The 72089-nt window shown below is 39.5% G+C and overlaps 3 protein-coding genes, 3 long non-coding RNA genes and 1 pseudogene across 6 annotated transcripts; 3 read left to right on the top strand and 4 right to left on the bottom strand.

The window, feature by feature from the left end:
- Positions 1-7773: 7773 nt before the first annotated feature.
- LOC125562978 (uncharacterized protein K02A2.6-like) lies at positions 7774-8421 on the bottom strand. The gene has a single exon (XM_048727399.1). The coding sequence runs from the start codon at positions 8419-8421 to the stop codon at positions 7774-7776; it is 648 nt and encodes a 215-aa protein (XP_048583356.1).
- Positions 8422-23546: 15125 nt separating this feature from the next.
- Positions 23547-24927, top strand: LOC116605166 (myb/SANT-like DNA-binding domain-containing protein 4). The gene is made up of 2 exons (XM_048730926.1): positions 23547-24208; positions 24611-24927. Exons 1-2 carry the CDS (start codon positions 23827-23829, stop codon positions 24709-24711), a joined length of 483 nt encoding a protein of 160 aa, XP_048586883.1. The 5' UTR covers positions 23547-23826; the 3' UTR covers positions 24712-24927.
- A 948-nt stretch (positions 24928-25875) lies between these two features.
- On the bottom strand, positions 25876-29255 carry LOC116605165. The gene is made up of 5 exons (XM_048727413.1): positions 29188-29255; positions 27961-28260; positions 27551-27567; positions 27054-27277; positions 25876-26330 (listed from the first exon to the last, which is right to left on the bottom strand). Exons 1-5 carry the CDS (start codon positions 29253-29255, stop codon positions 26046-26048), a joined length of 894 nt encoding a protein of 297 aa, XP_048583370.1. The 3' UTR covers positions 25876-26045.
- Positions 29256-36319: 7064 nt separating this feature from the next.
- LOC116603309 lies at positions 36320-39242 on the top strand. Its single transcript, XR_007312447.1, has 3 exons — positions 36320-37668; positions 38677-38782; positions 38925-39242. It is a non-coding gene; the product is annotated as an uncharacterized LOC116603309 (long non-coding RNA).
- LOC125570091 lies at positions 37326-38486 on the bottom strand. The gene is made up of 2 exons (XR_007312445.1): positions 37843-38486; positions 37326-37709 (listed from the first exon to the last, which is right to left on the bottom strand). It is a non-coding gene; the product is annotated as an uncharacterized LOC125570091 (long non-coding RNA).
- Positions 39243-45030: 5788 nt separating the features above from the next.
- LOC125562983 lies at positions 45031-49576 on the bottom strand (annotated as a pseudogene).
- Positions 49577-70667: 21091 nt separating this feature from the next.
- Positions 70668-71345, top strand: LOC125567885. Its single transcript, XR_007311877.1, has 2 exons — positions 70668-70726; positions 71208-71345. It is a non-coding gene; the product is annotated as an uncharacterized LOC125567885 (long non-coding RNA).
- The last annotated feature ends 744 nt before the right edge of the window (positions 71346-72089 follow it).

Here is a 72089-nt window from a genome sequence, read left to right on the forward strand (position 1 = left end):
TCATAGGCATCGTATAGAAAAGCGTATTATTTGAAGTTTCACGCGATCATAAATTCAACATTTTCTTCTTTTTTTTCCCCTTTTTCAATCGTGAAGGATTTACAAAATCGTGGAGGACTTTCAAAATCGTGAACGATTTCAAAAATCGTGAAGGATTTTAAAAATCGTGAAGGATTTTTAAAATCGTGAACGATTTTGAAATCGTGAAGGATTTCCAAAATCGTGAAGGATTTTGAAAATCGTGAACGATTTCGAAATCGTGAAGGATTTTTGGAATCGTTCACGATGGCCCAGGACGGTGAACTGATCCGAAAAATGCGCGTCCCCAAGCGAGTATAAAAGCGGCTGTTTTTACAGTACCTGTTAGTTAGTACCGGTGAGCAAAGGAGACACATTACTTGCAAAGCGTGAAACAAGAACAAGACAAGCAGTAGGAAAGGGTATGTTTTCAATTCTCTTTTATATTATAAGCCTTGCTGGATTTGTTTTTAGTAACTTGCTCGGTAGTTGCAATTGGTATATTTCCGGTGTAAGCAGTGTCAAATTGTTCAAATTTGGTGTTTAGATCGCTATATATTTCTGTTTCGTCAGCTAGCTAGAGTTTATCAACTTTCATCCAGTTTTACATGATAACTAATGGCATGTGGAGTAACCAGAGCAAATCGTAGTATTTACGACATTCGCGTCTTGTTCCCATTGTTCTATAATTAAAGACATAAGTTTCAATTAGAGTTTTTTTCCTATTGTACCGATGGATCAATCTTTTATGTTCACATTGTGAGTTTTACCGTATAATCGTTGAGCATTGTTTGTGTAATTTTGCATAATTTATCTCAGGTCACACGTAGGTTTTTGCATAGATACTTTTGTCGTATTTTCATGCGTTAATCGCAAAGTATTTCGACCTTGCCTTTTGTCAGTGTTTCCGGCATTCTATTTTCCGATAGTTTTGAGTATTAGCATTGTTTTCCGTAGTATTCCAGTTATAAAAGCCATATTTTAAACGTATATTGTTTCACGAGTTCGATGTCTCGTGCAATGGTACTTAGGCTCAGATTTTAGCGGTTTCTATTATAATTAGGCATTTCTATTTCCGGTCTTGCATCAACTACGGGATACCTGTGTTGAAAATAGGCTTTCTTGTTTATATGTTGAATTTCTTTCATTATGCTATATTTACTGTGCTGAACTATTGTTCATCGTACTTTTTCTGATTAAGAAGACCATTAGAGAGCTATTTTACTGTATTATTTTGAGCTTTCATTTCATTTCAAATATACAATAAACACGTACCGTCTTCACTCATGGCTTTCTGATAGTACAACCGCGATAAGGTCACAACATTGTCCTGCTTTTGTATGCTATTTCAGTACAGAAACTTACAAAAACACAGATTATTTTCTGCAATGTCTTTTCTTTCTGTCTTCCTTTCCTCTTCTCCGCATTTTAGGTGCTTCTTTCCAGAGTACAATGCTCTTTATTATTTCACCGAATTTCTGATTGAAATACGAATGCTACCGGCCAAGAAAAGTGCGAAGAAATTAGGCAAAATCGCTCGACGAAACATGTTTTCTAAACACGCAAAGAATGGCAAAATTTAGCTCTGCTTGCACCCCGTTGCACGCATAATCCCTTAGTATAGACTGCTTATCAATAACTGTAGTCATTGCGGGCCCAAGCTCACCAAATCCTCCACTTGGAGGGTCGGGAAGGTAAGCATACCAAAAATATCGTCGAAGTGAAAGACGGGGGATTTGAAATCGCGCAGTAAATGTACGAATTCTAAGACAAATATGCATTTTTCGCTGCCAAGAAAGGCTTCAAGTCCAAATCAAACATATCTTTTATCATAAATGGTTTCACCAAAATGTGATACCATATAGTCTCACCAAAATCTTTTATCATATAGTTTCATCGAAATGTGAAACCATATAGTTTCACCACAATCTTATATCACGTGGCTTCACCAAAATGTGATACCATATAGTTTCACCAAAATCTTCTATCACGTGGCTTCACCAGAATCCTTTATCATATAATCATACCAGAATATGATGCCATAAAGTTTCACTAAAATCTTTTATCACGTGGCTTCACCAAAATCCTTTATCATATAATCATACCAGAATATAATACCATACGCTGGTGAGTAGTATAGGCTTGGCTGGTTTTTTTTGCTGCGCTGAAACCGCCAAGTACTATACTACTAATAGTGTCCAAAAGTGCCTTAGTACTCTTTTGTTGACCTTAAAGTTATCACCCTTTTGTAACCACGGGCGAGGCCGGTGATGTTTGTCCCGCACTACACACTTTTCACAATTCGTTAAACCCTGTGTTCCTTTCTGTTGTTTGTTTGTTTTTAATTATTTTACAGAACAAGAGTTATGAAATATTAGTAATAAGGAATTAAAATATATAACAAATAAAGTTTTCTATTGCGTAAAAGGCTCAAGAGAAACCATGGGACTTCTGCTTACTCGTAACAGGAAAGGTTAATCTAGATCTTCATTGTAGAGCCCTGCAATTTTAAGTACGTTTATATAATTTCTAACTCAATGAAACGGAGAAGTACGTATGGTACTAAACTAAAGACTATATTTACTTTGCAAAGAAAAGTAGGTAGTGTTACCCGATTTCGTTTCCAACTGAGGCGCGTGCACAAGCACCTTAGTTTCAAGTTTATGTATCTCCACTAAGCATATAAGTTTAACATTCTATTCAACCAACCAACACATACATTTTATTTTTATGTCATTAAATTGCTTAAATTTGTCCGAAACGTGCCGTGCAGCAATAGAATTCCCTATGATGGCCTTTTGTAGGCCGAAGAACCTGCTTAAAGACTTTCCGGTCCGTGCTAGGATCAAGACGGAGAGAAGAGGGCCTCGCAGGAATGTATAATGTAATTCAGCATCTAGATGTGTAATCTTTAAGGATAGCTTACAATCTTTAAGGATAAGTTTCTAAAAATGGGGAACACCTTTACTAGTCATACTACGGGAAAGCAATTCGTTACCAACCATGACCTGCAGTTTAACAGTGATATGAATGTTGTGTATCTGCTATTTGTAAGACATGTGCGATTTCCAATATGTAGGCTTTCCTAAAACCAAGTTTCAGATACGCTTTGATAACCATAAAAGCAGAATAGTTAACCACCAGAAAAGATCAGTGGCTGAGAGGGAGGCCGATGACCTGGTGTACAGGCACTTCAACTCGGATGGACATAGGGGACACACCCGCTGTATACGGGCCAGATTGATCAATCTACATTTGTCCCGAAGGGTGACTCAGCTTGAGTAAACACAGTTTTCTTGCGGCGTTTAGAATGTATCCGTACTGGGATCTCAAAGGATCGTAGAAAAAATGGCGTGAATGATCCTTCCTACAGATAGTTGTATTTATTGTGTACTTAAGGCGTTGGATTAATCGCGCCTTCTATGTTTTTGGATGTGAATAATGTTTGGAAATAATGTTTTGACCAAACATTGCAGCTCTTTTAAATCTTTAGTTCCTGCTGTGCCCGCGATAGATCCACGGATAATTAAATTTCTAAAATCTAATTAAAACTATCGTCAACGAATTGCCGAAAGATCTTTACAGTATTTTAACTTTTAATACCCTACATGCTTTAAGGTAATTCCCTTGAATTGCACTGCGCACTCTTCTTCGCATAGTGGCGCGCGCTGTTTGTTTGAATTGTCCGGTATTAAGTGCGCGCGCGCCATAGTTGTACAAGAAAACACAGCAAAAGGCGCGCGTTTTTTTACTTCTAATCGCTTTGACAGAAAAACGAAGTCGGTAACCCACATTTATTATTTGCTCAAATAGTTAAATATATACGGAACAATGATATACTGAAAGAAGAAAAAAAAAAGTTGGGTTGTAGAAGTTTTGTTATTTTTCTTAAAAGCCGTAAAAATACTTCAAAATGGCGCTTTTTACCGTATGAATAGTGGCGAAGACAATGTCTTCTAGTGCGAATGTGAACATTAGCTACTACGGGTTATTTTTTAGGAGATCGGATTTTGGCAGCTCGACAAACAGAACTTAATTTTCTAAAGACTGTAGGCACTCCTTTTGAAAACTAAGAGTTGGGATTTTTCCTTTCGCGATCAGTAAAAACGCGTCATTTCTACGCCTCTCTGTTGTGAAAACGAGGTCTTTACCCCCATTTTTTTATTGCATATTTTGAAAGCCCTTAACTTCAATATTGATTATGCCAAGTTTTAAAAAAATCTGGGTTGCAGATTGTTGAGACTATTTCAAGGGAATTACCTTAAGTAAACAAATGACCATGGGTCAGGTGTGCAAACACAGCAATTTGAAGGACAGAGTAGCAAAGAATTAAAGCGGAAATCTGAATGAATATATGAAAGACAGGTTTTCATAAAGCCCATAAAAGACTTAGCGTATTTACTTAACACTAGTTTGTTCTCTTTTGTTATGGCTTGGTAACTACACTTTGACTGTTATAATTACTCTTTCTTTCAAGGGTTTATGAAAACCCCTCTAAGATCAAAATCACGACGAATATCACTATGTGCACATTCCAGCAAACGAATCCATCAAAGGTATGGTATCAATTCGTCGTTTCTAGTTTTAGCGAATGTACTTTCCAAACAAAATCCATCATTGCTAATCCTTAAGTAGAGTGGTTTTCAAAAACCCGTGAAATACTATCTAGTTTATTTAGTACTAAAATACACTGTAATGTCTTTTAGGGATTTTGAGAACCACTCTATCAAGTATAACAAACTAACCTGAACTATTTGTAGCGCTGGGAAGATTGTCAATCTTCTTGTTACGTTTTCGCTCTTTGTCTTTCTACCTTTTCTCGCTCTCTTTGCTCTTCTGTCATACACATTCGGCTTTGGCGCCGTGTTTCATTCGCATCTCTCTTTTTCTCTTCTGTCATACGTGCCGCGTTCTGACTGTTGTTGGCGTTCCCTTTCATTCGCATTTCTCCTCTCTTCTTCTGTCATACCCTGCCGTCGTTCTTGCATTTCTGGCGCTTTGTTTATGGTCTAGTTTCTGAAACTCGCCTCTTTGAAGAGCCATGTTTGTTCACTGGGACTCTCGCCGACATCAAACCAAATAAGTAGCAATTTCTAAATTATGATTCTAGCCCGACTAAATAAAGTTTATAACAGGGAAATACAAATACATTGAAAATTGAAAATTGAAAAAAAGATCTTACCTCCATCTTTGCAATTCTTTCCATTTTCAATGTTCGTATTCGTGTTTTTTTTCGGTGTTGTTTTAGTTAATTGTAGCTTTTTTAGCAAGCGAAAAATTTTCCCGTGACTTTACGCGCGTCCCCCACTTTGGCGCCATTCAATTTTCGACCAATCAGAGGCACGACAAGACATGGACATTGGACAGTGACTGTGAATAATAAAAGAAAATAAGCTTTAAAGTCTTGGTGAACTCTATTCACTTTGAATCCTCCGAACGTTATTACTATAAAAGATGACTTAATGTTTCCAGGTGTCACTGGTCTTATTCATATGACTCAATTATGTACATGTTTTCCCCCTTAGTTCTCAAAGATGCTTCGCTGGTATAAATACGTTTGGTAGCTGATGCTCTGGCTGGCAATATTTCTTCAAAAAGCTCAAGAGGCTTTATCAAAGACTTGTTATTGCTCATGTTAACGCAGCAACTCTCATTGGATACCTTTTCTTGCTTTAACCGTAGTTATGAGTTAAGTGCTCTAACCCTCGGAGCCAATGAATGCATTGCATTTGGTCGAGGAGTACGTAAAAAAGGTTAAAAGGGTTTTGTCTCTGTTTTCTTGTACCGAGCAATGTATCAGTATGATGTACTCCTTTCTAATTTAAAAATGGGAAAACAATATTGTAAAAATTATCTCTTAGCAAATAGAATTATTCAAAATGAGATTGATTAAAGAGATGCAATAAAATAACAGTTTGTCGATATTTTGTCCTTTACTAGTATGTATTGGGGACCTCGTGCTCATTTCATTATTCATCTATCACAAGGGTAGCCATGGCAGACTTTATTCCAGTATTTATATAACATTTAGATAATTTAACATTAGATAACTTAACAGATACTAGGACACCACCCTACGAGTAGCATTGTAATCATGAGGAGCAGCTAAAAGGATAATAACAGGTAGCGAACGAAGTAAAGAAGTGTAGAGGGTAAAAATGTGCGAAAATTTTCTAGCTCGCGAGGTTCCCATAACCAAATATGGCGCGACGAACCATATATGGACGACATCATAGGCCACGGGGATCCGTTCTCTTACATCATGGTCTCATGATAGAATCTAAATACGAAGTTAGGTTCGTAGAGGGCTCGGGCTTGTCACGAACACTAAAGAGGCTATGGTTAAACAGTACCGTTCAAATGTTTTGAGACTTGAAAACAACGATCGCTAGGTTTTTAGACAAGAGAATTAGAAATATAACAAGAGGCAACTAAAAAGAATTTCGCTAACTCAGAAGGCCGGAGACATTTCGGATAATGAAGTTAGAAAAATTTTATTCGCTGAGTTCAATATTCAACATAAATCGGGGATTCATTTTTTTTTTTTTTATAAAGAAATCGCTGAAAAAGTATCCCAATGTTTGTGGTTTATCCTCTATTTTACTTTCCCACTTATTTAATTTCCCTTTATTTCACTTTCCTTTTATTTTCCTTTCTCTTTATATCACTTTTCCTTTTTCCCCCTTGATTTAACTTCTTTAATTATTTTCCTTAAATATAAACAATATGGATAAATATAAAAGTTTAAATAATCGAAAGCTGCTTGAAAAAGTTCAATTTTTAATGGAAATATAAAAATTAAATACTATCAAATAGTCAAAAATCATTTGAAATGTATTGAATTAAAAATTGACGTGGAAAAAGGGTTGGCTTGGAAGTTTCAAATATGAACTGGAGAGGTAAGTAGATAGAAAAGCTTACGGGGGTGGGGGAGGAAACAGCAATATATCCTGTTTAAATTTTGGTTTCCCCCTTTGAGATGGTTTCCTGCCCCCTTTTTGGATCCTATGACTCATTGTATAACAGGTGAATGTAATATTATTGAAATAACCGGACGCTACATGGGGGACGCCATCTTGGATGTCAACTGTTTTATTGGTCAGCGGTATGAGTGTGCAAGGGCGCTAGGATATTACATTTCTCCCTTACTTTAAAAAGAATAGCTCTATACAATTTTAACATTTCTAACGATCAACTCAATAAAGTAATCAATAACGTTCTCTTGAAGTAAGTAAAGTCTCAAGAAGTCTCAAGAAAAGTATCTTGTTTTCTAACTGGTAACATAGTCCTTGAGGTAACTCGGCTTGCGCCTCTCCCTCTTGGGTCTCTCCCTCAGCTCTGGTGTCTCCTGGTCCTCTCTAGGCTGTGGTTTAGCGTTAGCTGTTTCTTTGCTTTCTTCCTCCGTCTTGTCTGTGCTGTCGCTTATCTCTGTCGCTACACTTGCACTCTGAGTAGGTTGATCACTGCCCTCTGGCTTGAGTATGGATGGATTTCCCTCACACGATTTCTCTCTGGTTTCGTCCGCTGTGTTGATAATACAGTTAGCGAGCTTGAAATGGCTTGCGTCTCTGCATACCGTCCTGCTATCTGTAGCTCTGCGTGCTGTCACTTTGATCCCTCAATGCTTGTGACAGTGTAGAAGGCTGGTTCGTATGGCGTGCTCCATTTGTTTCTCTTCTGCTGTCTCACCAATACGTAATCTCCTAAGATGAGCTGTGTCTTCTTTGTATTCTCATTCTCTCGATTTGCCTTCATTTATTTCTTGTATTCTCCATCTCTGGCATCTATCGCTTCCTCCTTGGCTGTTCTCTCTGTGGTTGGTGGTGTGTAGTCTAGCTTGGTTCTAACACTTACTCCTCGCATGGCTTCATAAGGTGTTACTCCTGTCGCAGGGTGGAGTGTCGATCTGTATGTTACTAGCATGTTGTGGATGGCTTCTTGCCGTTCGTACTTGTCCTTCCCTTCAAGGGTTGCTATGCGTTCAGTCTTGTTTAGTGTTTGCATGAACTTCTCGCTTTCTCCATTTGCTCTGGGATGTCCTGGCGTTATCCTGTGGGGATCGAATCCTTCTTCCTTTGCGAACTCTTCATAGTCCCCGGAATTGAATGGTGGTCCATTGTCACTCTCTACCCTCTTGGGTGTGCCATATGCTGCAAAGATGTTCTTCATCCTTTCCTTGACTGGTCCCAGGCTTGTGCTTGGCACTCTTTCCACAACTGGATATCTGCTCCTCTTATCAATAACCACGAGGTTGTAGTGTCCGTCTGGGTACGGTCCACCGAAATCTGTTGAGATGGTCTTCCAAGGTTTGCTAGGGATTTGGGTTGGCTTGATAGGTTCTTCCTTGTGGCTTTTGGTTGCTACTTGGCAATTGAAGCACTGATCGACTGCTGTATCTATCATGCTGATCATGTTTGGGAACCAATACTTCTCTCTGAGCATTTGCTTGGTCTTTGTCTTGCCTAAGTGTCCCAGTTTGTGCCCGATCTTGACTTCTTTCTCTGCAGTACTTCAGGAAGCACGATTCTTTCTTCCCGGAAGATCAGTCCTTCAGCAACTGAGAGTTCTTGCCTCACTTCGTAGTATGGCTGTATGTCCTTATCTCTTCTGAACTTCTCCCAGTCACATCTTGACTTTTTTTAGACTTTTTATACTTTTTTAGACTTAGACTTTTTTTATTGTATCAAATTGGTATTTGTAGTAGGTGTGACTGATCCGCAAATAGACGAGCTAATCGAGACGGATCAGTCAGTACGGCGGTAACTGATCGGAACAAAAACGAAGACGGGGGGGGGAGGGGGTGGGAAATTTGACGTGGCAAGGTAATTCATAAAATTATGTTAAGATGGGGGCAGTTTGTTGGCTAATCTGCGACCTACGGAAACAAAATGGCATTAACGTATTTAGATGATTTAGTCCTCCGTTGCAATAGGGAGTTTATCCTCTCCCAAGTTTTTTTCATATTTGAAATATTATTTTCAAAATAGCTAAGATAATATTCTTTTTTACTTGATCGAATTAGAGCATTTAATTTATTACGGTAGTATTTATATCTACTTCTATTCCCAGAGGCGTGATATAGCCTATTTTTTTATCTTTATTAAGGTTCTTATCCCCTTTGTAATCCAGGGTTTGGTTAATTGCTTTATTTTTCTTTTTGAGAGGGTTTTTAATGGTGCATGTTTATTAACAAGCTTGCTTAGTTTTTTGTAAAACGAAGAAAATATTTTATTTATGTCGTGATAGCCGTTATCAACGAGACTGTCCTAGTCAACTTGGGATACGTCATTTGTAAATTTTTCTTCTGAGAAATTTGAAAAATCGCGCACTTTCCTCTTTTCGTTAATTGGTTTAGCCTTAGCCGATGAAAAGAACCAGAACTGTGAGAAGTGGTCGCTAACATCTGTGACAATATTCCCACTACACGTGACCTGTTGGGCAGAGTTAACAAAAATGTTATCGATCAGTGTCGCGGGGTTTTTGTGTACTCGCGTGGGCTTGTCAATAGTGGGAATGAGGTAACAGCTTAAGAGAGATAAAAGAAAACTATGGGCATATTGACACCTAGTACTTGTGAGGAGATCGATATTGGTATCTGCCAAAATACACACCATTTTGCCAGACGAAATAAAGGTTTCAATCGCGCTGTCAAAATATGACTGGAATGCTTCAGGCGAGTTATGCTGTCGATAAAAGATACCGCACACAATGCTCTTCCTTTCCTGGACGCTTATTTCAATCCACAATGCTTGGAATGCGGAGCAAGTTTTTTATTTCTAAGACAACATAGCTAAGCGACTCGTCAATGAACAATCCGACATCCCCAGCCGAAAGAGGCGTCGAAACGTATTCAAAGTTATAGCCTGGAATTTTTGGTAGATCAACATTAGAATTAGAATTTGTAATTTTAGTTTCGGTTATTCCAATAACATCAAAATGGTGGTCAAGTTCATGGAGTATTTGAGTTTCCAAATGTTCTAGGTTTGATCTTATGCTTCTGACATTATTATGAAAAACTGAAAATGTATTATCTAATTCATCTTTAGTTAAATTATTTTTCATTTTCTCGAAACTATGGGGTGAATAATATTTACTTCGTATACAAGTTGAGGTATCGGGATTATTTATGTTTTGGTATGTATCGGCATTTAAACTAAATAGCTCGAGGTCATAGAGACTCAGTAGATTGTCTAAATTTCGCTTATTCTCTCTGCCAACTTCTGCGATGTCTTGTCTTTCAGTGTCTCTTACCTGATTCTCTTAAGCACAACTGCGTGGTCAGCATCGACGGTCCACTTGATGATCTTCTCTGTGCTGTCGTCCCCAGTCTCCAGGAGGGGGTTCCTGGAAAGGTAATCTAGTGGATCTTGCTTGTCCTTCCCTGGTTCGTAGATCAGCTCGAAGTCGACGTCTTGCATTTCCATCACCAATTTCTCTATTCGTGGGGGCATCTTCGCAGTCGCCTTGTTGAACATGGGTAGTATGGGTTTGTGTGCGGTCACGATTCTGAATCTTGCTGCACCTAGCAGATAGATCCTCAGCCTCTCTTTGGCCCACTTGATCGCAAGTGCATCCTTCTCTGTCTGGCTGTATCTCTTCTCGGTGTCGGTCATGATGCGGCTGATGAAGTGTACAGTTTGCATTCCCTTGTCTGTATGCTGATACAGGGCAGCGGAGAGTCCGGAGTCCGTGCGGAGTATGTTGCTGCGTCTGGGGTTAAAGTATGCCATTGTTGTCTCGCTTGAGATGCTCTCCTTGATCTTGTGAAACGCTTTCTCTTCTCGTTCTCCCCAGTGGAACTTTGTTTCTTTTCTCGTTAGCTCGAATAGTGATGCGGCTATGGTGGCGTTTGCGCTGATGAAGTTGTCAAGATACCCCGCCATTCCGAGAAAGCTTCTCACCGCCTCCTTGTCCTTAGGTCTCTCGCTCTCCTTTACTGCCCTCACCTTGTCCGGCGCTGGTCTGAGCCCATTGTTGGTGAAAACATGTCCAAAGAACTCAATCTCTTGATTCTCAAATTCGCACTTCTCCCCGTTGAATGTTATCCCGTGATCCTTTGCTCTCTGGAGGACTGTTCTCAGCGTCTCAGCGTGTTCTGCTTCATCTCTGCCTCCGAACAGGATATCGTCTCGCTGATTGATGCAGTTGGGGATGTCTCCGAATACCTTGAACATTGCTTCGTCAAATACATCTTATGAGGACTTGGCGCCAAAGACAAGTCTTCGGGGTCTGAAGTTTCCCCATGGCGTGCTGAATGTTGCTACCTTCCTGGTCTCTTCGTCCAGAGTCAGCTGGTGGTATCCTTGCCGTAGATCTAGCTTGGAGAATATCTTGCAGTCACGGAGCTTGTGGGTGAAATCTTCCACTATCGGGGCTTGAATGCAGCGGCTTCTCTTCATTGATAAGTTTGGTACCCTCATGTCTATGCTTGCTCTGATCATCTGTGGTTCTAGCTTCTCCTTGTCTGTCTTTGTGTACTTCGGTTTGGGCTGAACGACTAATGGCGAACACCAGGTGATGGGGTCTCCCTCTGGCACCGGTACAAATATACCTTGTTTAACTCCCTGATCGAGCCATTTCTTGAGGGGTTGTTGCAGGTAGTAGGCAACATTCCTTGGTCGCTGTGCCACTGGAGTTGCTTCTGGGTCCATCTCCAGCTTGAACTCGATCGGCTCGCCTGTCGTGTCCTGGAAGCAGCCAATGCCGTCAAAGACCTTCTCGAATAGCCTGGTAATTTCTTCACACTTCGTTGTTTGCTTTACCGTTTTGATTCTTAGATCATTGGGTTCACTGATACACCCTTCTGGATCGATCTTCAGCATTCCAAGCTCGTTCAATGTCTCCTTTCCTATGAGTGGCGGCGAATCCATTCTTTCCCTTATCACCACAAAGCGAGTCTTTGCACCTCGGTTTTTGTTTCGTAGGGTGACTTCAAACTCTCCTTTCACCTGAAGGCTTGTCTTGATGGTCTTCAGCTTTTCTCTGCAGTTTGTCAGATCTCCAATCTCGTCAGAGCGGTGGAAAAGTGCCTTGTACTGGTATTCGTCCATTACGTTGACGCTGGCGCCGTTGTCTGGTTCGACCTGCGCATCCACGTCTCCAAGTCTAACCAAAACTGTACCCTTAGGCTTGTCTGATGTCACTATCTTCACATGGGATAGGTGCTTGAAAGTTAACTCCAGGTACCCATTATCCGATCCACTGCTGGAATCTTCGTGCTCTGGTTCATGACTGACTTGATGGATACGTTTGAATCTTCTTCTATGCTTGTCTTCTGTTCCACTTTCTGACTTGCAACAAACTGCGAAGTGGTTGTACTTGCCGCATTTTAGGCATTGTTCCCCATAGGCTTGGCAGTCTTTTCCCGGCTTGTGTGCACCAGTCTTCCCACAATAGTCACACTTGTGCCTGTCCTTCTTTCTCGCCTCTCCACTTCTTTGCTGTAATGGTGGTTCCTTGGCTTGGGTCTTCTTGTGTGTTTGTATCGTGGCCACTTTGAAATCTTCTTTCATGTCATTCACCTACTTATTAATCTCTTCCTCCTGGCCAGCATTTTCTATGAATTCGGTCAAATTCCATCTCTTCTTTATGGCTCTCTTGACTAAATCTCCATCTGAGATCGTCTGGATGAGGTGCTCTAGAATCCTCTCATCTTCTTGAGTACCGAACTCGCACTCCTTGGTATCTCATTCTGGCTGCATATGTGACAATACTCTCGTTCGTTTCCATCTTTTGTTTGTTGAACGTGTATCTTGCGTGGTGTTCTTCTTCGGCAGGAAATGGTTGTTAAGTTTCCTCTTCATTCTCGTGAAGTCCTTGTCTTCCGCGCTTGGCGTCGGCTCTGGTACGTTTCTTGCTAGTTTCTTGATCTTAGGCCCTCCATAAATCTTCATCGCTCTCACTTTATCTTCGGTTGTTTTGATTTCAAAATACTCGACCTCCTCTTCAAAATCTTCAAGCCATTCCTTCCAGGCTCTTCTAATCTCCAACTGATCCGTCGGAATGCTGAAGGGTTGGATTCTGAGAGACTTAAAAAGAAATAAGTTAATAAGCTAAAAAAACTTACTTTATACTGAAGAAGGCCGGAAGGCCGAAACGTTTAGTAAATTTTATTGGCTGACAGGAATTTTCACTCAAGTTTATATATATATTCGTACATTTACGAAAGTCAAAATTATATATATTATTATTATATGATTATATATATTCGTACATTTACGAAAGTCAAGATTATATATATATATATATATATATATATATATATATATATATATATATATATATATATATATATATATATATATATATATATACCGACAACACCGACAACATTAAAAATATATATTTATATATATTTTATATATATATAAATATATATATATATATATATATAAATATATATATATAAAATGATGGTTGAAGGCTTTCAAAGAAAGTGCTCAATACTCGAAAGTAGAAACTATATATATATATATATATATATATATATATATATATATATATATATATATATATATATATATATATATATATATATATATATATATATAGTGTTGGTTTGAGAAAAATACAAACTACATAGGTTTCCCTACAGGCCTGTTTCGTGGTTGCCCACTCATCAGGGGATTTAATGAGAATATTCCTACCATCGTATATATACTATTAACATTGAAATTTACATAATAATAGACTGATAGTTTTAGCTAAGGCGGTAAGAGGAACAATAGCGAGTTACATTAAATATGCGGGGCGAAAGCTAACAGTGCGGAACGTGTGAAAAATTGATAGCGCGAAAATTTAACGGTGACGGGATTAACAGTTCTAATTGTTTCGTAGCAGGGCTTTGTTTCTGTGGCGGCACGAGGACACGAGTTCATTGCGTTTATTTAGAGTTGATAGTTTGGGTTGGCAGATGATCGTCAGCTTTTCCTTGAGGCAGAGGTTGCAACGCTTAGTGGTACTGTTGTAGGCGGAGTGGGAAGAAAGAATGCGCCATGAAATAAAGTACTCAATCATGTTGTCCTTGAGAGTCCAGACGTGTTTGCTGAGTTCGGTGGAGTTTCTGTGTTTGGCGTGTCGGAATGATGCGGTGTGGTTTCTGTACCTGGTCTTGAAGCTGTTTTCAGTGAGCCCGACGTATGTTTCCGAGGTGTTGTTGTCTTTTCGAGTTACGGTAGCTTGGTAGATAACAGATGTCTGTAGGCAGTTTCCGTCTAGAGGGCAGGTGTCTTTCTGTCGGCAGTTGCATGTCTTGTTGTTGGTAGTGGTAGGGGCGGAGCTGTCGATCTCGGTAGCCGACGATGCGGTGATGATGCGCTTGTTGTGGTTGTCGATGATCTGTTTGGTGCTGTTCATGCAGCTGTAACTGATTTTGATGGTGTTTCTGTTGAAGATTTTACGGAGGTGGTTGTCTTTCGGGAAGTGCTTGTCTATCAGGGTGAGGAATCTGTGGCCGATGTTGGTGCTGGTGTTCTTGCTGAAGGGCGGGTTGTACCATAGGATGTTGTTGCGTTTGCGGGTTTTACGGTTGGTTACGGTGTTGGGTTCGTAGCGTAGCGTGTAGTTGTATCCGCTATCGTCGAGTGCTTTCTGGTAAGGTGGCGCGGTCTGGTCAAAGGAGGCTTGGTCTGAAGATAGGGCAGATAGGCGTCTGTTGATACCAGCAGGGATGTTCTTGGTGATGGAGGGCGGGTGGTTGCTCTCACGGTGGACATATTGTAGCGAGGAGTTCGGCTTTGTATAAGGCTGGTGTACATTACGTTTTAGGTCGAGGGTGACGTCTAGGAAATTGACAACTTGTTTGTTTGCCTCAATGGTGATTCGGAGTCCGTTGTTGTTGAAGATGCGGCATAGTTCCTTTTTTAGGTTTTCGGTGGCTCTGGGTGTGGCGTTGGTGATGGCTAGTCCGTCGTCGCGGTAGAGTCCTACGTTCATATTGAGGTCCTGAAGTTGGGAGAGAAGGAAGTTGCCTACAAGTTCACAGGTTTCTGCGCCATCGAAGCTCCCCATCGTAACATCAAATATCGTGTTGCCTTTCTTCTGCCAGGGTGTTTGGTTGTGGACCAGGAAGGAGCTCTTGGAGTGGGTTATGATCTCTTTTTCATCAGGGGTGATTTCGTCATAGTTGGAGGCGAAATCGAGTGCTCTTGATAGTAGGTCTTGGCTGATAGATGGGTAGAATTCTACAATGTCAAAACAGATGAAGTTGAGTTGGTGTTTGTTTTCGGCAGCCTTGAACCAGCCGCCGCCGGAACGGCAAACGCTGGCACACCTTCGGCACACACACCAGTCTCGGAAAGCAACTCTGCATGGTCGGCCTGCTCGGTTATCGGGGTCGCTGGTCTTCTAGTGTCATTGAATGGCGTCTACACACGTAGGCGGGAGCTAGCTGCCGCGTTCACTCGTACACCAGCTGTTAAACAGCGAGCTACCGATCCACTTGCTACCTAAGGTACCGACGACGTGACCCCGCCCGCAAATGCACAGCAGATCAAGGATCGACCGCTTGCCGTTCCGGCGACAGCGCTTCGCGCTCCCGGACTATGCAAATCTCGACTGTTAGCCATGGAGTTAGCAGACATTTAAACACAAGAACCCATATCCGCACTTCCGTGCATCATATGCGTAAACGCGTATATATGTCGACGACGCAGCAAAGCAAGATTACAAAGACCATCACCGACGCCGCAGTCATAACCGGCCTCTTCGCCGGTATTGGCTGGGTTGGGCGCAAGGTCTTGCGCGAAGACTTCACCAAAGACGCCTCCGCGAACGCCATGAACTACGCAAAAATGACTGCCGCTGTTTCGGGTGCTGTCGCTTTGAAGGGTTACCTTGAGGACCAGAAGATCTGCCCATGTAGCATTGTACTACACGTGTAGGCCACGTATTAGACTCGTGTTTACGTACACACAGCACGTGAAACGTACACACTACTCGATGACCTCCATCGCAATTTTGGTTGGCGGCGCCGTCCTAAACGCGACTGCATTCGTTGGTGGCAACTACCTCGCAAAGTTCCTGTCGAACGATGAAAGCCCTGCCTTAGCTGAGAAGGAGAGGCACGACAAGGCCCTCGAGAAATACCAACAAGACTATGGACTCTACCAACAGCGGCGACACGAAATCCTCGATTGGCAAGCGCAAAGTCGCGAGAGAAGGGCCCTCGCAAAGCAAAGCTTCACCGACACTGACTACGCGCTCAAACTTTACAACCAGACCCGACCAAAACAACTCCTGGAGTCAATGCGGGCTCCTGAGCTGTCCGACTACTACATCCCCAGCAAAATGCAGAAAAACGCCGAGTTGGCGAACATTGGCGCCGGCGCTCTTGCCATCGGCTACACAGCTAGCCGCTTGCTGTGAACAGCTGCCGTCCCGGCGCTGCATCTAGGCGGCCTTTTCCCATACTGCGCGTATTCGTATACGTATAAGATGATTGCAGACCAGTTGTGGAGTGCTATGCACGAGGTAGCAGCCGCTGCGCTAAGCGAGTGACACCGAAGGTGTCGTCGATGGGTGGATTATGTAGCTTTGGTGACATTGCTAACCGAAGCCTCGAGTTGTGGCGCGCAGACAGGGAGTGTGTTAAGAGATTTGCCAATGTAGTTCTCCGAGGGCCTACCGACCTCACAAAGACCGCCTCGGCACTACCAGAGCAGACGGCAACGGCCTGTTTAAGACTGATACACCTGTTGCAGTACATTGCCGACACGTAATGGCGGCGAAGCGCAGGTCCGACGAAGAACTCGATGCATTACTTCGTCCTATATACTACGCCAGAGGTGGCTTACAGGGAGTGACCGCTCTGCATGCCAAACTCCCCAAGGGCTCAGCCTCCATAGATCGAGTGCGCAAGTGGGTAAGCTCGCAGCCCGTCGGGGGCTACACACAGACACCCCCTCCTCCGACTACCTTCGCCCACTTCTCGGAACAGATACCAAACCGTATCCACCAGTCGGACCTGCTATTCTCGCCAATCGACCGCGGGTACAAGTATGCCCTGACTGTCGTTGACGTTGCTTCACGATATAAAACCGCCCGCCCACTGAGGACTAAGAGCGCGGCCGTCGTCTCCCGCGAACTCGCTGACATCTATGCAGAGGGACCTTTCACATGGCCTAGAGTCCTCATGGTTGATGACGGCACGGAGTTCAAGGGTGCCACCACGAAGCTCCTAACAGACCACGGGGTGGAGGTCCAACGGGCTGAGCCAGGGAACCACAGGAGCCAAGCTTTCGCCAAGTCTTTCCATCGCTGGCTGGCACAGCGCCTATTTCGTGCGCAGTACTCGAAGGAGCTTGCATCCGGCGAAACAAACCGCGAGTGGGTTACTGCTTTTCCAATCGTCATCTCGGACATAAACGCAACGAAGACTCGCATGACTGGCTATGCGCCTAAAGACGCAATAAAGCTGAGGCGCGTGCCTCTCAAAGCCGAAAAGCCCCCCTTAAAGGTCCCCTTAGAGGTCGGAACGGAGGTGTACATCGCCGTAAACGAGGAAGACCTCCAGGACAAGGGCCGACGGCGAGCCTTTGTATGCGTCGACCTTCTCACCCCTTTTGCCTGGTACGGGCACTGGCTAAATAGATGCTTATAAAAAGGATTCTAATTTGTTAATTTTAGGTTAACAGGTTCATTCTAGGTTCTTATATGTGGTTCTTAACTGTATAATAAAATAATGTACTCAGACTTTAATACTTACACAAGAGAAAGAAAATGCCCTATCTTTGCAAGTTAAGTTTTAACTAAAGACTAAAAGTAACTTAAAGAAGTAAAAGGAATTGGGACAGTACAGGCAGGGAATGAGTACTTTTACGTCAAACCCACTATGATAGTGTGATTTGCTGATATACTTATTAATTTATAGGAATTTGATATGCATTTCTTTATTGTTTTTAATTTAAAAGAGAATAAAATAGCACCCAGCTTTTTGTGAGGAACTTTAATTGATCCTCATATCATTTTAGAATAAATATGACCTCCCTTCACACCTGAAAGCCTTCCCTGTTAATCAAAGCATAAATTTATTTTGATAGTTTTGCTGTATCAGTTGTCTATCAAATATAGTTTAGTTAATGATATCCTTAGTAATGTCAATAAATACTTTTTTTACCTAGAACAAAAAACATATTTGTTCTAGGTATTCCCTAGGAGGATTGAGAGGAAACCTTTTAATAATATTTGCAGTATTTATAGAACATGTAATATTTATATGTTTAACACATTGTGCCGTTTTTGTGGGTGTTGGAACATGATGCATAATGAAAGTGCAGGGAAGGGGGTTCTACACAAGTTTATGCTGAAAATGTCATGCTGGCTACGCTTTTAGGCAGTGCATAAATCTATATATTATAGTATGTGTGAGTAGGGAACACACTTATATGTGTGAGCAGGGAACACTTATCGTATGTGTGTGCAGGGAAAGCTTGTTGTATGTGTGAGCAGGGAACATTTATCTTATAGTACGTGTGTGCAGGGAAACATTGTAGTATTTGTGAGCAGGGAACACTTATACAGGAGTTTCAGGTTAACGGGGGTCCATAAGTAGTTGTTTTATTTTATCAGTTCAAATAAAACTTTAATTGATTTTTTGTTTAAAAAGTAGCTGGTGTTTGGAAAATTCTAGCTGGCTGTTCTGCAGGCCTCAGTGCCTTAATGAAACCCCTGCTTATAGTATGTGTGACTTTTTTGAAGCCCCCACCCCCCTCCTGAATGAATGCTGTCTAAACTGTGATTTCACTATTCGTATCTTATGTTTTAGTAACATTTATGACAGCAAATCTTTAGTGGTTGAAAACTGGAGTAGGAGATAGGGATGGTGTATTAAAATGTTTGTATTTACAAAAATCTGTAGTTGCATTTTCTATTAATTTAGTACTTAAACTTAGTAAAAGTGTTTAAAGAGGGACTGGAAATTTACATCAAGGGATTTTTGGGCATGAAATGTTGGGCTCCCTTGCAGCAAACATCTCCTGAAGTCTCTTGGTGTCCAAAGCTATACTCAACAAAAGTACTATGTAAAATGCCATGCACATTTATGTTAGTCCTGATTATTTTATTGTAGAAATGTAGTAAATAAAGAAATATCTGTTCAGTATCAGTTGTTTATCAAATGCAGCTAACACACTTAAAGCTCGTAACCTCCTCTTTGCTATTGGTGGATAATATCATATTAAGCATAATAAATAATACTAATATCTCCAATATTTTGGGGGTTAGCTGCAAAAGAAGTGGATTGGGAGTGGGAGGTCTAGCATTTCATTACACTGGGGGAAATAAATAAGATCAAATAAAAGGTCAAGCATTTCATTACGGTGGGGAAATAAATAAGATCAAATAAAATATAGCCCGGACTATGCATTTTTAACAGGTTGTATGTATGCAAGGCGGGGGGGGGGGGGGGGGGGGGGAAAGGATATATAAAGCATACAAAGGTTAGGTTTAATATTATGCATCTTTTTTTTATTCTAAGAAAAATGGAAAACTCTAATCTTCAGGGGTGTCATACCCTTATCTGCCCAAGAATACTCATATGAAAATATTTTGATAAAGCTGGCTCCGCTTTTAGGCTGTGCCTAAATCTATATATTTACTTAAACTCATAACAAACACCGAACGTGTAACGTACACAGGGAGTAGGTCCCTGAAGTACATAAGGCTAAGGATATCGTAGTTATTCCAAGTGATTAAAGCAAAGCGGCTTACATTATTGATTTCTTTGACGGCATATATATTCGTTTGTTGTTTATAACAAGTTAAGGGAAAACAAAGAAAACAAAAGTCGAAAAAAAACTAATGAAATACTCATGACGAGACGCAAACGACTTTAACTGTAAGTACCTCCAAAGGAATGTATGTATGGTATATCCATAAAACAAAAAAAGAAAAGAATCGGTACATATCATAACTTTTAGAACATATTAGAACCCCTTTAGTACCGAATTGCGGTGGTTTCGCCCACGTTGTTGTATCGCCCACGCATCAAGAGTTGCTTCGCCCACGCATCAAGAGTTGCTTCGCTCACGCATCAAGATAATGTTCACAGTTTTTACATTACATTAGAGTATCATAATTCCGTGAAATACACCTTAGCGTATTTATCACTTGTACACTCATGTCATTTTTCTCTTTTGGTCTGGCTAGACTACTACACTAGACTAACACCTCGTGTTGCACCGAATCTTTGAGGATACAGACCCAGTGGTATTGATACAAGTACTTTCTAAAATATCTCTGTTTATCACACTTTACGCGATCTTTACTCAGAACGTTAAGAAGCGTAAATGTTTATCACCCTTCAAGCGATCTTTACGCAGAACGTAAAGATGCGTAGATTGTTATCACCCTTTACGCGATTTTTATGCAGAACGTAAATAAACGTGAAAGTTTATCACCCTTTACGCAGAACGTGCGTAAATATGGATTTTTGTGCTGTGTTATCCCTTTTGCACCTGTTACCGTCATTTGTACAAATAACGGCCCCAGACGGACCTAGTCCTTTGTGGGAGCGTCTCCTCTGTCACTCTCCAAGTTAAGTCAGTCATTCTTCGAATTATCAACTTCTCTGTCATTATGTAACCTATCATCTCTGTCACTCTCCGACTTATCGTCTTCCCCATCAGCCTCCGACTAATCGTCTATGCATTTGATCAACTCCCCTCATCATCACTTCCAATATTATTCATTACAAGCAGGGGCGGAAATAGAGGGGGTCGGATTGGATGGATATCCACCCCCTCTTTTTAAGTTAAAAAGAAAGTCGAAAGAAAATAAATGTCTGTGAGACGGAAGGTACTCTATATGTGCCTTCGCCTGCTTTGCTGACGCGACAAATCCAATTCAGCGTGAAGTATTGTTAGATCGATGTGACCTACCAAAAACCACCGGATCAGTTATAAGCCGTCTATCCGGCCATTATCCACCCCTTATTTTAAAATCCTGGATCCGCCCCTGACGCTTCATCCTCCTACTTTACCTCCTCTGAAAGGCCACTTTCACTTTCTGGCCCTTCGCTCCTAGCGTTCGCTACAGTCCTCCGTGCAAAGGAAATGGCATCGACTTGATCTCCCTTTAATATCCTCTTCTAGCAGTTGAGCTTCTCGTTCTCTATGTATAGATCAAGGACCGACACCTTTAGCTTCTTGTGCTTGCCCTCTCTATTGGGTTGTACCCAGTCATAGTTGTCATACTTTTTCAACCTTTATTAGTCTCTCAGCCTCCTCCTCGACTCTTTACTCTTTCTTTTCTTGAACACATGCAGGCGCGTACCCAGGATTTGCTGAAGGGGGGCTGCGTAGTCATTGGTCTCATATGGAAAAAGCATACTATTTGAAGAATGGCTGAAGAGGGCCGCGCAGTCATGGTCTAGTATGAAAAAAGCATAGTATTTGAAGATTCCTTAATAAGAAATAACCCACTTTTCTCCCCTAAAGGGAGGGGGATGCGCGCACCCCGTGTACGCGCCTATCATGGGCCTTTAAATGACGATGGTGATGAAGAAAAAAGTCACCTAACCCTCGGCGATTGTGACTCATCAGAGTCACCGGAGAAAATTGGACCATATTGTAATAATCCCTACTCCATGCCCATTTATCTTACGATGGGCTTATTATGTTTTATATTATAGCGGAGCCGGCGAGGCCGCAGGCCGCATTCGGAGCTCCATAGGTATAGAAATATGGTATAGCTATGTGACTTGGTTTTGTGGTCATCGCGCGGGTATCCGGTGGTGTCACAATCCATCTATCCAGTCAATCGCGCAACTCCCAGGCCCCCTCGGTCTAACGTTTTTACGTATTTTATTTTTTTACCGCTATCAGAGTTCGTATGTTCACAGCAAAAAAGTCAGATTAAAAATAGTATTTAATGAGAAAATATGCGGAGTCAAATGGGCTGAAATCTTTGAGGAACCGTTTGTCTGAAGTACGAGCCGATAGTAAAATCTACCCGAGTGTTTGTGAATCCCGTCCGTTGCAGTAGCAAAAAGAGGACTACTTAGAGGCTCTACACTACCATTCTAATAATATTCCTTCACGTCTATATCTATGGAGATCTATAAGGAGATCCTGAGAAGAAAGGGCCTTGGATTGATGTATGTTTTCAGCTATAAAAATAATTCACTTGTGTCGACGAGTATCTTGCTAGCTGAAAGTCGACAAGTTCACAGTTTACAACAAAAAGCGAATACAACCACGCAAGCGACAAACAGAAAGCGACAAAAAACACTGCCAAGGTGAGTTTTGAACGACGGTTTGTATTGAGAATATCACAGTTATTTTTCTTTTATTGTTGTGCTTTTATAATGCTCGTTTCTTCGTGTTTTTCCCCCAAAACCAATCGCTCAAGCTAGTCACTGTTTCAATGTCACTTAGCTTGTTCGGTTTATACATTTGTTTATAGAGTTTGCTTTGAGAATTCGTGGTTTAAATCAAACAATTTGATCATACCAACATCCTTTGATATTCTTCGTTCTCTCTATGATTTATTGACTGCGTTGAGATATTTAATATAAGCTGACAAATATCATCCTATCATTTATTGCTAAAGAAGACCTTTCTTGTCTTTACATTCTGTGTATTTAGTCTTCTCGAAGATACAGCAACTTTTTCAATATTATCAAAACTACAAATAACTTATATATACTATATATACTTACTATATATTAACTTTACAGTCACAAGAGTATTTTCTCATCGAAAATAAAAACACAAAATGCATACTCTATTTAACCTATATTCTTTTTGCTTAGCTTATATTGTCTGCATCTTGCATAACTATCTATTGTGTTTATTTATTTAAATGTTGTTTTGAAAGAAAAAAATACTTATAATTGTTTTCACTTTTATTAAGGTTAAACCAACCAAGGACTACCCGAGGGCCATGATTGATGTTGAAGGCTTGGAGGCATGATAATAGGCAAATATCTTAAAGATAATAAAGTAGGGGATTTCTTACTTTGATACAGCAGTAAATGTAAAATAGGCTTTTTTAAAGCACTTTCCCTCAATGATAAATCTGAAAACATTATTTCTATCAACCTAAAGATTAATGTGGAAAGGGGAAATGTTAGGAGAGTGCTCAACCAAGTTGTTGCGTTACTGATGAGTTTTTTTTTTATCAAAGCTATAGTCCCTCCCTCCCTTGTGCTTTTTTTTTTACTTGTGCTTTTTCAATAATAAATCTGTAAAGAAAACAATTTTATATCAAACCTATAGGTGAATAGAAAAGCGAAAATGTTAGGAATATGCTCATTTAAGGTATTATTGCATTATTGTTATATATTTTTTAAAGCAGAGTCACATTTTTTTCAAATAGAGTCATTAATTTCTCCCTTTTTCTTCTCCCCATTGACTTTTCGTTATATTTATTTCTCTCTAACCCTAACATAGGTCAATGAAAATGGTTTGGTTTGAAATTAAAAATTGGAATTAAGCACTTTCAGTAATAATTTAGGATTTGCCTCCATTGCATTCACTTTTGAGTAGCCAGTATGGGTGGATCCAGGGTTTCTATAACCAACAGGGGCCGGTTCCTGTAGATTAGCGCCTAACCCTGGGTTAAAATTCGCTAATCCTAGGTTAGCTAACCTAAGGATAACTCACCATTCCCGAAAGCCGAGTTAACCCCCGATTAACTAACCCTGGGTTAGAAATGGCTTCCAAGCTAGAAACCGGCCATAAACCGGTTTGGGGGGATTTTTCGAGCAACCACAGGACTCCCAAGACGTAAACAAAACTGCCAAACGCGCGCTTTTCGCGCCCTTTTCGACTTTCGGCTTTTTGATTATTTTTTTTTCCGATCGTAAACATGGACTCCAAGAAGTCAAAGCGCAAGCCGAATTTTTCCATTGAGGAAATAACTATTATCACGGAGTCGGTGGCAGAGAAAAAAGAGATACTAAATTCAAAGTTGACAAATTCTGTCACAAACAAATTAAAGAATAGTGTGTGGGAGGAAATAAAGGACAAAGTGAACGCAGTTGGAGTTGCTCCACGAAGTCTTGTAGAGGTAAAAGACAAATGGAAAAACCTCCTCTCCCAAGCAAAGAGGGAGAACTCAGAGTTCAAGCGGGAGAGGGGCAAAACCGGAGGGGGTCCAGCACCCAAGCCTCCATCCGCCGCCACGGCAAAAATAATAGAGGAGTACCAAGACACTCCCAGTTTTTCCGGGCTGATTGGTTTTGAGACCGGTAAGACTAAAATTTGTTTTTATAATCATTTAGAACATACAAGTATAATGACACCGCGATAAGTTCTCTTTTTTATATTTATTTATTTTTTGTTTATTTAGTAAATTTATTTTTCAATCTTGTTTTCCTTTAGAAATAATTTCTTCCGTGCCGGCAATCCTACCCCCTCCCTACTCCAAATAAAAAATACTTAATTGTTCCCAGTCTCACACGCCACAACTGTAAAACTTTTCCTACTCGCGTATCAGCCATGTCTGTTCTGATGTGTTCCAACTCGAAGCTTCTGAATCTCAATCGTGTGAATTCTTATATCATCTTCACTCATTTAACTAAGTTTTTGTAAACACAGGGACGTCCGATCGACTAGATGAAAAATACCTCATTTCAATTTGTAGTTTTCAGGCGATTCGTTGACTGATGACTTAGAAGAACCATCGGTTTTAGTTCAGGTTGAAGAATCAGAGGTTCATCGTCCTACTTTACATGGTAAGAAAGTGCAGTGAAGGATAGATCCTTTGTGTTTATTATTCAAATCTTAAAACTTAAAATGTAAGTATATACTTAAGTTCTCATCAAAATCAACCGTTCTCTTTTTGGTGGTTCTCTGTGTATTTCCCGACTCTAGAATTCCCAGGGGCTCCAGGGGGTACAAACTGAGGGTATTCACCATAAAACTCTAATTAATTAGTCATATCCTTTTCAGCTACCCCTCCTCCAAAGAAAAAAAAATTAATGCAGATGACGTACTACAAGTGCAGTATGAGGCCTTACAGCTTCAAAAGGAGAATCTCCTCCTGAAAAATCAAAAACTACAATTGGAGGTCTTTCTTTTGAGGAAAAGTATAACAGAGGAATGAGGTGAGCACCCAAAAGTCTCAATGATTGTCAAAATAACCCACAATGTGTTTTTCTAACAATATCTCTTATGATCCAGTGTTATCCCCAGTATTTTTTGCCATAGTGGCAGCACATTAATAATGTTTAAAAAAATGACTTAGGATTGATTTGATGATTGGAAGGAATGTTGCAAAAAAATTTTTGTGTGAAAATTTTCTGTTTAACTCAACTGCAACACTTGAAAACTACAGCGTGGCTGAGCGCCACAGCTGCCACTGTCTGGAGAGCACACTGTGATGAAATCTTGATATCTGAAATGTACTATATGGCCATTCCTTTTTATTTTTTTTGCCGCCTTCAATGCAGCAAATAGAGATGGAAATTTTTGAAGCTTTGAAATTCAGCATCTACCACTATTAATTATTTCCCCATTCTTCTATGTCTATAATAGAAATCCTCTGAGACACAGGCAACATGCATGTAGTAATACAAATTATTAAGACTTACTAGACTTCTAGTCAAGTTTAAGCTTCTCTGAGCCATTATCTTTACTTTGTACAAAGCTGCATCATACATATTCTCATGAATTACAATAGATAATTGCATTTCTTTTTTATGATAGGAAATATGTCCTTAAAATTTGTCTTGGAAGTCCTTTGTAGGAATAGTACACATTCAAGTTCACTCTTTTGAATGTTGTAGCATCATTATTGTCTAAGCAATTAACAATTAAAAAAAACAACAGTTACATTCTCTCAAAAATACTTACAGCACTGAAACCAAAAGTATGGATAGTTCTAATGTATTCCCAAACTTCTTTTAAAAAGCCCTCAACCAATCAACAACGCAATGAAGACAGCAGAAAACAATTAATAGCAGCATGTGAGAATACCTTTGTTGGATTTCACTGTCCATTGACTGCCTGAAAGTTTTTTATTGTAGCTTTTGGGTCCAGTGTTGTGATGATACTGGGGTAGGACAAATACAAAAGCAACATATATTAAAAATAGGAGTTTGAAATAAAGTCTCTAATGATCTTTCCATCCTCAGGGCCCTGATACACATTCAGATCTGGCTCATCATCAGGTCCAGCTGCTGGGCCATCATATATGTCATTTCTCAAGATTGCAATATTATGCAATACAGCACAAGCCCCTATTAACTGGCTGACTTTCTCGGGCTTCATTCTGACCTCACCGTGCATAAGGTGGAACCGCCTCTTGAATAGGCCAAAGCATTGTTCAATTTTAACCCTTGTTTTTGAATGGGCTTCATTGAAGTCTTCATAATAACATAGTAAAAAATATATATTTTGAAATAAATGGATTGAAATAAATTTTGTGCATCTGTCTATGGTATGTATAGATAACTGTATACCAAGGTATTAGAGTGAAATGCACTTTAGATTGTTTAACTCGTATACACTCTAATATCCTTGTTCTCTTGTATGCTGGCTTGACTACGACAGTGTTGCATAGGTTTCATAAAAAAAGCACTAAGAATTGTGGGTTATTTCCTGGATAATTTCCTATTATTTAAATCATACATAAAAAAGTTTCAATGTATTATTCAGGTGTTGTAACATGTAGACTTTTTTAATTGAGTGCCATGATATCCACTCAGTGCAGTACCTTTTTAGTGCACATTTTCACTTTTCAGGTTTATTGAATTTATTGGGTATTACTATCAGTGGTAATGGAGAAGTTATGAAAATATACAACAATTTAGTTGGCTCATTATTTAAAAAAAAATTCTTAGGGAGTGTTCATTAATTACACTGAGGGGGGGAGGGAAGATTTTTACCCAAGACACCTTAAAATTTCAGAGCCCCCCTTTCATTGTAAACAATTTTTTTCGGTGCCCCTCTTATAGAACCCTAAAATTTTCTTTCTCTTTCCCTTAGAGACCTTTTTATTCAGAGCCCCCCCTTTTGGTGGTAAAAAATTTGTGGAGTCCCCCCACAATCTTCCCTCCCCCCCCTCAGTGTATTTAATGAACACTCCCTTACCTGATGCTGGTTGGCTGGGTTAGGATAGGGTGTCATGAGGAAGGGGCGGCATGGATACCCACTGTCCCCTAACAAGTACCCCTCATCTATCCTTGTGTGCTCCCTTTCCAGCGTATTTTGAATAGATGAATTCCGAAATATGAAAGCATCATGAGTGCTACCAGGCCAACGGGCAACAATGTTGGTAAAGAGACCTGCAAAAAATAAAGTTGAAACAAGTTCATCTTAATAAAAACAATAAATAAAAAAGTAAAAGCAAAGCTGGATAAGGACGATAGAGGATCAATGTATGTATTAGTAAATTTTTGGGTCAAACCCTTCCCTTCACCCCCATAGCAAATAGATAGATCTAAAGGATGCAAACAAGCAGTGTGCTTGTATTGTGAGGGGGACCCATTCTTAAAGTAAGAGAAATATTGTTTGGCTGATTGAGAGCTGATTGATTGATATTCTTCTTGGTGTTGTTATTATTATAAAGGGGGTGCATCTATCCCAACCATCCTCTGGTAAGAACCTGCAAGGTTTTCAAAAGATATATAAAAAAAACTGCTTTCAGCCTTAGAGTTTTGCATGAGTTCCTTGGCTGCCTCTGCAATTACTTGGCATGCAGTGAAGTTGTTGTTTTATACCCCCCCCCCCCCCCCATCTTCACACCTTATAATATTTTACCCTTGTTGTCACACACGGCTTCCACGTTAATGCTGTGCTGCCCTTTCCGATTGACATAATCGTTCTCATGATTTGTCGGGGCCTGGAGCTTTACACGAGTCCCGTCAATACAGCCGATAACTCCAGGGAAGCCGTGCTTGTCGTAAAATGCCTGCTTTATCTCCCTTTGCCTCTCTCGCGAAGGCCATTTGATGAAGCGGTCAGCTTTGCTAACAAGCGCTCTTGTCATATCTGAGACAATGTATCGCCTATGATTTGCAAAAAACTCCCCGAAGCGTAAAAGCGTAGTGCGACAAGAACTTGGACTATTGGGGCAAGTGCGTGATTTCGTCGCGTATCCCGGCTTAATTCCTCCCTCAAAAACTGTGTTATATACTCAATTGTGTCTTTCCGAAAGCGGAACCTCGATTTGACCTCTTGGTCGTTGAGGAAGTCATCAAGGCTTCCGTTAAACAAGCGAAAGCGGCGTTCGCGAGCTTGCGGGTAAGCTTCCCCGACGCGGCAAAACAACAAATCCGCTGTTTTTTGCCAGCTTGCGCTAATCCATGGATTAGCGAGTTAACCCACCTCGCGAACAGGGTTAGATTTATTCCCCAAACTAACCCTGGGTTAGCGCTAACCGGCGTTTCGGGAACAGAACGAATCCGGGGGTAAAAATTTAATCATGGGTTAGGGTCAATTTAACCCTGGGTTAGCGCTAATCGGCTTTTCAGGAACCGGCCCCAGGCCAATGGGTGGGTCACCAATATGTAATGCATGACAGGAGGTATGTTTGTGTAGTTTAGTTTCAACACATTCTTCTGAATAATCAGTTGTGGTACATGAAAACTACAATAGTGGGTCTATGGGGTGTGTGGGGGGGGGGGGCTAGGGGGTTTAAACCTCCCCTTGGGCTTTCTTTTTTTATTGTTTTCAGTGTATTTTTTCATTCCAAATCGTTACGAAGGTAAAATAATGACGAAAATTTTTGGGCCAAATCCCCCCTTGGCAAAAAGCTAGATCCGCCTATGAACTACAGTATGGCATCTAAATCTTTGGAATGCTGTTACATCCTTGATATATTCTTCACAAGGTCAAGCTTGTTAGAATGGTGTTTTGATAAAAATATACATAGTGGAACTTCTATAAAGGGAAATAAGAATTGACCATTAGACTCTTGAAAAAACATTCTCGTCAACTAAGACACCTTGAACTTTGACAGCCTTTTTCACACCAAGTTTAAGTATTTTGTTAACTTTCACAATGCATATTTAATAATATTGAATTTATTCTTGCTTGATCCATTTGGAGGGGCCAATACAATTCATAATAACATGGCAGTAAAATTTGACATATTTTTAATCTCATTAAAAAAAAAAACATTCTAGAAACACCAAGATCCCCCTAAAACTACCCCTATCAGTCAACACAAAAAGGTGTTAAATGCTGGCTCCGCTTTTAGGCAGTGCCTAAATCTATATATTACACCTTTTGCTGTTCAATAACGGGAAAGGGACATTCATTTGTGCCAAACGTTGTATCGTTAACGTGCATTGTACGTTCATCAACATCGCACGAAACATCCTTAGCGTGTCTCGACTTTCAATAACAATGATTGAATATGCGCGACCATTCAATAGCATCAACGGACAATCAATAACGCAATTGGGCATTCATTCGGGATTGAATGAACATTCTTTTGCATGCAATCGATGTATTAAAGACTTCGTGACCTAATCAATATTCACAAAGGAAGTTAACAGCACATGCTTGATTAACAATGCGCTAAGTTTAGTGGGCTCCCTCTGTTCACCGGAGACTTGAACTTGAATCTATTAATTACATCCGAACTGATTCGGGGCAAACGTTGTTCCTTCCATGTACCTATTTCTAAAACAATAGGTTCGACTGAATAATGTTTTAGTTTGGTCCGACGTATGCTGCAAGCCTTAGACAGAGATGGACAAGTCAGCTCCAACTTGTCCTCAAGGTTAGATGAGTTTTGTTATTTTCGGTGAACACAATGAGCGATATGCTGTGAAGTAAAAAAAATCAAGAACAAAACAATAATTTAACATGACAAATTCATGTCTTAATAGAAAATCATAGATGGAATCAATATGGAATTCAAAAGCTACTCCATAACCATTTTTTGTACACATTTTAAAGCTTGATGCAAGCGCCCCTCTGAACTGACTGCGGGTTGTTTTATGTTTTCACCATCTGAAAATCGCTTGTTTCATTGCTTGTGGTCAAATGTTTAATTTTCATCTATGACATTATATAAAAACTCTAAACCTATTCTTTATCTCAGGTTAAGTAAATATTAAAAACAGACTTTTTATGCTAGGAATTTTATGCTAGCGGCTATAAAACACCATTGGGCAAACGAAGGCGGCATAAATTGACCCGTCACATCACCAGGGGGTACTATCACCCATATTTTGTTGGTAGCTATAGCTTCGCTTTTATAGCACGATAGAGCAAGCAGGCGGAGTGACAAGACTTTACGATGGAGCGAAAAAACTTTAAAAAAACGCTAGAAAATTATCTTTCTCGGTGCAACAGCTATTCTCATTCTGTTTATAATTGTGTTTTTACCTACCTTTCTTTACACAAACACTAAGGTATAACGAAAGCATTAATGACACTTCGACAACTACCTTCTCTTAACAACCATTTTCTAAATTATTGCTTTGTATTTTATCTGGTTTCATTTTCAGAATAGACAAAAGCACCAAGAGAAATGGATTTTTCTTTCGCGAGATCTTGTCGTCGCGAACAACACAGTAAGTCTCATTGTTGACAATATAATTGTTTGCGTTTTTTTAGGCTTAAGGCATACGTCGTACCTAACATGAACCTAATTCAGTCAAACCTATTGTTTTGGAAATAGGTACATGGACGGTGCGACGTTTGCCGCGAATTGGTTCGAGTGTGATAATAGGTTAAAGTTCGAGTCGCCGAGTCGAATTGGACCAAAGCCTGCCGCTTTGCATAAAGGCGCGATATCGAACTTTTCTGGCACTTTGATATTTATACGATATTTATCACTCATCTAAAATCGGATATAAATCAGATACTTTTTCTGATATATAACAGATCTTATACCCTTAGAACTGCCATGTTGAACCTAGATTATTGCATCTCATGACTTGATAATATCATCAAGTAAGATAATCTCCGATAAGATAATCTCCGATAATATCACAATATTGAGGGGTAAAGCAGATGGAAGGAGAGGATCTCAATAGACATCTAGTAGATTCTAATAAGATAATCTCAGATAATATCACAATATCGAGGGGTAGAGCAGATGGAAGGAGAGGATCTAAATAGAAATCTAGTAGATTCTAATAAGATTTCTTCAGTCTGCCCTGAAGAAGTCTTATTAAAGACGAAAATTTGGCAGAGTCGAATTTCAGTGTTTGGTGTATTGTATTCATTGTTCTGGTACGAGATCACGACAGTTTGGGCTTTTTGATTCTATTCTTTTTTCGCATACAATTCAAAGATGCGACGCGCGCACGAATATCCAATCAGAAAGCAGCAAATAGAAGCTAATGAAGTGCAACCCAAATGTCCCCTAAAAGTCCCACAAATTGTACAACGTGTCGGATGAGGAGTGTGAATCCTGAACTCGGGTTTATCTATAATATAGACGTTTATAGGGGTTTTCCTGCGACTTGGGAAATAAAAGACGGTCACCTGACATTTGTAAATTCTATTTCCATTTAATTCAAAAATTTATACTTGTTATTTATGATCTGTTATGAATACTTTGTTCAAATTTAACTATCCAAAAAATTGAGAGGATGTGTATTATAGTGACTATCAACTGAAGTCGTTTCTAATGTGACCTCTTGGCTGACCAGGAAACTATAATACGTTTTATAATCATTACAAAAAGGCAAGGAAGGTTTAAAAGCATGCATATAATGTAAGACTTGCCACCATTATAGTAATTCACTTTTAGTCCTTGTTAACACATTGACCCCTCAACCGGCCTGTACCGGCTTTGGGAAGTACCCACAACCCAAAAAATTCATAAATGCAAAATAAACACAACAAGATGAAGATACTCAGTCATCAGTCTAAGGGATAAATGGTCTTGCAGATATACATCCAACCAAGGTGTTGGCATCTGCTCTTAAGCCAAATAATAGCACAGGTTCTTTGACAAATCTCAAATCGAACAAGGAGAGAAAAGCCGAATCACCCCTCTCAATAAAACGCTCAAAATACCACACAAGGAAGAGAGATCAGCAAACACAGCTCAAGACACAAATAGATACCTTTATTCTGATCCTCCAGGTACATTTCCATGGCCTCAAAACACAATGTCCACTCCTTAAAGGATTGTTCAATCACGAAGATGTCTTTACGTATTGCAAAGCATTCTGGGAGATCCAGGGGAAAATTCACGAGGGGAGGGCCAGTCAACACTCCTCTCCCCAAAGTCAGATGGTTTTTTGTTAGTCTTTTCACCCCGAAGCCAAACAAATCAATTCCAGGTCATACAGACCTAGAATACAAGTGTAAACAATTTTGCAATCAATTTGGTTTCAGAAAAGACAGCATTTAGGAGAACTGTGGTGATTCATTAGAAAATTATTTTCTCATCCAGGCAAAGCCAAACAAGAAAAAATAATCACGAATCCACCTTTGCTTGCAAATATCCATAAGCAAAGCACTCAATTATGCCCCAAAAACTTCATGATGTCCTTAGACACTCTGCTAATATGCTCATAGCTGTATTTTTGATGAAAAATACAAGCAACCATCAACTTGTGCTGGCTTCAGCACAACGACGAGGGATTAAAAGTGGGGACCGCAAAGCACTGTTGGAAAGCTTGGATACCGCTGACTAGGTGCAGCTGTGTTTGACTTTGACGGGTTGTATAAAACTCAGAATAGGGGGGGAGGTATCTGTTTTCAGTCTGTTTTTTTGTAAATTCAGGTAAAAAAAAGCCAGGAGTCAATGGGTTAAATCTTTCAGAAAAGCTCTTGTGGTTAAGATTATGCTGCCACTCAAACAGTCTATTATTTTCCTGTAATAATAACAGTCTGTTATTTCGCTGCAATAGATATAATTATATGAAATGAAAAGGAAAATATCCTGAAGTTTTTTTTTTATCTGCTACATTTTTAAATGTGTTTTGCTACTCAAAAAGCTTGATTGTTAACTTTTGTTTACTGTAAAATATCTTAGTTTACACAACTCCCTATTATAATTATCATTTTTTCACTTAATTATTATTGAAGTTTATTAACTGCACACATGCTACTCTTACTATTAAATATTAACTGCAGGTATTGGCCTGCCAAAATATAGTGTATTAGAAGCACCTCTGAATGGTGTCAACATTTTTCTTTTAACGTCTGTATTTGTTCCTAACTGTTGAAACAGTCCACAAGATCCAGCAGGATAGAAGTTGTCAAGTGGTTTTCTTCCTGAACTTATTTGGCCCATTTTGTGTACATTCATTTTTGCATGGTGTTAACACAACATTTTTTTGGTGCAAGGCCAGATTTTTCTCTTCACGGACTGAAGCAGGACACCAACAAATCAAAGCTTTTAAATCCTGGTTATGAAAGTCATAGTATGAAAGCTATTGACTTTTGCCTAGATTCTCAACGTCTTATCAAACCAGGAAAATAGACACAAACTGGGTATTTTGAAGCTAAGGCAAGGGAGTTTGTAGCTATATAGGGTGAATCATAATCATCTCACAATTGGCACAATGATAAAGAACCATTCAGCAACTAAAGGAAACGGATCACAATCCATAGATCCCATGTCTATATACAAAAAAAAGGTTAGGTCAGTCTGAAAAAAAATCTTTTAATATTTGATAAGGGGCCCAAGCACCAGGAGTCCATTTCCCCAATTGATCCACAATATTTCAAGAGCCTGAAACTGTTTGAGTGACACCATCATCTTTCCTTTAATAACTCTTTTGAAATATTTTACAAGGGCCATTACTATAATGATGGCAAGTCTTATTATAGGCCAGGATGACAGATATGCATGCTTTTATGCACTCCTGGCGTTTTTTGCAATGATTTGAAATGTTATTATGATTTCTGGACAGCCAAGAGGTCAGTCCAAAGAAAGTCAAATTTGAACAAATTTAGATACCGCAAGTATGTAATACTTTAAGTATTCATAACAGATTATAAGTTAAATGAGTAAGTAGCAAGTATCAATTTTTTAATTAAGCTTAAAAATGGAAACAAAATTTACAAAAAAAGACACAAAAGTAATGCCTTTCATGTTAGTATACTTTTACATGTTTTTACAATTTCTTACCAGATCAGGGAAAGTTGAGTCCGTGGCAGGTCATGAGTGTTGGTATTTATGCGCATCATGACTAAATTCTTTCTTATACAAACACAATTACTTACAGTTTTGAAGAGCTGGTTTAAAATAAATGTAAAACAAAAAACAAGACATAAACTTCCGTATGTTACTTCTTACACTATTGTTAGTTAACTAGCAGTATCCAACACCTTATGAATGATAATATGGCCTCTCAGCGAGAGAATTTCGAGATCGAAACAAATGATCACTTATTTCCGAATTTATTGCTTTGCAAGAGCAAGAAAAAATGTCCTCGTAACAAAGTTTGAGTCCACTTATTGATAAATAATTAGTCCAAGGCTAGTGAGAAAATGTTTTTCTATCTGTGGCTAAAAGGGTTCAGAAATTAGGAGGCATATGACGATGTAGGAAGACTTTGAAAAGCAAGCGTCGTTTCCCCCTTCTCGACCACCATTTTTCCTTGAGACAAAGTCAAATTTTTCCGCCTGTTATCTGATTGGCTAATCTATGAAACGCCGTGACACTTATATAATACAGATGATTACCCTTACTTATGAGCCCCTGAATAGATACATTAATGTCTATTCAGAGCCTAAAAAAATAGTTCTTATTTAGTTACATTTTTGTGTCTACACAATATCTGCTAAAATTCATTTTATTTCTTTTATTTAATGCTCTCTACTCTAGTAGCATAGGCCTTGTGCATATCTTTATTTACAAAGACCAGGGAACACTAGTGTGAGTGAGAGTAGGGAAAACCTACAGTTTGTGTGAGTAGAGAAAACTTACAGTATGCGTGAGCAGGAAACACTTTCAATACGTATGAGCACGAAACACCTATAGTATGTGTGAGCAAGTAACACTTATAGTATGTGTGAGTGGGGAACACACTTATATGTGTGAGCAGGGAACACTTATAGTATGTGTGTGCAGGGAAAGCTTATTGTAAGTGTGAGCAGGGAACACTTATCTTATAGTATGTGTGTGCAGGAAAAAAAATTGTAATATTTGTGAGCAGGGAACACTTATACAAGGGTTTCAGGTTAACAGTGGTCCATAAATAGGGATGGAAGTTGTTTTATTTTATTAGTTCAAATAAAACTCGAATTAACTTTTTGTTTAAAAAGTAGCTAGTGCTTGGAAAATTCTAGCTGGCTGTTCTGCAGGCCTCAGTGCCTTAATGAAACCCCTGCTTATAGTATGTGTGACTTTTTTGAAGCCCCATCCCCCTCCTGAATGAATGCTGCTGTCTAAACTGTGATTTCTCTATTCTTATCTTATGTTTTAGTAACATTTATGACAGCAAATCTTTAGTGGTTAAAAACTTTGTCTTGGATTTTTTTAAAGGTAAAAATTTTCTATACTATATGCTGCAAGACTGGAGTAGGATATAAGGATGGTGTATTAAAATGTTTGTATTTACAAAAATCTGTAGTTGCATTTTCTATTAATTTAGTACTTAAACTTAGTAAAAGTGTTTAAAGAGGGACTGGAAATGTTCATCATGGGTATTTTTGGGCATGAAATGTTGGGCTCCCTTGCAGCAAAGATCTCCTGAAATCTCTTGGTCTTCAAAGCTACACTCAATAAAAGGACTATGTAAAATGCCAGGTACATTTATGAGTCCCGATTATTTTATGTAGAAATGTAGTAAATAAGGAAATATCTGTTCAGTATCAGTTGTTTATCAAATGCAGCTAACACACTTAAAGCTTGTAACCTCCTCTTTGCTATTGGTAGATAATATCATATTTATCATTATATAAATAATACTAATATCACCAATATTTTTGGGGTTAGCTGCAAAAGAAGTGGATTGGGAGAGGGAGGTCTAGCATTTCATTACACTGGGGAAAAAAAATAAGATCAAATATAAGATCAAGCATTTCATTACGGTGGGGAAATAAATAAGATCAAATAAAATATAGCCCGGACTATGCATTTTTAACAAGTTGTATGTATGCAAGGCGGGTGGGAAGGATATATAAAGCATACAAAGGTTAAGTTTAATATTATGCATCTTTTTATTCTAAAACAATGGAAAACTCTAATCTTCAGGGGGGTCATACCCTTATCTGCCCAAGAATACTCATATGAAAATATTGTGATAAAGCTGGCTCCGCTTTTAGGCAGTGCCTAAATCTATATATTTAGTAAAACTCATAACAAACACCGAACGTGTAACGCACACGGGAAGTAGGTCCCTGAAGTACATTAGACTAAGGATATCGTAGATATTCCAAGTGATTAAAGCAAAGCGGCTTACATTAGTGATTTCTTTGACGTCCACGATGGGCTCGCGGGCGCACGAAATCGGCGCTTTCAAATGCCGGCAGATTTCCCCACTTTCGAATGCATTTCGCTTCCACGGTAACCAAAGGCGCGTTCTGTAAACAATGCACTGCCGATTGGCGCGAGCGCTGAAATCAGACCACCGAAGCAGCACAAATATTGTATCTGATGTTAATAAAAATCCAGGATTCAAAAGAAAATTTCATTGTCTTTCTCATGAGAACCTCTTTTTTTCCCCGTAAGTCCTCTGTTTTTCAGAAACTGACAAAACTCTCGAGCGTATGATTGTCAATCGATCAGAATTTTCTGGCGAGTGGGATATCTACTCGAGCGTCCTCTGTAAAAACACGAGAAAATAACCTATCAAATCAGACGAACAAACAAAACTTTCATGAACATTTTCTTTGTTATGCTTTTCTGTGTATATGTCTTGAAAATCAGCTCGTCTAACCTAAAGCTTTTCAAGTTATTAAAGTTTTTGTGAGGTTCTCTATTTCGCATCTAGTCGGAAAATGAGATGGTTCGAGCGTATAACGGGGATCGAGCGAATGAGTATCGATTTGATATCTAAATGAGATTTTTGGCCGATAGTATTTCGGCAGAGGATCGAGTAACTATTGATCTGTCTTTCCGGAAATTTCTCAGCCAAAGGACAAAATGGCGACTGTTAATCTCTGCTTTGAAGGGAGAAATTTTCGCGCGCGTCCAGCGTTTCTCGAAGATGTGATGTTAGGACGAATCCGCAAGGATTGAATGAGTAATATTTTCTTTTTTGATTTTCATTGATTTAAAAATCCTGAAAGAACAAAATGTTTAATATAGATTCAAGTAAACGTTCTATAAAATCCATCGACTTTAGTTTGGTTTTTGTGAAGTTATTAGCTTTCAAAGTCAGAGCAAGCGTAATTCTCAGTCCACTTTGCCGTGGTTCCCAATTGTTCAACCGTAGGCCCACTCTATTTCATATATTCATAAATTCTTATTTTGTTATTTGAGAGTGTTTTTTGTACTTCACCCGCTAAAACCTGAACAGAGGGAAATTTGTTTACTTAAGCTATGTTCTTGTTAACTCTTCCATCCTAAATCAGCACAACTAATTCAAAACAAACGATATTCCTGGATTGAGTTTGCTCTTAGGGCTGGACCCTTCACAGAATGTAGTTGTAGAATATCATCTGAAGGCTGGATGACACTTGCTTGTAGGTTTTTCCTTAGGTTTTAATTTAACTTTTGGAATGTGACAGGTCCAACATCTATTTTATTTGTATTAGTGCCTTCACATATGGAAAAAGGGTGCCCTTTACTTTGCTCCTATTTCTTGAGTGACCTACTGTATGGAGAACTTGGCAGGTAGGCATGCTTGACCTCCCCCTCTTTAGCTAAAAAGATTCCTTTGCATAAAAAATATATGAGTACTTGGTAGCAGCCACTGCACAGCTGCTCTAGAAGCTAGACTAGGAATTTGTCAAATCAGTTGAGTAGACTAATGTGTAGACAAAAACAAAAAGGACAGGCATCACTTACGTTATCATGAACATCCTAAATAATTGTCATCAGTTTCTTGAAGCACTTTAACACCTCCTCAGTCTCAAAGATTCTTTTTCTATTTCCACTAGACTATGGTCTCTACCACAGCGGTCCTTAGTCTTAGCCTAGTCTGACAGTAAGGACAGCTGCACAAAATACTTTGACATTGCATCAATGGTTATGTAAATGATTTGTCTGTTCATAACAAACCAAAAATGATTTTAGGACATGTAAGGAAAACTATGTTCACCTGTGGCTATGCCATCCTCTATCACTTTTTGGTAATTTGTGGTTCCTTCTTATGATTTTGAGAGTCGGGTAAACAAAAACCCCCAGGATTCAAAAGAGGATTAGTTTACACTAAGTTTGTTTTTGTCTTGCTTTCTATTGCTCTTAGTGATTTATATAGTAGGAGATAGAAGTTTCGTTTCTAACTCTTCTTTTATTGATAAATAACTCAATAATAAAGTTTTGCTGCTGTAAAATTAAAGCAAGCTCTCCTGTACTCACTGTATAGGGCACCAATAACTATCAATCAAGTCTCACAACTCTTAATTAATAAATACTCGGAAAATCTAGGGGCATATAATTTTTTAATTGATATAGTTGAATATATTTTGGTTGATATAGTTCTTTGGGTATCATGAACTAAAGTTATCACCTTTTATGGGATTCACAAGATAAGGCATAGAAGAGGAAGATGGCTAACAAGGACTTGCAATAGCAAGTAAAAATAGAGCTTTTTTTAAGTAAAAGCAATCCAGAATAATAAAAATAGAGAAATCATAAATTCCACTCAGACAATAACAGGTATTCTAAACCCTTGTACAGTTGTTAATGAAATACACCAGTACAAGCCAAGTAGCTTGGAAGGATTTCATGAAAAAGGTGGAGTCATGTATCAAGGATTTTTATGACTGCTTCAAGCTGCAAAAGAGTAAGTGGATTTAAAAGACAATTCTAATACTACTATTTTTGCTTAGGAATATATTTTTTAGAGAAAAGATAAAGGCAAGATAAAAACTACTTTCTTGCCCAGTCATAATGAGATGCTTGAGATAGGACTTTATCCTTCTAAGGAAATCTTCCAGAGACTTCTTCCTCGGGGATCTGTCCCATTGGGCCTCAATTTTCGTTCCTAGAGAAACAATCACATTGCAACTTCTCTTGTGCAGCCTTGACAACTGATTGGTAAGAAAATATGCGTCGCTCTTCTCGAACCCTGACAAAATTATTTCTTCAGAGAGACTCAAGCTTGTCATAGAAGCTCAAGTTTTTGCTGCTTTGGTTTTTATCTTCCACTATTAGTTGTTTTCCTTTCTAAATCCAATAATTTTGACAAGACTCCTTCGAACAGCCTTTGCCGCCATTTTTAATTCCGAGTGTTTTTGGATGGATAACCGCCGGTTTTTGCGGGCTCGCGAGAATACGAAAGCGCCGATTTTGACCACTTATTAGCCCACCGTGTCATATATATTCGTTTGTTGTTTATAACAAGTTAAGGGAAAACAAACAAAACAAAAGTCGACAGATTCCAACGTTTCGGAGTTTACTTGCATTCCTTCATCGAGCGGGTACTAAAGGTAACAGGTAATTTCGCCCACGTTGTTGTATCGCTCACGTATATCGCGCTGCTTTAGAAAAATCAAAACTAATGAAATACTCATGACGAGACGCAAACGACTTTAACTGTAAGTACCCCCAAAGGAATGTGTGTATGGTATATCCATAAAACAAAAAAGAAAAGAATCGGTACATATCATAACTTTTAGAACATATTAGAACCCCTTTAGTACCGAATTGCGGTGGTTTCACCCACGTTGTTGCATCGCCCACGTCTTTAAGAGTAGTTTCCCCACGCATCAAGAGTTGCTTCGCCCACGCATCAAGATAATGTTCACAGTTTTTACATTACATTAGAGTATCATAAACCCGTGAAATACACCTTAGCGTATTTATCACTTGTACACTCGTATCATTGTTTTCTTTTGGCCTGGCTAGACTACTACACTAGACTAACACCTCGTGTTGCACCGAATCTTTGAGGATACAGACCCAGTGGTATTGATACAATTATTTTCTAAAATGTCTCTGTTTATCACACTTTACGCGATCTTTACGCAGAACGTAAAGATGCGTAAATTGTTATCACCCTTAACGCCATTTTTACGCAGAACGTAAATATACGTGAATGTTTATCACCCTTTACGCGGAACGTAAAGAAGCGTAAATGTCGGTCAGCCTACACGCACATTTACACACATGCATAAAGGTGCGTAAATATGGATTTTCGTGCTGTGTTATTCCTTTTGCACCGGTTACCGTCATTTGTACTCTCCGACTTATCGTCTTCCCCATCAGCCTCCGACTCATCGTCTATGCATTTGATGAACTCCCCTTATCCACTTCCAATATCATTCATCCAATATCATCATTCCAAGCAGGGCCGGAAACAGGGGGGTCGGATTGGGTGGATATCCACCCCCTCTTTTTAAGTTAAAAAGAAAGTCGAAAGAAAATAAATGTCTGTGAGACGGAAGGTACTCTCCATGTGCCTTCGCCTGCTTTGCTGACGCGACAAATCCAATTAAGCGTGAAGTATTGTTAGATCTATGTGACCTACCAAGAACCACTGGATCAGTTATAAGCCGTCTATCCGGCCATTATCCACCCCTTATTTTAAAATCCTGGATCCGCCCCTGACGCTTCATCCTCCTACTTTACCTCCTTTGAAAGGCCACTTTCACTTTCTGGCCCTTCGCTCCTAGCGTTCGCTACAGTCCTCCGTGCAAAGGAAATGGCATCGACTTGATCTCCCTTTAATATCCTCTTCTAGCAGTTGAGCTTCTCGTTCTCTATGTATAGATCAAGGACCGACACCTTTAGCTTCTTGTGCTTGCCCTCTCTATTGGGTTGTACCCAGTTATAGTTATCATACTTTTTCAACTTTTTCAACTTTTTATTCGTCTCTCAGCCTTCTCCTTGACTCTTTACTCTTTCTTTTCTTGAACACATACAGGCGCGTACCCAAGATTTGCTGAAGGGGGGCTGCGTATTCATATGGAAAAAGCATAGTATTTGAAGAATGGCTGGAGAGGGCCGCGCAGTTATGGTCTAGTATGAAAAAAGCATAGTATTTGAAGATTTCTTAATAAGAAATAACCCACTTTTCTCCCCTAAAGGGAGGGGGATGCGCGCACCCCGTGTACGCGCCTATCATGGGCCTTTAAATGACGATGGTGATGAAGAAAAAAGTCACCTAACCCTCGGCCATTGTGACTCATCAGAGTCACCGGAGAAAATTGGACCATATTGTAATAAATCCTACTCCATGCCCATTTATCTGATTATGAGTTTTAGAATATGATGTAATTATATTATATATTATATATGAAGTAATTAAAGATGTTAATTGCACAACGGCCAGTCAATGGTTGACTCGAAACGTAACACAACTATGTAGATTAATGAGTTCCATGTTGGGGTTTATGTGATGGAGCAAAGAAATATTCAACAAAAAATATTTGTTCAAAAAAATTTGGACCCTCCCCTAAGACCCTCCCCTCCCGCAAAAAAATCAGAGCTCCCCCCTTCCATCCCGCTAAATAATGACACGTCCCTTATGGATGCGTTTGTATAAGTCTGCTATGCACGATTCACCTGTTCACAAAACACACACAAGAGAATAAAAGCCCACTGGAAATTACCTCTATTCCTTTGTCTTTTTTTGTATCTAAGTCCGTGTAATCCTTATCATTGTAGGAATACGACAAAGGCGTTTTTATTGCATACTGTTTAAATTTCATAGTGACTAAGTCGGCAACGGCTTTTTTCCTTTGTATCGCCAGCCAAGCGGAATAAAAAAAAGAGGCCTCTGCTAGCAGGGAAATGATGAATGTGTGATCAAGCTGAACATAAATAGAGTAATTGGATGGAATCATTGGGGTTGGATTGCAGTGTTCTAACCATCACGTATAATTATGAAACCCTGGTTCCAGGATCTCCTTCCTTCTCTTTCTTCATAGCATGAAACTCGCCAGTGCGCCAGGAACAATACGATTATTGTATAGAGTTTTTTTCCTGCAGTTGCCGTCGAGGATGTTTAAATTCCCTGGCAGTTATGGATGCGTTTGTATAAGTCTGCTATGCACGATTCACTGATTTACAAAACAAACACAAGATAATAAAAACCCACTGGAAATAACTTCCATTCCTTTTTCTGTTTTTTTTTTGTATCTTAGTTTGTTAGTGCAAGTTGCATGGCAATGTAATCCTCATCATTGCGGGAAGAAGACAGAGGCGTGTTTAAATTTCATAGTGACTAAGTCGGCATCATGCCAGCATAGCCAGCATGTTTTTTCCAGCATGCACTTGTGTAGAACCCCCCTCCCCTCGACCTTTATTATGCATCATGTTCCATCACCCACAAAAAGGCACCCTATGTGAAACATAAAGCTCATGTTCAAAATAAATTGATGCTTTGATTATCAGGGAAGGCTTTTATGTGTCAAGGAGGTAATATTTATTTTTAAAAAGAGGATCAATTAAAGTTCCTCCCAGAAAAATGGGTGCTATTTTATTCTCTTCAATATTAAAATAATAAACAAATAAATACATATCACATTCCTATACATTAATAAGTATATCAGCAAATCACACTATCGTAGTGGATTTGACGTAAAAGTACCCAGTGCCTGCCTGTACTGTCCCGATTCCTTTTATTTATTTATTTTTTAAATTACCTTACCTCGTCTGCACATAATGAGATGACAAAAGATTTCCAAAGATCCTCAGCCACTTGTTGGAAAGTGGGGGATTTTACTGAGAGACTTGGGACTGCCTACTGGTAATAGTATGCTTTGTCAGTTTATCAGTGATGGCTTGCTCAAGGAACTGTTAGTCAGACGTGAGGCATCGATCTCGGATAGAGCTGTTAGACTGAAAAGAGAGATGACATGGTCACCAAATGGACAAGCTAGAAGGAAATGCTCTTCGGTATGTTTGTGGCTACATTCCCCTATTAATCAGACGGAAAGCCCAAAGATACAAGTCTGCCAAGCATGCATCAATTGTGACAAGTGGGTTCAGTCTGCAGACAAGTGCAACACTACAACTTCATTTCTCGAGTACACATCTAAGTGGACAAAAAGTGTTGACAGAGGAAGACTGGTCCATGTGAACGGCGAATTCTATGCGTCGTATTGAGGAGTTTGTTCGGAACTATTTCAATAATAGTTTTCTGATTAACTACGCTGGTGGGAACTTGAAGCAAGCTATAATGGCTGAACTATTATGCTCCAAAGGTGTTGTTGTAATAGCTCGGTCAGGATAGGGTTTGGTGGCCCAGAGACAAAGAATTACAATGAAGTTGGGACGTTTAACAATATAATTCACTCGCTCTCGACATCGGGTTTAAGTCTGAATCTGATACACCCAGCATCGTATTACTAGCGACCTAACTGTCATACAATCATCAACTTAATCTCTTAATCTGTTCCGCTACATCACGCACACATCACTACATTGTAATGGCATGTGACAGGATAACACGCGACATTAATCGTGAGAAGATCAGTTTTAAAGTGTTCAAGATGGTTCTCGGACAATACACAGAATTACATGCCAAGTCATTTGTAAGGACATGGGTGAGAAAAGCCTGCACAAAGGACTGGCACAGCATACCCAATAGTCAGACCAGTCAAAAAATAGTGTACAAGTAGTTTGATTTTTTTAGTACAACCCAACTCAAATTGAGATTAAGGTTTCTTAGTTTTGCTTCTTCCTGCTTGAACAGATAGCCAGTGTCAATAGCAAATCAAATTGGTCCACAACAAAGTATGTGAGTAGTTTATATTAATACACTTAGCTACCTGTAAGGTCCTTCTGCCATAAAATTCCATATGACAGGGCTCTCATTGAATTATGAATTTAAGGAAGTTAATACAATAATGTAATGAGACAATTTTTTGGGAAATGATTATTTATTCTCTTTTTTCAGATATTGTTGTAAGTTAGTGATATGGCAAATGAATTCCAGATGGCAGTTGAAAGTATGTCAGAATTGCAAAATGATTAAAAATCAGATCTTAGAAAACACTTTGTGCTCATTGTCTACTCAAAGGGGAGTCGACGCCTCCTTGGCAAAGGGTTGCTGTCTGAAGGCTGTAGTCTCTTCCTTCCTCTGTTTCCTCTGCAGTTTCCTTTGGCAGAAGCCATAGCAGCAGAATTTGTAACATGCAAGGCTAGGTAGTTCTGAACTGAGCATATGTTGGATTGTCGCTCGCACCACCACACCTCCTTTGCTTTGCAAAATATTCCTCTAGTGGGTCCTGGCAGAACTTTTCACTGAGTAGGAATTTAACTCCTGGTTCGTGAAGAAGGATCTTCCCAAGCTCCACAAATGTCTTAACTAAAACAAACAAGGAATATCTAAGTCCGATATCAACTCCCAAACATGCTCCCTAGCTCATCTAACATGGAAGCCTGTGGTGATTTTACTTAAAAAATAAAATATTATTTGCGTGTCTTCATTGAGTTCTGAAAACCAAAGTCTTTTTGTTTGAGAGGGTTGTTTACTGATGATGCAGAAATTCCCCTAAAATGACCTTATGCTGAGTCATCGCACGACCTTCATGATCTGTACTATCTCAATCATTGTATAAATTATTATCAAGAAGAACACCATAAACTGATTAAATTTTACAGAATGTCTACACTTCTTACGAGTTATTCTGAGACCTTCCAAGGTTTCACGACTAAGGCACATTCTGTTGGTTTGCTCCTTGGGTAGGTGTCCATAATCTCTTGCAACAGACTGCTGCCTGTGAAGATACCCAAGAAAGGTATCTGTCAACGACTACAATGAAAATCACATCAAACAGATAGGAACCATATATCAGAATTTACAGGCTGGTTTCTGATGCTGGGATCTTTTACAAAAGTTTCAGATTGCCAATTTGTGCAAGGTACATAAAAATAGGGCATAAGAGATTTAAGTCGTGTTGGGGTTGAATATGGTATTTTATTGCATTCCTATAAAAACCTCACTGTAGATTCAGGGAACATTTAAAAATCATTGAGACTAGCTAAGGGTGAGTTTATTTGTACTCTGTGTTTGAGACATCATTACGATTTTTATAAAGGTTAACCTTCTATTTTATTTGCTTACCTTTTTCGTATGGCAACTTGAACAGCTTTCTTGACCTGACACCTTCAACTGCATTCTTAAGGTGTCCATCATTGAGACAAATTTCCCAGTAGCTTTGGTGTTCTCCTCCCAATGAACTTAAAGGCATTGACGAGAGAAGATGACAAAACCTGAAAATAAACACATTTTCTGAATTTAATTTTGTCCAAAAAAAGGTTCCTGAAAAATTACCTGAGCAGCTAGGTTGACCCTCATACGTAAAAAGCTGTTGAGATACACATGCTCATGCGTCAACTTAGGAATCAGCCTCAGTCCTGGGGCATTACGGTTGATGCAAACATCCCGTTCGTAGAGTGTTACTAGGTGCTGCCAGCTGATATCCATCCCATCGTTCTAGACAGGTGAACAATAAAAAAACATGTCAGTAAAGCAAAACAAAATTACTACAGTAATTATGTAATTAAAATTTACCTTCATTTTTCTCTTGCTCTGTCCATTATGTTACTTCTCCCAGCAATTCCGAGTTGTCTTTATCAAATGTGGAGGGTCACAGATGAAGTAGAGGTCACGTGACTCCTCGGAGTATATGTTTGGTGTCTTTTAAACAACCTCGCCATCTAGAAATTAGGAGCCCTATGCAGCTTGAACAGCTTTCAATTTGGAGTGGCCCAATCCGCAGTGACAGAGCGCACCTTCAGCCCTAATAATCATGCTCCGCTAGTTACAAGTACTGTAACAGTAAGACCTGTTGCTCCCTGGTATTCCGATGAGGTTAAGGAAGCAAAGAAACAGCGGAGAAAACTTAAGCGACTATGGCGAAAAACCCATCGTGAGATGTATGTTGAACAATGTGTTCGAGTAAACCAGGGTATTTATGATTTCAAAATGAACTTTTATGCTGAAACTATAAAAGTATAAATTCTAAATCTAGTAATAAATTACTGTCTCGTGACTGTCCTAAAGATCTCGCGGAAAGTTTTTCAAACTTTTTTACAAAGAAAGTTGAAACTATTCGTAACACTTTCCCTTCAACACAAACATATTTGTTTCCAGAAAAGAAATGCTCCTCTAACTGGCTTGATAATCTCTCTATTACATCAAATAAAGAACTCAGCTCTCTTCTCAAGCCCATGTGGAAAAAATCATGTGTGGTGGATCCAGTTCCAGGGTATTTAATGAAAGATTGCCATGAAACATTAATTGCGATACTGACAAAATGTGTTAACTTGTCTTTTGAAACAGGTATTATCCCTGACAGCCACAAAAAAAATTGTGTTAAATCCCGCACTTAAAAAAGACTCACTCGATCATGAGGTTCATAAACATTATAGACACTTTCTCTAATTTGAGATGTATCTCTAAGGCACTGGAAAGAGTTGCAGCTGTTCGCTTGCGCGAGCACTGTGATAACAATAATCTCCTTGAACGTTCCCAGTCGGCATACCGAGAGGGCCACGGTACAGAAACGGCACTTACGCGCATACATAATGACATCCTTTGTGAAATAGACAGTGGTAAATGTGTCATACTAGTTCTACTAGACCTCTCTGCCGCATACGGTGAATCATGAAATCTTCCTCAAACTACTAGAACATCGATATGGTATAACAAGTAAATGGTATAACAAACCGCACCCAATATGTAAAAATAGGTGACGAAGTCAGAAGATGCTTTGTGGCGTTCCTCATCGGTCGGTGCTAGGTCCTATATTATATTCACTATATACTGCACCGCTTGCTAACGTTATCAAACAACACAGTGTAAACTTCCATTTTTATGCGGACGATACGCAACTATACATATCATTCGACCCAAAACACGATAGTGAACTGAAGCAAGCAAAGTGCTGTATAGAATCTGGCCTTCGTTAAATAAACTAGCTGGATGACGACTAATAAACTGCAGCTAAATAGTGACAAAACAGAACTGTTCTATGTACATAGGTGTATGGTTCGATAACACTTTGATCATGGACAAACAAGTAACTTCAATATGCTAATCCTCCTTTTTCCAACTACGTAATATTGCCAAAATCACTGCGAGATTCTTATACACACTTCTATTTCTTCTAAACTAGACAATTGTAACTCTCTTCCCACTGGCCTTGATCGAAAGCAAATCTTTAAACTACAATATGTTCAGAATTCTGCGGCGCGACTTCTTACACGAGCACGCAATTCAATCACGTCACTCCTGTTCTGCGTACCTTACACTGGCTACCCATCAGAGAAAGAATACATTTTAAACTTCTTCTTTTAACTTTTAAATCCCTAAATTAAATCGCTCCAGACTAAATGAAAGACATTTTAACTTCTTATAAACCAAAGCGCAGTCTTCGTTCTTCAACTAAGTCTCTTTTAGTACAGCCCTTTTTTAAACTTTATACCTACGGCTCTAGAGGCTGTTCCGTGAGTGCACCAGCTATATGAAACTCCCGCTCACTAGAACTTCGGAATTGTAAAGAATTGAGTATGTTTAAATCCAAGATCAAGAGCTTCCTTTTTAATAGCGTCTTTGACAATTGACTCTTAATGATTGATTCTCATGATCTTAGTTATGTATCATAAATATTTTTTTATTACTTTTTTACTTTTTATTTTGTCTTTTTATTATTTATTCGATATATATTGTAATGAATTTGTAATTATTATTTTAACATAATATTAAAACGGTAAAGCTCCTTGGATCTATAGGAGAAAGGCGCTATATAAATCTATATTATTATTATTATTATTATTATTATTAGAGAGACTCCAAAATCATCACTTCTTCCCATACAAAAGGGTTAAGTTGGGCACTTGTTAACCCTACTGAACTATAGTATGCAAAATGAAACTTCAGGCTTGAAAACAGCCCTCTAACCATCAATACCAGCACATGGGTAGCTAACTGAGGCTCGTCTAAACTTTCATCTTTGCACTGTTTGTCAAAATGTTCCATGGAGTTGTTGAGTGTTCCCATGTTGGCAAACCCCACAATCTGGCCAGTGGACTTTGAGTACACAAGGTCGCTTTTAATTTTAATTTCATCTACTATAATGCCGACATTTGCTTCCCAGTCTTTCATCTCTCCCAATTCATCAAGCAGCTTTTCCAATATGCTGATACTAATTCCAGTCTCTGCATCAGTCCAATGGCTAAAGTCATATAGTGTGCATTCACTCGATAGCTCAACCATCCCACTCGATTTAAATAATGAGTAAGCGGATGGGGATATCTGTCGTAGGGAATTGCATCACTTGATCATCAGAGGGTGCCATCGCTTCCCTCTCGCATCCTGCAGAAACGCCATTTTTTTTTTGTTGTTACCAGAAAAGGGACTTAAAAGTTCCTTCTTCAAAGTGAGGCAGTCTTCCAACTATGAGAGTTTTTTTCAGCTCAGTGTGACGATTTTCATCAACCATAGTACCATTAGTTCGTCTGGGCCCAAGTGTTTATACTGGGTCCGCGAGTCATGGCCCACTCTGGGCTAGTTTCTGCTCCTGCCCTGTCATGTTTTGCCCTGACTCTTTTGCCCGTAAAATGTTTCTTGCTCTTTTACATCCTTCACACTTTGAGCAACCAGGGGGAACTAAGGAAAGGCACTTCTTTGTACGTATAGTTCTATTGTACGTAGCTCCTGATTTCATATCAGTAACATTGTAGCCTTGCTCTTCGAAATAGGATGTCCCCTCAGCAACAAAGCGTTGGCCGCCACGTTTCGAGATACCTTCAAATCTGTCAGGGTTCCCACTACAGATATTTGAATCAGCGACCATTTCAAGGAGAATCTTCAAGGATGATGGAACCAGTTTTTCAGGAATAGAATTAAGAACACCATTGGTGAAGCATAAATATCAAACGGAGAAGTTAAAACGTGTGAATTCGTCGCAAAATTCTTATACATTTTCTTGGAATTTTTCCGGGAACCATTTTGAGAATGTGACATGTGAGGTAGTCTTTCTTAGAGTTTCCCTTGTAAGGTTTTCCTCAACTCGCCAAACCGTGACCCATGATCACCAAATACAAAAAAACAATCGTGTTATTCAGCTGATTCTCATTTTCCATGGTTTAAAATAAATCAACTAAATCTTCGTCTGCATATTGGACAGCATTAATGTCCCCATGGGAAATTTGTGATTGAATCATGTACAGAAATTTAGTGTTCTTTTTGTAGGTTTTGATAAGGCCTAGATAATAGCGCAAGCTGGCAAGATGGTACCGCTTGTTGCAAACGCAGAATTTCTTCTGCATGTGACTGTCTCCTTCGTTCCAGAAATACCTCCCGTGGAGGATTGTCGAAACCTTTTAGTCAATAATTAAAAATCCACAGACCTGGAGAGTCTTCAGTGTATAACGTAGCGTAACCGTGTTCCTTGTAATCCTTGAAGATAAACCGCCAATCATCCACGGGCTTGGCATTTGCCATTTTGCGCCTGGCCTCAGGTTGCTCTGCCTCGGCAATTCCAGTGAGCATTGTTGTCACCTGTGCTGTTGTGCCATCGCCTACAATGGTGTTGGCTTTCAAGAACACAGTATTCTTAGCCAGCGTATTCACGGCTATGTCGTTGTTTTTCACCCCACAGGAATCACATTTATCATTCATGAGCGTATCTGCAAAAAGCTAAAATTCTCGTTTCGGTTGCTATGGTTGGCCATTCTATATCTCTTTCAATTGCAGTTGATGACATAGTCTTTTCATATTGGCGTTAAACTCCAACAATGTATTGATGTGCTTTATTGCAACGTTTGCTATTTGCTCAACTAGTGAATTAGTAACTGAAACTTTCTCGCAATGGTCCTCCACGGCAGTGCTCTCTCACTTTCTGTTCTTAGGGTCAATGAGTATAAATAGACTCTGGGCCGTCACTATATCTTTTGGCAACGACGGGTACGATAATAAATGTTGCAGTGAAGCATAAATATCAAACGGAGACGTTAAAACGTGTGAATTCTGCTCAAAATTCTTATAAACTTATAAAAGTTCTGGAATTTTTCTGGAAACCATTTTGAGAATGTGACTGACATGTGAAGTAGTCTTTCTTCGAGTTTCCCTTGTTGTGTTTCTAACCGTTTTTAATCGTGTTACTTGTAATCCTTGAAGATGAACCAACATTTATCCACGGGCTTGGCATTCGCCATTTTGCGCCTGGCCTCAGGTTGCTCAACCTATATATTTTCCTTGTTTATTAATTAATTATTAATTCATAGGGTGACGTCTAGGAAATTGACAACTTGTTTGTTTGCCTCAATGGTGATTCGGAGTCCGTTGTTGTTGAAGATGCGGCATAGTTCCTTTTTTAGGTTTTCGGTGGCTCTAGGTGTGGCGTTGGTGATGGCTAGTCCGTCGTCGCGGTAGAGTCCTACGTTCATATTGAGGTCCTGAAGTTGGGAGAGAAGGAAGTTGCCTACAAGTTCACAGGTTTCTGCGCCATCGAAGCTCCCCATCGTAACATCAAATATCGTGTTGCCTTTCTTCTGCCAGGGTGTTTGGTTGTGGACCAGGAAGGAGCTCTTGGAGTGGGTTATGATCTCTTTTTCATCAGGGGTGATTTCGTCATAGTTGGAGGCGAAGTCGAGTGTTCTTGATAGTAGGTCTTGGCTGATAGATGGGTAGAATTCTACAATGTCAAAACAGATGAAGTTGAGTTGGTGTTTGTTTTCGGCAGCCTTGAACCAGTCAATGACGGCTTTAGTGCTTTTCCATTGGTTGAAGTTTTGTTTCTTTGCAATCACGCTATTGATACGGTCGAGGATCTTTTTGCTGATTTTTCCGATTTCGGGTTTTGTGGGGTTGATGAGTCTGCAGGTAGGTTTGTTAGCGAAGTTCGGCTTATGGTCTTTGAGAGTTATGAAGGCTTGCTTGTTGGCTGTGGTGTCTATTCTATCGTCTAAATCCAGTTTTGTAGCGATCTCTTTGTTTTTCTTGTGGACAGATTGCGTTGTTTCGGACGGTGCTTTTTTGTAGGACTTGTTTATTTCTTTTTCTAGGAGATTCTTGTAGGTAGCTGGCTCTAGTTTGTAGAAGTTTGTGGTTTTATCTGCGGGGATCAGTAGTTTAGGTTCTTTTTTAATGTTGTCGGTGTTTTCTTTTAGCTTGCCCAGGAAAGGAGTGTTCAGGTTCTTGAATTTTACTGACTGGATCATTTTTAACATGTCTTCTTCGAACTCTTTCAGTTCTTCTACAGGAGGCGGATTTTTGGTTGAGCGGAATCCATAGGTTTCTTTGGAGGTCGAGGCGGTGTCTGTGTTTAGGAAGAAGTGTGCTTTCCAGCGCATTCGGCGTAAAAAGTGTTCGGTTTTTTCAATAAGGCGTTGGAGGTAATCACTGCGAGATGGTAGGGGAATATTCTTCGTTGAGTAGTTGATGTGGAATTTTTCCATAATGAGTAGCCTTAGAGTGCTCAACAAGAAAAACTTGGAGTCTGGATAAAATGATGGTTGAAGGCTTTCATAGAAAGTGCTCAATACTCGAAAGTAGAGCTGTGTATAGTGTTGGTTGGTTGTTTTCGGCAGCCTTGAACAAGCCCTGCTACGAAACAATTAGAACTGTTAATCCCGTCACCGTTAAATTTTCGCGCTATCAATTTTTCACACGTTCCGCACTGTTAGTTTTCGCCCCGCATATTTAATGTAACTCGCTATTGTTCCTCTTACCGCCTTAGCTAAAACTATCAGTCTATTATTATGTAAATTTCAATGTTAATAGTATATATACGATGGTAGGAATATTCTCATTAAATCCCCTGATGAGTGGGCAACCACGAAACAGACCTGTAGGGAAACCTATGTAGTTTGTATTTTTCACAAACCAACACTATACACCGCTCTACTTTCGAGTATTGAGCACTTTCTATGAAAGCCTTCAACCATCATTATATATATATATATATATATATATATATATATATATATATATATATATATATATATATATATATGTAAGAGGACACTTCAGTAAAACTTATTCTAGTGAAACCATTATCTCTAGTCTGTAGCATGTTATGGGAGGTAGATAAGTACGTTCTGCCTCAAGTTCAACCAACAGTGTAAGGTTTCACAACTCTGAAAGGAAGTTTCTTGCAAATTTGAGCTTGGAATGTTTGTTAAATTATAATTAATAACAATTAAGCTTTCTTTATTCTAAACTGCTCATACTGTGGATTGGTCTTTTGCCTGTAAAGGCAAAGCTGGTTGTTGATGCAGTGTCGACTCAAAGTTGTGGTCAATACACTGTGACCAGCAATTGAAATCCAGGCAAGTATGTACTTCCTACATGAAACTTTTCCTCTTTTTTTTTCTTCAACATTTGTTAGAAATGATACATCCCCAATCAATGAAATTGATTATTATAGAACATAAAAAGTGTACCACTTTAAGAATCATTGCATATAACCAATCCAAAGCAGCAGCTGCAACCAATCTTCAAACATCTCCTTTTATATAAAGAGAGTACCCGAACAGAACACACTTACAGGTAATGGCAGATGGTCTTTAGCATCGTTCTTTATGATGTTTATGTATAACCTTTTAACACAATGCACAGGTACTCTTGTGAGCATAGGATGAATTTGGTGAAGTACAGTATTAGCTTGATATACACAAATAAAACGTTAAGTGTTTGATTGATTGATTGAAATTCCTTTATCACGGCTGGATCTCTGCTCATTGGTGGTAGAATCAATATTGGCTTAATATTTTTGAATCCGATAACTAAAAATTTCATCATTTCGTATAACGTCACCCATGACGTTAAGAATCTCATAATAGTAAGTTTTCCCACCGCAGCCAGGAGAATCTTTTCGGTTATTTGTAATTCTCTTGTGTTGGTTGTCTTTTCTGAGGATTTGGGGTTTTTGCTCGTACGGATCCATAACTGCCATGGTGATAACGATTCGACGCCAAATCTGTAAAATCTATTGGACAAGGGAATTTTGTGTCCTTCTACTCTATGAACAGAGTTTTTCTCCTTAAATCTCAAAAAGAATGTTTATGTCTCGTCGCCTCTGCGTGCCTCATGCTGCTGCGCTGCCCGAGCTTTGTTTACTGGACAATATAACACACAACCAACTATTTGTTTGTTAATGGCAAAGGGGGAAAACCCGATGCCGCTTTATTAAAATTATAATTCATAATAAATAATTTATAGTCTTTCTATAACATTCTTTTCAATAATAATTAACCTTGGCCAAGTAAAGGTGTGGGCAATCAAAACGCCAAATCAAAACGAAAGATGAGCGAGAACTGAACCACGCGATCAATCCAGAGCACGTCACAATTATGCCCTATAGGGTATATGTTGTAATTGACCTTCCATCCAATCCACATCCGCGTGACGTCACGCAATATAACGTAACGGAAATAATTGTAACTTACATAAACAATTAAGCAACCGACAGTTTGACATAAAACTATTTTTTGTGAACAAAAAATTCCTTTCTGATGAGGTGACTGTTTGTTGGTACAGCGGATATTAAGGGAATTGTACAAGGCTGCTGATGGACTTCTCGATCGCTCCAAAAAATGGAACATTTACTGTGTTGACATGACCTTGTTGAAATTGATCTTGTTGAACTTGTTGCTGCGTTGATTGAGGGTTCACATTAGATTGAATATAGAACCATCAAAACGACATTGCGAAAAGAAACCAAAGCAAAATCAAATAAAGATTTTTACGGAGGATTGTGGCGGCAGTCCTTATCCCGGATGTAACTCAACGCTTTTTGTATGGCATACGTTTTGTGAAAGTGGCCAGTCAGAAGGATAACCTTAAAGTTCTTTATATCTTTTCTCGGAAAGAAATATCAAGCAATTGAAAAACGCTTTGAGGTGGTTATTAGGTTCAAAAGAACCAGCCCCATTCAAATTTCACTTGGTCCCTAGGAGCAGGGCTTTGAAAACTTTGTGGTCTAGTTCCTATAGATGTTCTGAATCTCTATTGCTGAACATAATATTACATTCACCTGTCATACAATGAGTCATAGGATCCAAAAAGGGGGCATGAAACCATCTCAAAGGGGGAAACCAAAATTTAAACAGGATATATTGCTGTTTCCTCCCCCACCCCCCTAAGCTTTTCTATCTACTTACCTCTCCAGTTCATATTTGAAGCTTCCAAGCCAACCCTTTTTCCCCGTCAATTTTTAATTCAATACATTTTAAATGATTTTTGATTGAATCATGTAGAGAAATTTAGTGTTCTTTTTTGTAGGTTTTGAAAAGGCTTAGATAATAGCGCAAGCTGACAAGATGGTACTGCTCGTTGCCAACGCATAATTCTGCTTGTGCCTGTCTCCTTCGTTCTAGAAATACCTCCCGTAATGATCGGTGGGAGGATTTTCGAACCCTTTTAGTCAATAATTAAACGTCCACAGACCTGGAAAGTCTTCAGTGTATAACGTAGCGTAACCGTGTTTTTTTGTAATCCTTGAAGATAAACCGCCATTAATCCACGGGCTTGGCATTCGCCATTTTGCGCCTGGCCTCAAGTTGTTCAACCTCGGCAATCCCAGTGACCATTGCCATTATATATATATAATCGTGAGTGCAGGCGTTCATATAACAGTGCTCAATACATAGGTGTAGAGCGGCATATATCTTGGTTTGTAGGAAAAAAAAACACGCGAACTACCGTTTCATCTCTACAAGCCTGTTTTGTGGTTGTCCACTCATCAGGAGATTTATTAAGAATATATTACTACCATCACTTATATACTATCTATGTATAAAATTAACATGAAAATAGGGCGCGAAATTTGAATGGCTGTTATGATGAAATTGAATAGTTCAGCTGTTGCATAACAAGGCTTTGTTCCTGTTGCGGCACGAAGACACTAACTCGTTACGCTTGTTTAAAGTTGATAGCTTGGGTTGGCGAATAATGATAAGTTTTTCTTTGAGGCAGAGATTACATCTTTTGCTAGAGCTGTTGTAGGTGGAGTGAGATGACAGGATTTTCCATGAAATAAAGTGTTCTATGTCGTTGTCTTGAGGGCTCCATATGTACTTGCTTAGTTCGGTCGAGTTTCTGTGTTTAGAGTGTCGGAATGAGGCGTTGTGGTTTCTATATCTTGTCTTGAATCCGTTCTCGGTTAGTCCTACGTAGGTTTCGGAGGTGTTGTTGTCCTTTCTTCTTACAGTGGCTTGGTAGATAACAGATAATTGGAGGCAGTTTCCGTCAAGGGGGCACGCGTTCTTTTGTCTGTAGTTGCATGTGTTGTTATTGGCGGTGGCGAGGGAGGTAGGGGCGTCTTCGGTTGTTATTGATGAGGCGATTATGCGTTTGTTGTGGCTGTCAATTATCTGCTTGTTGTTGCTCATGCAGCTATAACTAATTTTGATTATGTTCCAGTTGAAGATTTTTCTGAGTTTGTGGTCTTTAGGGAAGTGCTTGTCTATGAGTGAGAGGAATCTGTGACCGATGTTGGTGCTTGTGTTCTTGCTTAAAGGGGGGTTGTACCAGATAATGTTGTTGCGCTGGCGGTTCTTGCGTTTGTTTGTGGTGTTTGGTTCGTAGGGCAGCGTGTAGTTATATCCACGTTCGTCGAGTGCCTTCTGGTATGGCGGGGCGGCTTGGTCAAAGGTTTCTTTGTCTGATGATAGTGTAGAAAAGCGTTTGTTGATACTGGCAGGGATATTCTTTGTGATAGTAGGTGGGTGGTTGCTCTCGCAGTGGACGTACTGTAGTGGGGCGTTCGGTTTGGTGAAAGGTTGGTAGGTGTTGTGGTTCAGGTCGTATGTGACGTCTAGGAAGTTGACTACTCGCTTGTTGTCTTCTATGGTGATTCGCAGTCCGTTGTTATTGAAGATGCAGCATAGTTCTTTCTTGATATTTTTTGTGTTTTTAGGTGTGGCGCTTGTGATGGCTAGTCCGTCGTCGCGGTAGAGTCCTACGTTGATGTTGAGGTCTTAGAGTTGGTAGAGGAGGAAGTCGCCTACAAGTTCGCATGTTTCAGCACCGTCGTAGCTTCCCATTGTCACGTCAAATGTCGAGTTGCCTTTTTTGTGCCAGGGTGTTTGGTTGTGAACTAGGATAGAGCTCTTGGCGTGGGTTATGATGTTTTTTTCTTCAGCGCTGATGCAGTCGTAGTCAGCGGCGAAGTCGAGGGCTTTGTTTAGGAGTTCTTGGCTGATGGATGGGTGGAATTCCACTATGTCGAAACATATATAGTTTCCTTTTATATACAGAGAGTACCCGAACAGAACACTCTTACAGGTAATGGCAGATGGATGATGTTTGTTAAATTATAATTAATAACAATTAAGCTTTCTTTATTCTAAACTGCTCCTACTGTGGATTGGTCTTTTGCCTGTAAAGGCAAAGCTGGTTGTTGATGCAGTGTCGACTTAACGTTGTGGTCAATACACTGTGACCAGCAATTGGAATCCAGGCAAGTATGTACTTCCTACATGAAACTTTTCCTCTTTTTTTTTCTTCAACATTTGTTAGAAATGATACATCCCCAATCAATGAAATAATTACGAGTTATTATAGAACATAAAAAGTGTACCACTTTAAGAATCATTGCACATAACCAATCCAAAGCAGCAGCTGCAACCAATCTGCAACTATCTTCTTTTATATGCAGAGAGTACCCGAACAGAACACACTTACAGGTAATGGCAGATGGTCTTTAGCATCGTTCTTTATGATGTCTATGTATAACCTTTTTACACAATGCACAGGTACTCTTGTGAGCATGGGATGAATTTGGTGAAGTACAGTATTAGCTGGATATACACAAATAAAACGTTAAGTGTTTGATTGATTGATTGAAATTCCTTCACCACGGCTGGATCTCTGCTCATTGGTGGTAGAATCAATATTGGCTTAATATTTTTGAATCCAATAACTAAAAATTTCATCATTTCGTATAACGTCACCCATGACGTTAAGAATCTCATAATAGTAAGTTTTCCCACCGCAGCCAGGAGAATCTTTTCGGTTATTTGTAATTCTCTTGTGTTGGTTGTCTTTTCTGAGGATTTGGGGTTTTTGCTCGTACGGATCCATAACTGCCATGGTGATAACGATTCGACGCCAAATCTGTAAAATCCATTGGACAAGGGAATTTTGTGTCCTTCTACTCTATGAACAGAGTTTTTCTCCTTAAATCTCAAAAAGAATGTTTATGTCTCGTCGCCTCTGCGTGCCTCATGCTGCTGCGCTGCCTGAGCTTTGTTTACTGGACAATATAACACACAACCAACTATTTGTTTGTTAATGGCAAAGGGGGAAAACCCGATGCCGCTTTATTAAAATTATAATTCATAATAAATAATTTATAGTCTTTCTATAACATTCTTTTCAATAATAATTAACCTTGGCCAAGTAAAGGTGTGGGCAATCAAAACGCCAAATCAAAACGAAAGATGAGCGAGAACTGAACCACGCGATCAATCCAGAGCACGTCACAATTATGCCCTATAGGGTATATGTTGTAATTGACCTTCCATCCAATCCACATCCGCGTGACGTCACGCAATATAACGTAACGGAAATAATTGTAACTTTTATAAACAATTAATCAACCGGCAGTTTGACATAAAACTATTTTTTGTGAACAAAAAATTCCTTTCTGATGAGGTGACTGTTTTTTGGTACAGCGGATATTAAGGGAATTGTACAAGGCTGCTGATGGACTTCTCGATCGCTCCAAAAAATGGAACATTTACTGTGTTGACATGACCTTGTTGAAATTGATCTTGTTGAACTTGTTGCTGCGTTGATTGAGGGTTCACATTAGATTGAATATAGAACCATCAAAACGACATTGCGAAAAGAAACCAAAGCAAAATCAAATAAAGATTTTTACGGAGGATTGTGGCGGCAGTCCTTATCCCGGATGTAACTCAACGCTTTTTGTATGGCATACGTTTTGTGAAAGTGGCCAGTCAGAAGGATAACCTTAAAGTTCTTTATATCTTTTCTCGGAAAGAAATATCAAGCAATTGAAAAACGCTTTGAGGTGGTTATTAGGTTCAAAAGAACCAGCCCCATTCAAATTTCACTTGGTCCCTAGGAGCAGGGCTTTGAAAACTTTGTGGTCTAGTTCCTATAGATGTTCTGAATCTCTATTGCTGAACATAATATTACATTCACCTGTCATACAATGAGTCATAGGATCCAAAATGGGGGCATGAAACCATCTCAAAGGGGGAAACCAAAATTTAAACAGGATATATTGCTGTTTCCTCCCCCACCCCCGTAAGCTTTTCTATCTACTTACCTCTCCAGTTCATATTTGAAGCTTCCAAGCCAACCCTTTTTCCCCGTCAATTTTTAATTCAATACATTTTAAATGATTTTTGATTGAATCATGTAGAGAAATTTAGTGTTCTTTTTGTAGGTTTTAAAAAGGCTTAGATAATAGCGCAAGCTGACAAGATGGTACTGCTCGTTGCCAACGCATAATTCTGCTTGTGCCTGTCTCCTTCGTTCTAGAAATACCTCCCGTAATGATCGGTGGGAGGATTTTCGAACCCTTTTAGTCAATAATTAAACGTCCACAGACCTGGAAAGTCTTCAGTGTATAACGTAGCGTAACCGTGTTTTTTTGTAATCCTTGAAGATAAACCGCCATTAATCCACGGGCTTGGCATTCGCCATTTTGCGCCTGGCCTCAAGTTGTTCAACCTCGGCAATCCCAGTGACCATTGCCATTATATATATATATATATATAATCGTGAGTGCAGGCGTTCATATAACAGTGCTCAATACATAGGTGTAGAGCGGCATATATCTTGGTTTGTAGGGAAAAAAAACACGCGAACTACCGTTTCATCTCTACAAGCCTGTTTTGTGGTTGTCCACTCATCAGGAGATTTATTAAGAATATATTACTACCATCACTTATATACTATCTATGTATAAAATTAACATGAAAATAGGGCGCGAAATTTGAATGGCTGTTATGATGAAATTGAATAGTTCAGCTGTTGCATAACAAGGCTTTGTTCCTGTTGCGGCACGAAGACACTAACTCGTTACGCTTGTTTAAAGTTGATAGCTTGGGTTGGCGGATAATGATAAGTTTTTCTTTGAGGCAGAGATTACATCTTTTGCTAGAGCTGTTGTAGGTGGAGTGAGATGACAGGATTTTCCATGAAATAAAGTGTTCTATGTCGTTGTCTTTAAGGCTTCATATGTACTTGCTTAGTTCGGTCGAGTTTCTGTGTTTAGCGTGTCGGAATGAGGCGGTGTGGTTTCTATATTTTGTCTTGAATTCCTTCTCGGTTAGTCCTACGTAGGTTTCGGAGGTGTTGTTGTCCTTTCTTCTTACAGTGGCTTGGTAGATAACAGATAATTGGAGGCAGTTTCCGTCAAGGGGGCACGCGTTATTTTGTCTGCAGTTGCATGTTTTGTTATTGGCGGTGGCGAGGGAGGTGGAGGCGTCTTCGGTTGTTATTGATGAGGCGATTATGCGTTTGTTGTGGCTGTCAATTATCTGCTTGGTGCTGCTCATGCAGCTATAACTGATTTTGATTGTGTTCCAGTTTAAGATTTTTCTAAGTTTTTGGTCTTTATGGAAGTGCTTGTCTATGAGTGAGAGGAATCTGTGACCGATGTTGGTGCTTGTGTTCTTGCTTAAAGGGGGGTTGTACCAGATAATGTTGTTGCGTTGGCGGTTCTTGCGTTTGTTTGTGATGTTAGGTTCGTAGTGCAGCGTGTAGTTATATCCACGTTCGCCGAGTGCCTTCTGGTATGGCGGGGCGGCTTGGTCAAAGGTTTCTTTGTCTGATGATAGTGTAGAAAAGCGTTTGTTGATACTGGCAGGGATATTCTTTGTGATAGTAGGTGGGTGGTTGCTCTCGCGGTGGACGTACGGTAGTGGGGCGTTCGGTTTGGTGAAAGGTTGGTAGGTGTTGTGGTTCAGGTCGAATGTGACGTCTAGGAAGTTGACTACTCGTTTGTTGGCTTCTATGGTGATTCGCAGTTTGTTGTTGTTGAAGATGCGGCATAGTTCTTTCTTGATATTTTCTGTGTTTTTAGGTGTGGCGCTTGTGATGGCTAGTCCGTCGTCGCGGTAGAGTCCTACGTTGATGTTGAGGTCTTGGAGTTGGGAGAGGAGGAAGTTGCCTACAAGTTCGCATGTTTCAGCGCCGTCAAACCTTCCCATCGTCACGTCGAATGTCGAGTTGCCTTTTTTGTGCCAGGGTGTTTGGTTGTGAACTAGGATAGAGCATTTGGCGCGGGTTATGATGTTTTTTCTTCTTCGCTGATGCAGTCGTAGTCAGCGGCGAAGTCGAGGGCTTTGTTTAGGAGTTTTTGGCTGATGGATGGGTAGAATTCCACTATTCTAGTGAAACCATTATCTCTAGTCTGTAGTATGTTATGGGAAGTAGATAAGTACGTTCTGCCTCAAGTTCAACCAACAGTGTAAGGTTTCACAACTCTGAAAGAAAGTTTCTTGCAAATTTGAGCTTGGAATGTTTGTTAAATTATAATTAATAACAATTAAGCTTTCTTCATTCTAAACTGCTCCTACTGTGGATTGGTCTTTTGCCTGTAAAGGCAAAGCTGATTGTTGATGCAGTGTCGACTCAACGTTGTGGTCAATACACTGTGACCAGCAATTGGAATCCAGGCAAGTATGTACTTCCTACATGAAACTTTTCCTCTTTTTTTCTTCTTCAACATTTGTTAGAAATGATACATCCCCAATCAATAAAATAATTACGAGTTATTATAGAACATAAAAAGTGCACCACTTTAAGAATCATTGCACATAACCAATCCAAAGCAGTAGCTGCAACCAATCTGCAACTATCTTCTTTTATATGCAGAGAGTACCCGAACAGAACACACTTACAGGTAATGGCAGATGGTCTTTAGCATCGTTCTTTATGATGTCTATGTATAACCTTTTTACACAATGCACAGGTACTCTTGTGTGCATGGGATGAATTTGGTGAAGTACAGTATTAGCTGGATATACACAAATGAAACGTTAAGTGTTTGATTGATTGATTGAAATTCCTTCATCACGGCTGGATCTCTGCTCATTGGTGGTAGAATCAATATTGGCTTAATATATTTGAATCCGATAACTAAAAATTTCATCATTTCGTATAACGTCACCCATGACGTTAAGAATCTCATAATAGTAAGTTTTCCCACCGCAGCCAGGAGAATCTTTTCGGTTATTTGTAATTCTCTTGTGTTGGTTGTCTTTTCTGAGGATTTGGGGTTTTCGCTCGTACGGATCCATAACTGCAATGGCTTCGACGCCAAATCTGTAAATCCATTGGACAAGGGAATTTTGTGTCCTTCTACTCTATGCCCAGAGTTTTTCTCCTTAAATCTCAAAAAGAATGTTTCTGATGAGGTGAATGTTTGTTTGAGTTTGGATACAGAGGATATTGAGGGAATTGTACAAGGCTGCTGATGGACTTTACACACACTTCACGCCAGTGATAAACTTCGATCGCTCCAAAAAATGGAACATTTACTGTGTTGACATGACCTTGTTGAAATTGATCTTGTTGAACTTGTTGCTGCGTTGATTGAGGGTTCACATTAGATTGAATATAGAACCATGAAATCGACATTGCGAAAAGAAACCAACGCAAAATAAAGATTTTTAAGGAGGATTGTTGCGGCAGTCCTTATACCTGATGTAACTCAATGCTTTTTGTATGACATACGTTTTGTGGAAGTGGCCAGTCAGAAGGATAACCTTAAAGTTCTTTATATCTTTTCTTGGAAAGAAATATCAAGCAATTGAAAAACGCTTTGAGGTGGTTATTAGTTTCAAAAGAACCCGGATGTAACTCAATGCTTTTTGTATGGCATACGTTTTGTTAAAGTGGCCAGTCAGACGGATAACCTTAAAGTTCTTTATATCTTTTCTTGGAAAGAAATATCAAGCAATTGAAAAATGTTTTGAGGTGGTTATCAGGTTCAAAAGAACAAGCCTCATTCAAATTTCACTTGGTCCCTAGGAGCAGGACTTTGAAAACTTTGTGTTCTAGTTCTAATAGATTTTCTGAATCTCTATTGCTGAACATAATATTACATTCACCTGTCATACAATTAGTCATAGGATCCAAAGAGGGGGCAGGAAACCATTTCAAAGGGGGAAACCAAAATTGAAACAGGATATATTGCTGTTTCCTCCCCCACCTCCGTAAGCTTTTCTATCTACTTACTTCTCCAGTTAAATTTAAAGCTTCTAAGCCAACCCATTTTTCCCGGCAATTTTTTATTCAATACATTTCAAATGATTTTTGACTATTTGATATATTTAATTTTTATATAACTTTTCAAGCTTTTTCAAACAGCTTTTGATTATTTAAACTTTTATATTTATCCATATTGTTTATATTTAAGGAAAATAACTAAAGAAGTTCAATCAAGGGGGAAAAAGGAAAAGTGATATAAAGAGAAAGGAAATTAAAGGGAAAGTGAAATAGAGGATAAACCACATTGGGATACTTTATTAGAGATTTCTTTATAAAATAAACAAAAATGAATGCCCGATTTATGTTGAATATTGAACGCAGCGAATAAAATTTTTCTAACCTTATTATCCGAAATGTCTCCGGCCTTCTGAGTTAGCGAAATTCTTTTTAGTTGCCTCTTGTTATATTTCTAATTCTCTTGTCTAAAAACCTAGCGATCGTTGTTTTCAAGTCTCAAAACATTTGAACGGTACTGTGTAACCTCCTCATAGCTCATGATTACAATTCTTCTCGTAGCGTGGTGTCCTGGTATCTGTTAAGTTATCTAATGTTAAATTATCTAAATGTTATATAAATACTGGAATAAAGTCTGCCATGGCTACCCTTGTGATAGATGAATAATGAAATGAGCACGAGGTCCCCAATACATACTAGTAAAGGACAAAATATCGACTAACTATTATTTTACTGCATCTCAAACATCATCATCAAACATGTACATAATTGAGTCATATGAATAAGACCAGTGACACCTGGAAACATTAAGTCATCTTTTATAGTAATAACGTTTGGAGGATTCAAAGTAAATGGAGTTCATCAAGACTTTTATTTAAAGCTTATTTTCTTTTATTATTCACAGTCACTGTCCAATGTCCATGTCTTGAACTTACCTGCTTATCAGATGTTACTGAGTAAGCTAGCAAAAAAGCTAGTATTGCAAAGTATTGCAAAGTGGTATAGCTATACGATAAAGTTTCCGTGGTCACGATGGGATACCTGTGAAGTTTTCCCGTGTGTGTGTCGTGCCTCTGATTGGTCGAAAATTGAATGGCGCCAAAGTGGGGGACGCGCGTAAAATTTTTTGCTTGCTAAAAAAGCTACAATTAACTAAAACAACACCGAAAACAACACGAATACGAACACGGAAAATGGAAAGAATTGCGAAGATGGAGGTTAGAACTTTTTTTAATTTTCAATTTTCAATGTATTTGTATTTCCCTGTTATAAACTTTATTTAGTCGGGCTAGAATCATAATTTAAAAATTTCTGCTTATTTGGTTTGATGTCGGCGAGAGTCCCAGTGAACAAACATGGCTCTTCAAAGAGGCGAGTTTCAAAAACTAGACCATAAACAAAGCGCCAGAAATGCAAGATTGACGGTAGGGTATGACAGAAGAAGAGAGGAGAAATGCGAATGAAAGGGAACGCCAACAACAGTCAGAACGCGGCACGTATGACAGAAGAGGACAAGAGAGATGAGAATGAAACACGGCGCCAAAGTCGATTGTGTATTACAGAAGAGCAAAGAGAGCTAAAAAAGGTAGAAAGACAAAGAGCGAAAACGGAAGAAGAAGATTGACAATCTTCCCAGCGCTACAAATAGTTCAGGTTAGTTTGGTATATGTAGTATTGGGCTACCTGTAGTAGCAGAGTGGACTAGGGGGACTGGGGCGGAGTAAGATATCGGCCTCCTAGAGCGATCGGACTACGATTGTATGGTAGCACCTTAGAATATCTTAGACACAATAAACGTCTTACTACATGGTGTCAGAAGATGGCAAGCAGCACGCAATTCGTGAAGCCACCCGAAGTATTGGAAATTTCGAGCGAAAATCCAGCGTTTGCTTGGAAAAAGTGGAAGCAAAAATTTGAAATTTATTTGAAGGCTACTGCCACCTCCACGAAGCCTGACGAAGTCAAGGTGGGTTTACCGCTCAATCATATTGGAGACAAATGCCTAGAAATATATAGTAACTTTGTATTTCGCACTGATCAACCAAACACAGATGGTGGAGACCCTATACAAGGCGAAAACCCGGATAATTACAAGACGGTGATAGAGAAGTTTGACCAATATTTTACTAAACGAGACCCACAGTTAATGCTCCGCGAGAAGTTCTGGTTCCAGCTCCAACGAGAACCAAATCAGAGTTTTGACTCCTGGGTAATCACTGTTAAGAGGAAGGGCTGCAGAATGTAAATTCCCACCCGAATTCCAAGCTATAAGGGATAAGCCTACCTTTCCCTGTGTAGATGATAGGTCTAAATTGAAGTTGCACGAAGAAGGGGCAGGGCTTTCACTCGATAAAACAATAACAATCCTCTCGATGAAAGAAGCATCTAGTCGGGAACTACAAGAATCAAAGACGGCAACAATCGAGAGAGTAGGATTGAGAGCACCTGGAAAAACAGCACCCCAGTATGCACAGCGGTCCGGGACAAAAAGTAAACGGAGACAGCCACCTGATAGATGCGGATACTGTGGCAGAGACCATCCTCGAGACAAAATCAACTGTCCAGCAGCTAACGTGCGTTGTGATAAATGCACCAAAGCTGGGCATTTCGCTGCTGTATGTAGAAGCAAACCGAATACAAGAGTAAGTCAAGTAGAAGATGCACATGAGGGTGAGGTTTTAGAGCATAACCCGACATTCGTGGAACGGGTTTTGGCAGTCCCTCAAACAGATAATACATAACCGGATCAAGATAAAAACGTCGATATCACGTCTTCCGAAAATCAAGTCAGTGAGGCCGAAGCATTAATGCCTGAGATATCTACTGATTATATTCGCGATCCTGGATGGCATGTGAAGCTTAGAGTAAAGAAACGCGACCTAACGTGGGTATTGATACCGGAGCCCAGGTCTCTGTGATGCCGGAAACCGTGTACAGAGAGGTGTATGTCAAACTCTCACCTTGAGACAGAAAGCTGATAGGCGCAGGGGATACACCACTAGAAACTGTTGGACAAACAATCATGAACCTACAGCTCGGGGAAGCATGCATCGAAGAATGTGTCTACGTAGTGAGAGGTGCAACAAAACTGCTTCTAGGGATCCCAGCTATCCGCAAGCTAGGGTTAATACACGAAATCCCCAATACCTACAGTGTCAGGGCTATCGATTGCAGCGCCAACCAGCAAAATGAAGAACCATTCATCAACAAGGAAACCATAGTTCGCAAGAATCCACACCTCTTCAATGGTCTAGGTAAACTAAGCGGATAGTACACGATCCGTCTTTAGGAAGGAGCAAAGCCATTTTGTTTGACAACCCCTCGACGGGTACCGCTCCCACTGCAAAAGAAAGTGGAGCAAGAGATAAACCGGATGGTGGAGCTCGGCGTGATAGAACCAGTATACGAGCCCACAGGCTGGTGCGCACCGAAAGTAGTGGTACCAAAGCCAAATGGAACCGTGCGAATATGCGTCAACCTCACAAAGCTTAACAAAGAAGTCAGAAGAGAAGTATACCAAATGCCGAAAGAGTAAGAGACTCTCGGAAACATAGCCAAAGGATTGATCTACTCTAAACTTGACGCTAACTCAGGCTTCCACCAAGTTCCCTTAAGCAAATAAAGCGCTAAGCTTACTACCTTTATTACTCCTTTTGGGCGGTATATGTTTTGCCGTCTGCCATACGGAATCTCCTCTGCACCGGAATACTTTCAGAAGAAAATGGACCAGGAGCTGGCTGGACTAGAAGGCACACTATGTCATATGGACGACATCCTGGGCGTTGGAAAAGACCAAACGGAGCACGATAAGAGACTTGCTGCCGTCCTTCATCGCATAACGGAAATCGGCATGACACTGAACCCAGACAAGTGTAAGTTCTTAGAGAAGAAGATTGAGTACCTTGGACAGGTGATCGATAACGAGGGGATCAAGATAAAACCCTCCAAGGTGAAAGCTATCGTCGACATGGATGTATCTAGCGACATCCCTAGCCTGAGACGATTTCTCGGGATGGTGAACCAACTAATAAAGTTCTGTCCCAATCTAGCAGAGAGGACGCAACCACTTCGCGACCTGCTTAAGACGAATAGCGCATGCGTTTGGCTTGCACTGTATAGCCCCGAGAAAGAGACTGTAGTCTCCGCGGATGCAAGCAGCTTTGGATTGGGGGCAGTACTCATGCAGAAGCAGCCATCCGGAGAAATGCGTCCTGTTGTATATGCAAGCAGATCTATGACAAACACCGAATGCAGATACGCACAGATAGAAAAAGAGGCATTAGCAACCACGTGGGCCCTAGAGCACTGGTCCGATTGATTGGTAGGCATGAAGTTCACTGTCGAAACAGACCACAAGCACCTTGTACCCCTGTTTACTTCCAAGATGATCGATTAGCTGCCGGCGCGCATACAGCGTTTCAGAATGAGGCTGATGAGGTACGATTTTGATACTCGGCACGTTCTTGTCGGCATCCGACAAGAGACTAGAGGAAATACGGTCAGAGCTGAAGAGAGACGACGCATTCAAAGCCGTGATGCATTACGTACAGAATGGGTGGCCAGAAACCAAACAGAAGCTCTATGGGCCCGTGAAGAAATACTGCGGTGAAAGAGGAAGCTTATCCACCCACGAAGGCCTATTGATGAGGGAACGAAGACTTGTAATTCCGTCGAGTCTCAGGCCAGATATCTTACGGTACCTACATGATGGTCACCAAGGCATATCTAAGACACGGGACAATGCAGCATCGTCCGTTTGGTGGCCCGGAATCTCCAAACAAATTGAAGAGATGGTTCGCAATTGTGCCACCTGCAAAAAACATCGGAAGGAACGTATAGAACCGATGAAGGGAACAGATTTCCCAGAGCGACCGTGGTCCAAACTCGGAGCAGACTTCTTCCAACTTGAAGGCCGACACTACCTGCACATAATCGACTACTATTCGCGCGTTATCGAAATATACTTGGTGAGCAAGAATGTAACAGCCTGTGATACAGTAAACAAGATGAAGAATGCCTTTTGTCGACATGGAATCCCAGATATCTTAGTTACCGACAACGGACCACAGTTCGCCTCTGCAGAGTTCAACAAAGCCAGTCAAGCCCTCTCCCGGTACAACAACCATCAGTCTCCGAGAAAGAGACCTTCAATGAAATGTCTGGACCCACACAAAGCGATGGGAATCGAGTACCACAGCCGTGCTCTACGCCAGAGCAGCCAACCCTGAGGCGATCAGAGAGAGTGCGCCGCAGACTTTGCAGATACATTGAAGAATACTGATTGACAATGACTGCTGTTAGTTACCAATAGAAAAATGTTAGAATATTTACTTGTATAGGTCAATTTAGAAGTAGACCATAAGTTATACGTTTGTATGTTAGGTTACTGTTAAAAGGGGAGATGTAGTATTGGGCTACCTGTAGTAGCAGAGTGGACTAGGGGAACTGGGGCGGAGTAAGATGGCGGCCTCCTAGAGCGATCGGACTACGATTGTATGGTAGCACCTTAGAGTATCTTAGACACATTAAACGTCTTACTACAGTATACTTGATAGAGTGGTTCTCAAAATCCCGTAAAACAAAAAAGACAAAAGACATTACAGTGTATTTTAGTACTAAATAAACTAGATAGTATTTCACGGGTTTTTTTAAAACCACTCTACTTAAGGATTAGCAATGATGGATTTTGTTTGGAAAGTACATTCGCTAAAACTAGAACCGACGAATTGATACCATACCTTTGATGGATTCGTTTGCTAAAATGTGCACATAGTGATATTCGTCGTGATTTTGATCTTAGAGGGGTTTTCATAAACCCTGGAAAGAAAGAGTAATTATAACAGTCAAAGTGTAGTTACCAAGCCATTACAAAAGAGAACATACTAGTGTTAAGTAAATACGCTAAATCTTTTACGGGCTTTATGAAAACCTGTCTTTCATATATTCATTCAGATTTCCGCTTTAATTCTTTGCTACTCTGTCCTTTAAATTGCTGTGTTTGCACACCTAGTTCTACAACCCAGATTTTTTTAAAACTTGGCATAATCAATATTGAAGTTAAAGGCTTTAATAAAAATGTAATAAAAAAATGGGGGTACCGACCTCGTTTTCACAACAGAGAGGCGTAGAGATGACGCGTTTTTACTGATCGCGCAAGGAAAAATCCCAACTCTTAGTTTTCAAAAAGAGTGCCTACAGTCTTTAGAAAATTAAGTTTGTCGAGCTACCAAAATCCGATCTCCTAAAAAATAACCCGTAGTAGCTAATGTTCACATTCGCACTAGAAGACATTGTCTTCGCCACTATTCATACGGTAAAAAGCGCCATTTTGAAGTATTTTTATGGCTTTTAAAAGAAATAACAAAACGTCTACAACCCAACTTTTTTTTCTTTCAGTATGTCATTTTTCCGTATATATTTAACTATTTGAGCAAATCATAAATGTGGGTACCGACTTAGTTTTTCTGTCAAAGCGATTATAAGTAATAAACGCGCGCCTTTTGCTGTGTTTTCTTGTACAACTAAGGCGCGCGCGCACTTAATATCGGACAATTATTAAAAGTTAAAAATACTGTAAAGATCTTTCGGCAATTCGTTGACGATAGTTTCCATTATATTTTAGAAATATAATTATCCGTGAATCTTATCGCGGGCACAGCAGGAACTAAAGATTTAAAAGAGCTGCAATGTTTGGTCAAAACATTATTTCCAAATAACATTATTCACATCCAAAAACATAGAAGGCGCGATTAATCCAAATGCAACTATCTAAAGCTGGGACAAATGAAGATTGATCAATGAATTTTTCCTTATTTTTCTCGGCTTGACCCTGAAAAACACTACAAAATTTGAACCAAGTATCGCTACCTGCACCGCAAAAAATAAACAGCGCAGAAACACAACAACACCACAGGAGGCAACCAGGATATATGATCTCAATATTATTTTATTCTCGGCTTAATCCAGTTGAAATAGAATATTTGACAGATTTTCTCAAATATAGCCTCGCATCCATCATTTTGCACGATCGTTAAACCAACAAATTGAGGTTTTAAAAGTCGCATCTGGTACATTGCTCTATCAAAAATGGTCATTTTTCGTGAAAAGATCATCACTTACTTGCCTAGAATCTGAAATAAAATTTTGGGGATAATAAAATCCGGAGCGCTGAGAGCGCCAAGAAGATACAACACTTCACAGGTGTTTGAACTTTCAACTTGGGCTAACTATGACACCAACTGCTGAATTCGCAGGGAATTTTGGCTTTTGCAGAAGCTCCCTCCTCGATACAACGCGAGGAGGACCAATAAATATGTGTGTTATTACTTGCATTCTTCGTTGTGCTAGATGATTTAAAAAAACACGTATTTGAGTGATTATTTGAATGGATTATAACTAGTCTTGCGTAATCTTTGTGTCCAAAGAATTATGGAAGCACCATGAAAAACATTCTGAGATCGCAAGCCGAAGCGAGTTAAAAGGGATTTTATGCGCTTGTAGAGGAACAAGCATTGATAAAAAACGATGCCTATCAAGTACTTTCCCAAGCTGAGGTGAGGAAAATTCGATATCACCTAATTTGTTGTTTTGATCTATGTTACGAATCTGTCAAATATTCTATTTTAACTGGATTAAGCCGAAATTAAAATAATATTGAGAGCACATATCCTGGTTGCCTCCTGTGGTGTTGTTGTGTTTCTGCGCTGTTTATTTTTCGCGGTGCAGGTAGCGATACTTGGTTCAAATTTTGTAGTGTTTTTCGGGCTCAAGCCAAGAAAAATAAAGAAAAATTCAAAAAATATTTAATATTCGTTCCATTTTAAAAAGAAACACATTTTTGTAATCAGGAGACAAATACAAGTCTATAGACTAATTATTGGTCATTTTTTTGAGTATTGCATTTCATCTTGAATGGATTAACGGAGCGCTTCTTAAAAGTTCTCTCGTGATTGTTGTAATACCAGATTCCACCTCTTCTTCAGTGATGATTATGGTTATTTTTTACTTTGGTCGCAGCGGTGGAAAAATTTCTCGTCGACAATGTGGGCATGTGGCATGTAGACTTTGGTTTTGCTGGGCCATGTACCACTCGTTTAGGCAGTGATGGTGTGCGGGTTGTTTGCAGCATTTAATTATTTCTATGACATCCTCTTCTTCTTTACAAATTATGCATTACATTTTTTTATTATTGTTATTATTATTTTGGATTTTTTAGCGGAGCCAGCGCGGAGCTCCATAGGTATAGAAATATGGTATAACTATGCGACTTGGTTTTGTGGTCATTGCGCGGGTACCCTGTGGTGTCACTCGCCAGCCAGCCAGCCAGCCAGCCAGCCAGCCAGTCAGTCAGCCGCGCAACTCCCAGGCCTCACTCGGCCCCGTAATGGCGGCTAAATACAAGCACAGAGCAAGTGAAAAGTTCTTGTCATGCGTTGATTATTTCTTTTTGCCTCAAATTTTGGGACTAAAGGATAAAGTCAACTAGAGGAGATCTACTAACATTTATTCACGCCAAGATTTATGTAAGGATATGTCTGTTTTTTGCTAGTAAATTTAAGTAAGTAATAGTTCACATTAAAAAGCGAACAAAACCACAAGAAAGCGACAAAATTCAAGGTGAGTTTCAGACGACGATTTCTTTTGTCTATTGAGGATATGACAGTTATTGAGCTTTTTGTTGTCCTTTTTGTTTGCTTTGAGAATGAGCATAACACCTTTTGTTTTGACATTCTTTGTTCTATCTTTATTCTTGATTCTGTTGAAATATTTCATTAAGACTAACCAATATCGTGTTGCATTTGTCATATACTGGTAAAGAAGACCGTTCTTGTCTTTATATCCTGTGCTCTTAGTCCTAAGAAGATACATATCCTTAGAAGATACAGCAACTTTTTCAACTTACAAGAGAAAATTTCCTTACCGAGGATAAAAACAAAACAAAATTCAACCCTTGTTGCCAATATTTATTGTTATTGTCTGCATCTTACATCTTATGTGTTTATTATTATTTTTTCAAATATTTGTGGAAATTAGTCAGATTATAAATGTCTTGATGAAAAGACTGTTTCGAAAGAAATGTTACTCTTTTATGAACCAGGGACTACCTGAGGGCCAAGATGAATGCTAAAGACTGGAAGACATGAGAATTGAAAATCATGTCTTCAAAGACATGTCTGAAAGACAGTAGGGAGTTCTTATTCACTAGTCATTTGATACCCCCACACACATGGTCCCAGGAAAGGGTGGGGGATTAGACTTTAATAAAAGCCTGTCTCCAAGTTAAGAGTCAAAACCAGTCAATACCACCACCCCTCTTGATATATTCTGGTTAAAAAGTAATCTAAAACCCCACATTAACCCCTGACTTCCCCAGGACCATAAGGGAGGGGGCTCAAATGACCAGGGCATTACTATGTGATTCAGCAGTACACACTCAATAGGTTTTTTTTAGAACAAGATACTTATATTATATAAAACTAAAAACATAATTTTGCTTTTTAAATAATAAATCTGTAACGAAAACAGTCTTCTATTAACCTAAAGATAATGGGAAAGGGGATATTTTAGGAAAGTACTAAATATAATTATCACATTATTGTTATTACATTTTCTTTTCGAACATTTAAAGAAGAGTCATATTTCTTCCTTTCCTTCTCCATGTTGACTATTTTTATGCAATTGATGCTCTTTGCTATTTCCCCTCTACACCAAAAATAAATTAATAAACAGATTTGATTTTCAAATTAGAAATTTTCATTTATTACTTTCACTTATATTTTCTTTTTAGGATTTTCTTTCCAAATCTCTTGCCCATTACATTTATTTTAGATGTTTAGATTTATTTCATTGGAATGGTTGGATCCAGGGTTTCTAAAAGCACCAAAATATAATGCATTACTGGATGTATATTTGGAGATATTAATTCCCATGGGGATGGAAAATCACCACTTAAAATGGTACATTAAAACTTCAGTATTGC

The sequence above is a fragment of the Nematostella vectensis genome, chromosome 1, assembly GCF_932526225.1.
Source record: "Nematostella vectensis chromosome 1, jaNemVect1.1, whole genome shotgun sequence".
NCBI lineage: Eukaryota > Metazoa > Cnidaria > Anthozoa > Actiniaria > Edwardsiidae > Nematostella > Nematostella vectensis.

What these genes read in the sequence shown, in the direction of transcription:
- LOC125562978 (XM_048727399.1), bottom strand. Translation starts at nt 8,421, where the DNA reads ATGATAGATACAGCAGTCGATCAGTGCTTCAATTGCCAAGTAGCAACC.
- LOC116605165 (XM_048727413.1), bottom strand. Translation starts at nt 29,255, where the DNA reads ATGCACGTTAACGATACAACGTTTGGCACAAATGAATGTCCCTTTCCC. An exon ending in GTTATTGAACAGCAAAAGGT is followed by an intron (nt 28,261 to 29,187) that starts GTAATATATAGA and finishes TCCATGGATTAG; the next exon opens with CGCAAGCTGGCAAAAAACAG. An exon ending in ACCCAGCCAACCAGCATCAG is followed by an intron (nt 26,331 to 27,053) that starts GTAAGGGAGTGT and finishes CTATGTTATTAT; the next exon opens with GAAGACTTCAATGAAGCCCA.
- LOC116605166 (XM_048730926.1), top strand. Translation starts at nt 23,827, where the DNA reads ATGGACTCCAAGAAGTCAAAGCGCAAGCCGAATTTTTCCATTGAGGAA. An exon ending in GCTGATTGGTTTTGAGACCG is followed by an intron (nt 24,209 to 24,610) that starts GTAAGACTAAAA and finishes TGTAGTTTTCAG; the next exon opens with GCGATTCGTTGACTGATGAC.